The 63972-nt window shown below is 43.6% G+C and overlaps 2 protein-coding genes and 4 pseudogenes across 2 annotated transcripts; 5 read left to right on the top strand and 1 right to left on the bottom strand.

Annotated features, from left to right (window-relative positions):
• Positions 1–6707: 6707 nt before the first annotated feature.
• On the top strand, positions 6708–10251 carry LOC148593984 (interferon-induced protein with tetratricopeptide repeats 5 pseudogene; annotated as a pseudogene).
• An 804-nt stretch (positions 10252–11055) lies between these two features.
• Positions 11056–20172, top strand: LOC104579297 (interferon-induced protein with tetratricopeptide repeats 5 pseudogene; annotated as a pseudogene).
• An 817-nt stretch (positions 20173–20989) lies between these two features.
• Positions 20990–30404, top strand: LOC104574749 (interferon-induced protein with tetratricopeptide repeats 5-like). Its single transcript, XM_088528836.1, has 3 exons — positions 20990–21086; positions 26292–26484; positions 28937–30404. The coding sequence occupies exons 1-3, from the start codon at positions 20990–20992 to the stop codon at positions 30402–30404; spliced, it is 1758 nt and encodes a 585-aa protein (XP_088384962.1).
• An 818-nt stretch (positions 30405–31222) lies between these two features.
• On the top strand, positions 31223–40343 carry LOC148593983 (interferon-induced protein with tetratricopeptide repeats 5 pseudogene; annotated as a pseudogene).
• Positions 40344–49169: 8826 nt separating this feature from the next.
• Positions 49170–50571, top strand: LOC148593982 (interferon-induced protein with tetratricopeptide repeats 5 pseudogene; annotated as a pseudogene).
• Positions 50572–55276: 4705 nt separating this feature from the next.
• SLC16A12 (solute carrier family 16 member 12) lies at positions 55277–63359 on the bottom strand. Its single transcript, XM_010222047.2, has 6 exons — positions 63125–63359; positions 61164–61267; positions 60915–61058; positions 57984–58575; positions 57361–57620; positions 55277–55546 (listed from the first exon to the last, which is right to left on the bottom strand). The coding sequence occupies exons 1-6, from the start codon at positions 63325–63327 to the stop codon at positions 55284–55286; spliced, it is 1566 nt and encodes a 521-aa protein (XP_010220349.2). The 5' UTR covers positions 63328–63359; the 3' UTR covers positions 55277–55283.
• Positions 63360–63972: the final 613 nt, after the last annotated feature.

The following is a 63972-nucleotide window of genomic DNA, read 5'->3' as shown; positions in this document are numbered from 1 at the left end:
TGCACACAAGAGGCGTTCGGTTACGCGCGGGCGTGCGGCCCCAGCGCCGCTGCCAGCGCGGGTTTCAACAAGCCTGTTTATCTCCTCGCTCTGATGCAACCACTTGGCAGGGGCTGCCTGTCAGCTCCCCGGCAAGGGCACCTGCGGTCACAGGGCACGGGACTGCCAGAAACCTGGGCTGAAGCCAGGCCTGAAGTGCACTACAAGCAGCCGTACTGCTAGGCCCGCAGCAGCATCCTCAGGATAATACAGGGACCTGAAATAAAATGCACAGAGGTAGGGCAGGATGCATCAAAGAAGAACAGAAACAGTCCCGAATATTCAGGGACATTAAGATTTTCACTGAAAATCTTAGTGCTTTCTGGGAACCACAGCCATAAGAGCTCTCGGTTTTCTCAAGTATGAGAACGCTGGCACTGCCTCCTGGCATGGAGCAGAGGCAGTGGGAAGCAGAAAACTGGGAATGATGACGTGGGTGGATTGCAGTGCCTGGAAGCAACTGAAAAACACAAAACTGAAAAATACAAACTCCCAGCTTTGTACAGGTGGTACCAAGACTGTGTCACACAGGTTCCCCGCAGCCCAGCGCCGCGGTCCTTGCTGTGAGAGCCACCCGCCGTGCCTGGCACGAAGGGCACAGATGGGCAATTGTGCGCGAGCGGGAGAAGCAAATCCCAACCTAGCTGCCCATGTCTCACACGCAGAGCCTCAGATTTGAGAGTAACCCTTCCGCAAGCTGGTGTGAGAAATGGAAAATTTCAGCAAACAGCTAAACAACACTCATTTTCCCTAGATTGGCTATCCGCGGTAGCACTTTGGGATATAGGCTGTAACGTTACTCCCCTTTCTGCATCTCTCATGCAGCAGTAAGACAGTCTCAGTGTGCCCTGCTCTGCCCCTTCCTTTACACGCTGCGTTTCCCGTGCAGGAACCTTAGAGTGCTGAGACACACGGAGGGGGCTGCCATGTGCTCTCCCTTGGGTGCCAGAATAGAGGAGAGCAAGAGAGGAGGAATCTTGAGGGTTGTTCCAAGTTTATCAGCAAACACACTTTCTAAATAATGATTGTAAAATACTTTAAATTATCCTGCATCATTCTACCGGTCTTGCAACTCCTTTTCCAGGCCCAGAGGTTTTCAAACTGCTCTTGGCCTAGTTGCCACGGGGTCTTCCTTAAGGACCCTGAACTTGTGCTGCAGCAGAGGAGCAATTATTTAGGAATTACTTAGAATGCACTAATGTGTGGCAGAGACGCTAAATATCAGCATCGGTTACTCAGAGAGTGATGCTTCGGCATTTTGCTTAACAGCCTGGCAGTGTCCCAGAGAAAGAGCTGGGCCTGTTGATCCTGGTGCCTACACAAATTCTTTCTCTGTTAATGATATTCTGCTTGGCTGAAATTCTCCTGCATTTTTTTCCCCAGCTCAAACTGTTTTGCATTGGTGATTAGTGTGCTTTATTACGCATTCCCTTTAGGACACCGCGTACCTTCCATTGCCCCACGTGTGAAGGGAAGCCAGAGCTCTCGCGCTGCAGCAGACACTGCTGACACTGCAGTCACCTTCGGCTACGCGGACAGCACTACCTGCCCAGCAGTGCAGAACCTGCCCCTGCTCAGCTCCAGCTGAGCACTTTGCAGGAAACTGAACTTCAGGTAATGAGGCTAAAGGCTGGAGAGAGCTCTGTGAGCTGCAGTACCGGTACGGACGGCAGAGCAGATAACAGCCAAAGGATTTAAGTGCATGGAAATTATCTCCCATGCACGTGGTGCTATCCTCTCCCCACCATGGAGGGTATTTCACTAGATTGCTACACTATTACCATTAAGGGCACTCTACTACCATTAAGAGCACTCTTTAGCTTTGCCAGTGGAAGCCTGGGCCTTTGGAGATAGTTTCATGCAGTGAGCTATACGTCTAATTCCATCATCCCCATGGAAGTAGTTCCTGTGATTTTCCTGCTTCAAAGAAATTCTTAGGATGCAGTTTACAGGGTAAACTGTCAGATGAAAAGCACTACAAGAAGTGCAAAGATAAAATACCTGGCATATAGAAAAAGAATATTATAAAACAATCCTAATATAGATTCTCAAGGGCACTTTTAATAAATTTACAAACTTTTCTATTATCTGTTTCAATCACAAAGATGTTAAAGCCACAGATGAACGGCCTTTGGGGAAGTATGTTAAAAAAAAAAAGAGCTATCCAATGCACTTCAATATTACAGTAGCCACTTGTTCTGACACATAGGAGGTAGTTTGCGTGCTTAATAAAAGTGAAGATGTGATATTCCTAGATCCTGTTTCTTAGGTTTATATTTTATTTAGAAGAAGCTGAATAGCAAAAGTACTGTGCACTGTTTCACTTAAATTTTCTGTAAAATTAATTACAGGGACTCTTCCCTATAGAGAAAAACCCAAATTAAAAAATGCCACTACTGCTTCTGTCAAACATAATAGTTATATGCTAAACTAGGCTAATGGTAACCAGCATAAAATGGGGTATTTAAAGTGATTCTGTCATTTACTAGAGCATAGTTCATCTACATAATTTTAACAATTTAAACTACATTTCTGACAATTATTTGGCTGAGCTAATGATCCTGGGGGAGATTCTTTGCTGGCAGGTATCCATTTCAGCTCAAAGGAAGAGTACAGATTTAAATTTTATCTCTAAAATGCGTAAATATTTTTGAAGCCATTCATGTTCTTGTGCGTGCTCTAAACACTCAAATTAAGCTTTTGTGTTAAATATGCTGCCGTTGTTGTGTTTTTCTAGCCTTTTTCTGCTCGTGTGTTTCCAAGAAGCTCTTGCATTGGCTGCCTTGAAGAAGAGCCCTTACAGGTACCAGCCACCCCAGCTGCAGCTTTTCCTGAAATCAAAGCAGCAAGATTATAGAAATGTCTCTGATTCATTCCTGTGTTTTGTCAAGCATGTTACAAAGACAGCTACTAGTGAAAGACCTTGCATTTATTCTTCTCTAATCTTCACTTGCTCTATTTGAAGGACTTTCCCGCACTTGTTTTATTCAGTGATGATTTTTGCCTAGCTGAAACAAACAGATGCAACTAAATTTACCAAAATATGGATGCCAGCACAAATCTTTGTTTTCTAGATGGAAAATCCCTGCATTCTCCTACTTGTATACACATGCACTGGAGAGTGTCACATATTCTCATCCTGTTTGAAACAGACTTTCAGTCACAGCATGAATGTAGTAACTATGAGGTATGCAAGAACAGTGGGGAGGAACATGCTTTCCTCACTAGAAGACAACAGACCAACCCATAAATCAATCCTCCAATTCCTTAGTTATCAAACTGCAGCTTCTATACAGCCCTCCTCTTTCTTGCCAAGACAAGGTGTGTGAACACAGCACAGACCAGATGCTGAGCAAGCAAGTAATGCAAGGAAAACAGCCAGGGCAGAAACAAGAAACAGTAACATCCTTAGCAGCAGCACAATAAATTGCTAACATCTACAGTTAATGTCAGCCTTGCATAATCCTTTAAATACCTTTTTCCATAGCTACCTGCAGTACAGATTTCTCATAAAACACATGGATCTGCATAGATCTCCTAACCTTTTTGCCAGAGTACCTCGCTGCCTCATCTTACTGCACATCAAATACCCGCCTGACTGCTGAAGGGTTGCATGGTGTCATGGCGTACAGCCAACAGCCGTGCTCACGTTGACCTGGAGCTCCCAGACCTCACCTCCAATAAAGAAAACATTCACCTAAACACAAGACAGCCCATACCTGAGCTGGGATCCATAAGATCCTTACTAGGTTGTTACCCGTACACAGACATGCCTGACTTTTTATTTCTCTAAGTTTTGCTAGACTGCCCTCGTCATGATAATGTTGAGCCTGTGTTTCACTTGGTTTCTTTATCCAGACGGGATCCTGCCAGAGCCTTTCTCCTGTCCCCATCTCCCGAGGACTTGACCCAGAACATACCCAACAGATTGGTCATATGAATTCTTTAAAATACATGATGGCATCTATCATTTTCTTACAGACAAGGCAGTAATGATGGTTGCTCCTTTTTGCATAATAGCCTAATGGTTGGAGTGCTCATAAAGGAACCAGCTCTCATACGCAAGATAGACATTTTTTTTCCTCAAAGAAAAAGGAATGAACTCTTCCGTATTTATTTGGGGAAGAAAGGGTAAGGCATGGCTTTCAGGCTGTGCAAACCAGGCAGGAGGTGACTCCCTGCAGCTCTGAGTGAGACATTCAAGACCAAGAGGACAGACCTTAGTCTGTGCTTCCCAGGTGGTGAGAGCTTGCAGCAGCTCCCAGAAGCTGTGCTGATATTAGCTCCCTGCTCAGTGACTTCTGGTTGTTAACAATTTATCTCACAGCAACAGCATGCTTGCTCTTAGCAAATGGCAGATTTAGTAGATATTAAAGATAAGGGTTTTTTTTTTTTACATCTATATACATATATACATTTTACATCTATATACATATAACACCACTGACACATGGACCAAGTTTACCAGAAATACTCTCAAAATTTAACATGAATGCTTCAGAAAGGGAAAAAAGTTTCCCGAATTATCAAGGAGATTATAGAATTACCGATTAGATTACAGTCTTCCCTTCCAACCAAGGGTCAATGCTTCTTTTATCTGTGTTCCTTCAGCTTCATCGCAGTCTTATTCACACCTTTCCAAACTCAGATAACCCTCAGGGCTCAGGGTCTTGCCCCGCTTCCCTGCTGCAAGCCAAAGGGATCGCGACCGCTACTCGATGCAGAAAGACCTCTCTCCAGCATCACTTCACCTGCACTGTTCATGGGCTGCCACTGCTGTGGGAAGGAATCGCCCTGTTCCTCCAGCCATCCTGAAGCTATTCCTAGTACTAGAGGGAAAGGAAAAGAATGTTTATTAAGATGCAAGATTAGTAAAGCTTCCTTCACTTAGAGACAGCTATTCAGAAACAAAGCAAGAAAAAAACTCTCTAAATCGTGTGTGTACTTTAAATTAGCACCTTAATTTGTTTTAATTCCTATTTTCCCTATGCAAATAAAAAGCTATCATATTACCATCACAGCAGCTATACGTAATCCAGTATTTACGTAAAACCTGCATCCAGGATAGAGTGTCAACAAAGAGGAAAACCTTTCTTTCCCCAAAGATTCATTTATCTCCTGGGATTCCACTCAGATTAAAACTCTTCCCTGTAGGAGAAATACCCTGTAGGGCTTATGAAAGAGATTGCTTTGTAAAAAGGCCACTTATTGCCCTTGTTTAGCTACACACAATCTCATGCTCATTACAGCCTGCTAGATGGGGCCATCTTCTGGTCAAACCACGAAGATGAATCCAGTTTAATCCTGGCGTACATTAAGAGCCGCATCTCCAGCAGGTCGAGGGAGGTGATCCTGCCCCTCTACTCACCCCAGTGAGGCCACATCTGCAGTATTGTGTCCAGTTCTGGGCTCCACAGTACAAGAGGGATGTGGAGCTGCTGGAGAGAGTCCAGCGCAGGGCCACAAGGATGATCAGGGGCCTGGAACATCTGCCCTATGAGGAGAGGCTGAGGGAGCTGGGCCTGTTCAGCCTGGAGAAGAGAAGGCTGAGAGGGGATCTGATCAGTGTCTATAAGTACCTCAAGGGAGGCAGTGAGGAGGATGGTGCTGGCCTCTTTTCACTGGTGGCCACCGACAGAACCAGAGGAAACAGCTGGAAACTGAAGCATCAAAAGTTCCACAGGAACTTAAGGAAAAAATTCTTACCAGTGAGGGTGACAGAGCACTGGAACAGGCTGCCCAGAGAGGTTGTGGAGTCTCCTTCTCTGGAGATCTTCAAAACCCGCTTGGACGCAGTCCTGTGCCACGTGCTCTAGGTGACCCTGCGTGTGCAGGGGGGTTGGACTAGATGATCTCTAGAGGTCCCTTCCAGCCTTAACGATTCATTGATTCTAAATGAAGAACTGAACTCTACTTTGAATATATGCTTTCTATACTCTGTTGAGGGTGGGAATAGGGACTTTATGAAATGGATAATTTTTTTACAAATTAAAACCTGAAGTCATTACAAGTACAATTTGGAACTCACAGAGTACACATGGCTTAGAAACAGCAATGAATGTGATTATTTGTCTCTTTACAGAGATTAACCATGGTGGTGGCAGTAGCAGCAGTTCTGAGGCAACAGTAAGAAAATCAGCAGCAGAGGTGACCCCATTTCCCAGAGCATACAGCAGTTGCTAAGATGCTTTTACACCTTTCTCCTCCTTCATTAGCCTGCAGCTCCAGGTTACACTCAGACTCCTTCCTCCACCCTTCTGTACAAAGACACTGTGTATATATTGCTGTCTCTTATACCAGTTGTCATTGGTTTACCTTTATTGCTACAGCCACTGCTGAAGACAGTCACTTTTACAATGCTTGGAGCAACTCACTCCCACAGGCATTAGTTATTTCCAGGTAGACTACCAACCTGCCTGTATAACATGTCTGTTCACACATCTTCCCAGAGTTGTGCCCCCAGATTACAGAGCAGTCCTGCATAGACTTCAGTGTGTCTTCTGCTTTGCTTTTTTCTTCCTTGTTTTCTCGAAGGGATGAAGACAACAGATGCGAGGATTCTGGTTTTGATCCTAAAGTCTACCCAAGAGAAAAATCCTACTGCCTGGACACAACTATTCAGAAATAGTCTCACCTCTTTTGGAAATGTATTCTCTAGCGTGGTCCCTATGACCATCAAATCCTTCTCCTCAAGGGTTCGCATTCGGGACAGTTTGAGCAAAACCGTGTAAGTACTTGTGCCTGTAGCAAAGGCAAGGGCTGTCCAGAGGGTGGGCAGGACTGAAAATATGACTGATTTTCACTTGGGAATGATTCTCCACGCTTGAAAGCATGGACTAGCCATTTAAAATGAGCAGGCCTAGATCTTCAAAGGGACCCAGGCTCCCGATTTCTGGTGAAAATGGTACCAGCTTAAGGACAACTGAAATGATCTTCTTATAAATACTAAAGTGAAAGGGATCGAGCACCTGAGGATCTAGACAGTAGGAATCTCAATTCTTTTTATCCTAAAAGCAGTATTGAGTGACACAATACCTTCAAACTAAGAGCTTAAACTGTAGAAGGAGGAGAGGAAAAAAAAAAAAAAAAGGAAGAAATCAGCAGCAGAGCTGAGCCCATTTCCCAGAGCATACAGTAGTTTCTATTCATTAGTCTGAAACACTTTCCTCCTCACAGAGGGCTCTGGATATTAAGCAAGGCAGATATCCTGAGCCAGAAGCCGATGTATTTGGCATAACGTCAAGATGAAAAAACAAACAAACAAGCAGCCCACCACGCAGCAGCGAGTCCCCAGTTTCTGTTTCCCGGCTCCGGCGCAGGCAGAGCCCGGCCCCGTTTCACTTTCCGTTTCCCCTCGCCGCCCGCAGATCACATGAGCCCGGAGCGCATTAAAAGGCGGCGGCGGCGGCGGGCGCGCGCGGGGCGCGATGGCAGCGCAGCGCGGCGGGGGCGCGCGGCAGCCGCGGGAAGCGCTGAGGTGAGTGAGCGGCCGCGGCTCGGCCGGGCCCTGGCAGCGGGAACGGGCAGCGAGCGGGGGCTGGCGGGGCCGGACACTGCGGGGGGAAACGCGGGAGAGTCACCGGGAGCAGCCAGATAGGACGAGGCTGCAGCCGAGTGCTCTAATGCTACTGACAGGCTCCGTTTTGGAAACGGAACTGAGAGAAAAAGCAACGGCAAATGCAAAATCCGATATTTTAGTATAAGAATTGTATGGGATTTAACACACATGCCAAGCTACTCCTGGAATATTTTGCTGAACGCAGCTCTAATTCAGTGGCATTCCCTTGTAGCCAGGGGCTCTAACTGGAGCAGGACAGCAATGACAGCAGGAAGCTAAAGCTGTATATAAAGCTGTATTTATTTCCTTCTATAAGAGGGGCAAGAGCTTCCAAGACATTCTATAGCTTGTGTCCATAGACAAGATAGTATGGAAACACATGCAGCTCCTAAATATGGATGTCACTGGTGCAGGACATGACTGCTTTAAAATCCAAGGCACACAAGAGACACCTCCGAATAAAAAACAAGAAGTTTTAAGCATGTGAAGCTGCTTTAATGTGCCATGATTCTAGGGCAGCTCTGTTTTGGCCTGCATTGCCCACAGAGGTGCTTAAAATATACAAAGTCTATTTAATCAAGAGCAGTAGGTGAGGAAACACAAAAATAAGCAGTGGAAATAAACATATTAGTGAAAAGCCATTACTGAAAGTAATGATATTCACAGATAGAAGTTATGGGAAACAAATATCAATTCATCAATATCATCAGCACATAAAAGTGGTGCTAGGCAACAAACAAGCATTTACAAATTCAGGATATTCAAAATACAATTTAGAATACTGAAGTTTTAAAAATAGACAGAAATACAGGAAAGGCATTAAAACACTTCCTCCAATTTTGAGCAGAAGCTTTTATTTGATTACTGCTTCTGGGTAGGCTTCAGAGCATATTTTAAGGGTAGAAATATATTCCTGGGACCCCAGCACGTACTAGTGTTGCAGCAGAGACTGACCCTCTTTCGTCACATGCAGGAACATTTGCTGTGTAAGAGATGACCTCAGTCACATTTGCAAGAATTACTGGAAGAACTAATCCCCTCATAAGAATGATGGATTCCCCCAACTTTGGCTTATTGATGTATTGTTATCTAATGGTATCAACCCTCATATTGCTTGACAGCTCCATGTTTCTGCTTTTAAATCATGCCTGATTTGTTTTTAAAGCAGATATAAGAATATAAGTTCTTCTGTGATTTCTCTTCTAGCATCATTTCCAAGAATGACTTAAAATGCAGCCTGGAGCAACTACAATGCCATTTTACATGGAATTTGGTGAAGGAAGATGCGGATCTGGAATCCCTAGAGGACAAAACGGGCCATCAGATTGAATTTCTCACGCAATCCCTGATCGCAAGCTACAATATGCTGTCATATGTGTGTCACCTAAAGCACTTGAATGAGGACGCCCTGCAAAATCTCCAAAAAGCAGAAAAAGAAGTTAAAATAAAGCATCCAGATGACATCGAGAGGAGAAGTCTTGTTACGTGGGGGAACTATGCCTGGATTTATTACTACATGAACAAATATGAAGAAGTTCAAACCTATTTAAGGAAAGTGGAAGACACCTGCAAAAAGCTTTCAAGCACGGCTCGCTTTCAAGTACAGCTTCCAGAGATCTATTCCGAGAAAGGCTGGGCATTACTAAAGTTTGGGAGGGGATACTATAGCAGAGCAAAGGAGAGTTTTCAAAAAGCCCTGGAGACAGAACCCGACGATCCCGAATTTAACGTGGGCTATGCAATAGCAGTGCATCGTTGGGAAAATGTTGGTGAGGGAAGCAGTAACAGCGAAAGCTCAGCCCTGCCGGCCTTGAGGCGCGCGGTGGAACTGAGTCCAGATGATACTTCTGTTGTGGCATTACTTGCATTAAAGCTCCAGGATTTAAATCTAGCTGAGGAGGGGGAGAGATACATTAAAGAAGCAATGGATAAAACCCCCGATTTTCCTTATTTTCTGCGATATGCTGCTAAATTTTATAGAAGGGAATATCAAGTGGATAAGGCACTGGAGCTGTTGAGAAAAGCCCTAGGAGTAACTCCAACATGCAGCTTTTTGCATCACCAGATGGGAGTCTGCTATAGAGCAAAACTGATTGAACTGAAAAAGAGAAAATATGCCCCCAGAAAGCAAATGGAAGAACTCATTCAACTTGGCATTTTTCATTTTAAAAAGGCGGTCGAGTATAGGTCAACATCTTTTGCTGCCTACAGTGACCTAGCAGGTATGTATGCAGAAGGAAAACAGTACTACCAAGCAGAAGCCACATTTCAGAAGGTGTTTCAAATGACAAATTTATACCCACTAGACACACAGTACCTCTACTACACTTATGGAATGTATCAGCGTTTTCAAAGGAAATCAGAATCTGAAGCTATTAAATATTTCAAAGAAGGGCTGAAAATTGCGCGGGATTCCACGATAGGAGCTAAGTGCAAAACTGCTCTGCAGAAATTGTTGAAACAGAGAATTCAGAAAGGCTTAGGAGACGCGGCAGCTTTTAGCACCCTCGGGCTCATTCATGAGCTAAATCATGAGGAAGAGCAGGCAACGGAGTGCTACAAGAAAGCCCTGGAGCTGGATCCTGAAAATGAAGAATACCTGCGTGCATTACAGAAGCTGCAAATTTCCATCTGAATCCAAAACCTCCAGGAATTCTCTCCCGCAACACAAGTTTCAAACTCTCAGATTTTTTTTTTTTTTTTGGGGGGGGTTCTTTGAAGTTGTAACCAGAGGAAAGACAGGGCAGCATCAGCTTCTGGTGGAAAACAGAGAAATTGAAAGTGTCACCTTGTCACTTACCAAATAAGGCAATGAATGGTTGCTAGCATTCAAGAGCTTTGAAATCTCTTCAATACTAACATTTCTATAAAGCTTGTGTTTGAGCTGCGATCTCAAAGAAACAGAACTTTTAAGTTAGAAATGGTATATTCTACTGAAAACAACTGAATGATAATACTATAACACCTGATCTATCTGCATGAAAGGCTTGGTGATACTAGCATGTACTGGGTGTTCTTGATGCTCTTCCAAATAACATTTAAAAAGGAATTGTTATTGATATTTTGAAATAGCTTGTGTTGAAGATGTGTTTTGTTTACTATATCATATGCTGTTCAATGCTAGTTGGGCTAGTTCACAGCAAAGCTTTTAAAATGTGTATTATTGCTGCGAATTATTAAAGATCATGACCTAACTCGACTGTTGCTTTTGCTATCTATCTCTCTGTGAGCTAATCCTCATGTTAGTAGATAAAAGAAATAGAAAGAGCCATTTGAAGAGGTGGTAACAGGGATAAAGTGCTGGCAGGCTGAATCAGATCTGTCCAGTTGAGCCAAACCCACGCTCTTGGGAAGCACTACAGCAAACATGCAGGGAGGAGGGGAGATGCGGGAGAGGGGGCTCTCGGGGTCCATTAGTTGCCAAGGTCAGAAAACAAACCCTAGGCTTTTGTTGCACCATGGGCGGGATGCGAGTGTGGCTGGAGCTACGACAAGCCCTGCTGGAAGGGAACATGGAATACAAGGTGGATGTGGGAAAGGGGGTGGCCAAACAGAGTAAACAGAGAACGGGGGAATGAAGTGAACAGAGTATGTGGTTCTGAGAAGAACACACTTATCTGCACAGCACCAGCTAACTCCAACTTGTTTTACAGCTGCTTCTGTTTCAGCACTACTCTGCCTTGGTACCTGAGGTAATAATGCTCATGCAAAATTCATGCTGCACTTGCAAAACGTTTCCGAGCCCCTGCTGAGAGTGTGGAACAAAACAAGTTGGTGCCAGAGCCCAGGAACCCAGCTAACGGGCACGCGATGTGCACACAAACTTCCCTCCCCAGGGTGGTGCTGCTGCATTGCCTGCCGTGGTCAGCCAGGAAAAAGGCTGGGCCTGAGCCTTTGGTAGCAGAGTAAAATAAACATTTCATTTCAACGTGGACACTGAAAACGAGACAACATAGAGCACAAATCCCACTGCCATATCCACAGAGAGGTTGAATATATCATTCACATTAAACGGGAACACCTCAATAGAGTCTAAGCTTATTTGTGAGCCAAAACACAAAATTAAAACACAGCAGGGCTGTCCAAAGACTTAGAGATATATCCGCTTAAAAAAAAAAAAAAAAAAAAAAAAAAAAAAAAAAAAAGGTTGAATTCTGCATTCAGCGAGAGCGCGTTGCCCCCGCGCTGGCCGGGCTGCAGCGCCCGGGGCTGCCGGGAACGCGCAGCCTCCTCCCGGCTCCCGGGATATTCCCCGCTCGCCTGCCCGCCGCTGCCCAGCACCGCCTGCCCCACGCCGGCACGGCCGCGCCGAGAGCGGCTTCCGTGGGGTTGCGGCATCGCTCTCTCCAGGCCAACAGCTCGTGCTGAACTGGCTCTTTAAAACAAGAATTCCTTGGAAGGGGGAACTGTAAGGGAAACGCACGAATGGAAACGCCTACAAAAGCGCATTCAGATAAAAATGTATCTGAAAACACAAATAATTTCTTATAAAGTATTATTTCATAGTGTCTGTATTATTGTCCCAAAATTCTTTCAGACTATGTAACTCTGGCATGAAGAACTGATGACGTATCATGAAGTTGAAGAAAAGTTATTACATTTTTGTTAACAGCAGTGACTTAACAACTTACTGAAATACTAAGTCTTTATAGACCAAACTACTCCCTATTTCTTCAAAGGGAACTTCACATTTGGATCTAAAAATGACCTTTTCATCACCACTAATTAATACAACTGCCTTTCATGTTTTTCATGTGCCTATTGTTCCTACCTCATGACAGAATATTTAATGAGAATTCATTTTCTGTTTCTAAAATGCATGTGTCTTGCAACCAAACTTAAGGCTCCTTGACACATTTTCTTTTCTGGCACAAGACTAACAATCAGATTACATCCCAGGATCACACTAACAAAATTGAATCAACAACAACTGAAGTTGCCTTTAGGTTTTCTTAGGATACAAAAGTCTCACCTGTCCCGACTCAGGCTAATGGTCCTTCCTCATGGGCACAGACCAAGAAAGACTGAACTGCTCCTGCTCCCTCAAATAAATGGTTGCATAAACCTGGAAGAATGACTGCAGATCATTTTAGCCACAAAAACAGTCACAAACCTAAGGAAAAGCATAGCTCAGACACAAGTCAAACATGCAACAGTAACATGGTATAATTTGAGTTTCTTTGGGGGGGGTGGGTGGAGGGTATTTTATGGCAAATACTCATTAGGAAATAGGTTGGTGGAAAGATGACAGGCAGAGTTCAGTCTGGTTGATGACAGCTTTTACAGACGCTTTGGCATGCAGCTGTTTTAACCTACAGCTTTTAAAAACAGCTCTTTCAGGCTACATTAACCAGTTCTATTTACAGTCAGAATCTTGCCTGAAAATAAATGATATTAGCCATATTCCAAATTCAGATTAGAATATCTCTAGTGTTTGGCTTTGAATATTAATTCATATTCAAGATAAGATATTTCTGGGGCAAATACTTTCTGTTTTTCACCTGTGTGTCCACATCCAACTTGGAAGCCTGCTCATCTTTAACACGACCGATTTTAAAGCACATAAAGAAATGGAAGTGCTGAAAGCTGCACTTCTGAAAAACACACAGACCACATGAAAATAAGCTAAAGCCATTGCCAGAGCCACGTGGACGGTGGATCCGCTCTGCCCGCCACTCAAGACACTGCAGCCCAGCAGAGGAAGCCCTTGGTCAAGGCTGCTTCTCCCAAAGGGCCCTCCAGCACAGACCACTCTGGCTGCAGCTTAGCAGACCAGCAAGGAGAAAAGGGCACATCTGGAAAACAAACGTTGGCTATGGAAGTACTTGGGATGCCCTAGATCTCTGGCCCTGTGGCATCTGATGGAAATGCCACCCATCCCCGGTTGCTCCATCCTGATGCCCCAGAGTCAAAGTAGTGCCATGTCACCAGCTTTGAGCAGGCTTTGAACTTCCCTCCCTGTCTGTTCTGTAAATCACGTCCCGTGCTCTGAGCAGATTTCCCGGCTGTGGTTGCCATAAACGCTTTGAACTTGACAACTGAGGACAAACAATATTCATGTTATATTTGAAATATGCAAGAAAAATGGAACTATTTAACACGTGCACCACTTACATATGTATGAAAAATGCATCAAGCCTTTATGGCTGGGCTCTTTTTACTTATGATCTTAATTAACTTCAGTCTTCACAGTCTATGTTGCTTTCCCTTCTGAGGCACCGGACAAATAGGACGTGCGAATAGGACATCATTAGCAAACGTTGAAGACTCTGTAGACGATTATTAAACTAGTGGCTGAGCACTGATGAAAACTGTTTGGACTCTGATCAATTTACTAATGAACAGAATACAGCTTTAAAAGTATCAAAACACAGAAACAATTCACATTTCAGAAGGTGAAGGTCCCCAAGCTCTTCCTTTTGGAAATGCAGAAGCATCCCATTATTTAACAAGTCATCACATCCACAATTTATCCCATGAGGTACATTTACCCAATAGTATTTACAAAGCAACCAGCTGTAGCATTTTGCTAGCACAAGTAGCAGGACATTATCAGCAAATCACAGCTGCTGTTTTGTGGCCACCCACAGCAAATGACCTGATCCACTCTTCAGCTGATACAAATGATAACTGACACCAACAGCAGACAGAGCTCCTGGATCCAAGGAAAGGAGACAGAAAGGAGGCATTGCAATATACTGAAACAACCTGTCTGCCGGCAACCTTCCTGTGATCCTCTTTCCTATCTAAAATAAATAAACAATTAAAGAAATAAAATCAACCTTCCAAATGGGGAAAACACAGGACATTTTACATCTATATACATATAACACCACTGACACGTGGACCAAGTTTACCAGAAATACTCTCAAAATTTAACATGAATGCTTCAGAAAGGGAAAACAGTTTCCCGAATTATCAAGGAGATTATAGAATTACCGATTAGATTACAGTCTTCCCTTCCAACCAAGGGTCAATGCTTCTTTTATCTGTGTTCCTTCAGCTTCATCGCAGTCTTATTCACACCTTTCCAAACTCAGATAACCCTCAGGGCTCAGGGTCTTGCCCCGCTTCCCTGCTGCAAGCCAAAGGGATCGCGACCGCTACTCGATGCAGAAAGACCTCTCTCCAGCATCACTTCACCTGCACTGTTCATGGGCTGCCACTGCTGTGGGAAGGAATCGCCCTGTTCCTCCAGCCATCCTGAAGCTATTCCTAGTACTAGAGGGAAAGGAAAAGAATGTTTATTAAGATGCAAGATTAGTAAAGCTTCCTTCACTTAGAGACAGCTATTCAGAAACAAAGCAAGAAAAAAACGCTCTAAATCGTGTGTGTACTTTAAATTAGCACCTTAATTTGTTTTAATTCCTATTTTCCCTATGCAAATAAAAAGTCATCATATTACCATCACACCAGCTATACGTAATCCAGTATTTACGTAAAACCTGCATCCAGGATAGAGTGTCAACAAAAAGGAAAACCTTTCTTTCCCCAAAGATTCATTTATCTCCTGGGATTCCACTCAGATTAAAACTCTTCCCTGTAGGAGAAATACCCTGTAGGGCTTATGAAAGAGATTGCTTTGTAAAAAGGCCACTTATTGCCCTTGTTTAGCTACACACAATCTCATGCTCATTACAGCCTGCTAGATGGGGCCATCTTCTGGTCAAACCACGAAGATGAATCCAGTTTAATCCTGGCGTACATTAAGAGCCGCATCTCCAGCAGGTCGAGGGAGGTGATCCTGCCCCTCTACTCACCCCAGTGAGGCCACATCTGCAGTATTGTGTCCAGTTCTGGGCTCCACAGTACAAGAGGGATGTGGAGCTGCTGGAGAGAGTCCAGCGCAGGGCCACAAGGATGATCAGGGGCCTGGAACATCTGCCCTGTGAGGAGAGGCTGAGGGAGCTGGGCCTGTTCAGCCTGGAGAAGAGAAGGCTGAGAGGGGATCTGATCAGTGTCTATAAGTACCTCAAGGGAGGCAGTGAGGAGGATGGTGCTGGCCTCTTTTCACTGGTGGCCACCGACAGAACCAGAGGAAACAGCTGGAAACTGAAGCATCAAAAGTTCCACAGGAACTTAAGGAAAAAATTCTTACCAGTGAGGGTGACAGAGCACTGGAACAGGCTGCCCAGAGAGGTTGTGGAGTCTCCTTCTCTGGAGATCTTCAAAACCCGCTTGGACGCAGTCCTGTGCCACGTGCTCTAGGTGACCCTGCGTGTGCAGGGGGGTTGGACTAGATGATCTCTAGAGGTCCCTTCCAGCCTTAACGATTCATTGATTCTAAATGAAGAACTGAACTCTACTTTGAATATATGCTTTCTATACTCTGTTGAGGGTGGGAATAGGGACTTTATGAAATGGATAATTTTTTTACAAATTAAAACCTGAAGTCATTACAAGTACAATTTGGAACTCACAGAGTACACATGGCTTAGAAACAGCAATGAATGTGATTATTTGTCTCTTTACAGAGATTAACCATGGTGGTGGCAGTAGCAGCAGTTCTGAGGCAACAGTAAGAAAATCAGCAGCAGAGGTGACCCCATTTCCCAGAGCATACAGCAGTTGCTAAGATGCTTGTACACCTTTCTCCTCCTTCATTAGCCTGCAGCTCCAGGTTACACTCAGACTCCTTCCTCCACCCTTCTGTACAAAGACACTGTGTATATATTGCTGTCTCTTATACCAGTTGTCATTGGTTTACCTTTATTGCTACAGCCACTGCTGAAGACAGTCACTTTTACAATGCTTGGAGCAACTCACTCCCACAGGCATTAGTTATTTCCAGGTAGACTACCAACCTGCCTGTATAACATGTCTGTTCACACATCTCCCCAGAGTTGTGCCCCCAGATTACAGAGCAGTCCTGCAGAGACTTCAGTGTGTCTTCTGCTTTGCTTTTTTCTTCCTTGTTTTCTCGAAGGGATGAAGACAACAGATGCGAGGATTCTGGTTTTGATCCTAAAGTCTACCCAAGAGAAAAATCCTACTGCCTGGACACAACTATTCAGAAGTAGTCTCACCTCTTTTGGAAATGTATTCTCTAGCGTGGTCCCTATGACCATCAAATCCTTCTCCTCAAGGGTTCGCATTTGGGACAGTTTGAGCAGAACCGTGTAAGTACTTGTGCCTGTAGCAAAGGCAAGGGCTGTCCAGAGGGTGGGCAGGACTGAAAATATGACTGATTTTCACTTGGGAATGATTCTCCACCCTTGAAAGCATGGACTAGCCATTTAAAATGAGCAGGCCTAGATCTTCAAAGGGACCCAGGCTCCTGATTTCTGGTGAAAATGGTACCAGCTTAAGGACAACTGAAATGATTTTCTTACAAATACTAAAGTGAAAGGGATCGAGCACCTGAGGATCTAGACAGTAGGAATCTCAATTCTTTTTATCCTAAAAGCAGTATTGAGTGACACAATACCTTCAAACCAAGAGCTTAAACTGTAGAAGGAGGAGAGGAAAAAAAAAAAAAAAAGGAAGAAATCAGCAGCAGAGGTGAGCCCATTTCCCAGAGCATACAGTAGTTTCTATTCATTAGTCTGAAACACTTTCCTCCTCACAGAGGGCTCTGGATATTAAGCAAGGCAGATATCCTGAGCCAGAAGCCGATGTATTTGGCATAACGTCAAGATGAAAAAACAAACAAACAAGCAGCCCACCACGCAGCAGAGTCCCCAGTTTCTGTTTCCCGGCTCCGGCGCAGGCAGAGCCCGGCCCAGTTTCACTTTCCGTTTCCCCTCGCCGCCCGCAGATCACATGAGCCCGGAGCGCATTAAAAGGCGGCGGCGGCGGCGGGCGCGCGCGGGGCGCGATGGCAGCGCAGCGCGGCGGGGGCGCGCGGCAGCCGCGGGAAGCGCTGAGGTGAGTGAGCGGCCGCGGCTCGGCCGGGCCCTGGCAGCGGGAACGGGCAGCGAGCGGGGGCTGGCGGGGCCGGACACTGCGGGGGGAAACGCGGGAGAGTCACCGGGAGCAGCCAGATAGGACGAGGCTGCAGCCGAGTGCTCTAATGCTACTGACAGGCTCCGTTTTGGAAACGGAACTGAGAGAAAAAGCAACGGCAAATGCAAAATCCGATATTTTAGTATAAGAATTGTATGGGATTTAACACACATGCCAAGCTACTCCTGGAATATTTTGCTGAACGCAGCTCTAATTCAGTGGCATTCCCTTGTAGCCAGGGGCTCTAACTGGAGCAGGACAGCAATGACAGCAGGAAGCTAAAGCTGTATATAAAGCTGTATTTATTTCCTTCTATAAGAGGGGCAAGAGCTTCCAAGACATTCTATAGCTTGTGTCCATAGACAAGGTAGTATGGAAACACATGCAGCTCCTAAATATGGATGTCACTGGTGCAGGACATGACTGCTTTAAAATCCAAGGCACACAAGAGACACCTCCGAATAAAAAACAAGAAGGTTTAAGCATGTGAAGCTGCTTTAATGTGCCATGATTCTAGGGCAGCTCTGTTTTGGCCTGCATTGCCCACAGAGGTGCTTAAAATATACAAAGTCTATTTAATCAAGAGCAGTAGGTGAGGAAAAACTAAAGTAGTAGAAACATATTAGTGAAAAGCCATTACTGAAAGTAATGATATTCACAGATAGAAGTTATGGGAAACAAATATCAATTCATCAATATCATCAGCACATAAAAGTGGTGCTAGGCAACAAACAAGCATTTACAAATTCAGGATATTCAAAATACAATTTAGAATACTGAAGTTTTAAAAATAGACAGAAATACAGGAAAGGCATTAAAACACTTCCTCCAATTTTGAGCAGAAGCTTTTATTTGATTACTGCTTCTGGGTAGGCTTCAGAGCATATTTTAAGGGTAGAAATATATTCCTGGGACCCCAGCATGTACTAGTGTTGCAGCAGAGACTGACCCTCTTTCGTCACATGCAGGAACATTTGCTGTGTAAGAGATGACCTCAGTCACATTTGCAAGAATTACTGGAAGAACTAATCCCCTCATAAGAATGATGGATTCCCCCAACTTTGGCTTATTGATGTATTGTTATCTAATGGTATCAACCCTGATATTGCTTGACAGCTCCATGTTTCTGCTTTTAAATCATGCCTGATTTGTTTTTAAAGCAGATATAAGAATATAAGTTCTTCTGTGATTTCTCTTCTAGCATCATTTCCAAGAATGACTTAAAATGCAGCCTGGAGCAACTACAATGCCATTTTACATGGAATTTGGTGAAGGAAGATGCGGATCTGGAATCCCTAGAGGACAAAACGGGCCATCAGATTGAATTTCTCACGCAATCCCTGATCGCAAGCTACAATATGCTGTCATATGTGTGTCACCTAAAGCACTTGAATGAGGACGCCCTGCAAAATCTCCAAAAAGCAGAAAAAGAAATTAAAATAAAGCATCCAGATGATATCGAGAGGAGAAGTCTTGTTACGTGGGGGAACTATGCCTGGATTTATTACTACATGAACAAATATGAAGAAGTTCAAACCTATTTAAGGAAAGTGGAAGACACCTGCAAAAAGCTTTCAAGCACAGCTCGCTTTCAAGTACAGCTTCCAGAGATCTATTCCGAGAAAGGCTGGGCATTACTAAAGTTTGGGAGGGGATACTATAGCAGAGCAAAGGAGAGTTTTCAAAAAGCCCTGGAGACAGAACCCGACGATCCCGAATTTAACGTGGGCTATGCAATAGCAGTGCATCGTTGGGAAAATGTTGGTGAGGGAAGCAGTAACAGCGAAAGCTCAGCCCTGCCGGCCTTGAGGCGCGCGGTGGAACTGAGTCCAGATGATACTTCTGTTGTGGCATTACTTGCATTAAAGCTCCAGGATTTAAATCTAGCTGAGGAGGGGGAGAGATACATTAAAGAAGCAATGGATAAAACCCCCGATTTTCCTTATTTTCTGCGATATGCTGCTATATTTTATAGAAAGAAAAGTGAAGTGGACAAGGCACTGGAGCTGTTGGAAAAAGCCCTAGGAGTAACTCCAACATGCAGCTTTTTGCATCACCAGATGGGAGTCTGCTATAGAGCAAAACTGATTGAACTGAAAAAGAAAAAATATGCCCCCAGAGAGCAAATGGAAGAACTCATTCGACTTGGCATTTTTCATTTTAAAAAGGCGGTCGAGTATAGGTCAACATCTTTTGCTGCCTACAGTGACCTAGCGCGTATGTATGCAGAAGGAAAACAGTACTACCAAGCAGAAGCCACATTTCAGAAGGTGTTTCAAATGACAAATTTATACCCACTAGACACACAGTACCTCTACTACACTTATGGAATGTATCAGCGTTTTCAAAGGAAATCAGAATCTGAAGCTATTAAATATTTCAAAGAAGGGCTGAAAATTGAGCAGGATTCCACGACAGGAGCTAAGTGCAAAACTGCTCTGCAGAAATTGTTGGAACAGAGAATTCAGAAAGGCTTAGGAGACGCGGCAGCTTTTAGCACCCTCGGGCTCATTCATGAACTAAATCATGAGGAAGAGCAGGCAACAGAGTGCTACAAGAAAGCCCTGGAGCTGGATCCTGAAAATGAAGAATACCTGCGTGCATTACAGAAGCTGCAAATTTCCATCTGAATCATAAACCTCCAGGAATTCTCTCCCGCAACACAAGTTTCAAACTCTCAGATTTTTTTTTTTTTTTGGGTTCATTGAAGTTGTAACCAGAGGAAAGACAGGGCAGCATCAGCTTCTGGTGGAAAACAGAGAAATTGAAAGTGTCACCTTGTCACTTACCAAATAAGGCAATGAATGGTTGCTAGCATTCAAGAGCTTTGAAATCTCTTCAATACTAACATTTCTATAAAGCTTGTGTTTGAGCTGCGATCTCAAAGAAACAGAACTTTTAAGTTAGAAATGGTATATTCTACTGAAAAGAACTGAATGATAATACTATAACACCTGATCTATCTGCATGAAAGGCTTGGTGATACTAGCATGTACTGGGTGTTCTTGATGCTCTTCCAAATAACATTTAAAAAGGAATTGTTATTGATATTTTGAAATAGCTTGTGTTGAAGATGTGTTTTGTTTACTATATCATATGCTGTTCAATGCTAGTTGGGCTAGTTCACAGCAAAGCTTTTAAAATGTGTATTATTGCTGCGAATTATTAAAGATCATGACCTAACTCGACTGTTGCTTTTGGTATCTATCTCTCTGTGAGCTAATCCTCATGTTAGTAGATAAAAGAAATAGAAAGAGCCATTTGAAGAGGTGGTAACAGGGATAAAGTGCTGGCAGGCTGAATCAGATCTGTCCAGTTGAGCCAAACCCACGCTCTTGGGAAGCACTACAGCAAACATGCAGGGAGGAGGGGAGATGCGGGAGAGGGGGCTCTCGGGGTCCATTAGTTGCCAAGGTCAGAAAACAAACCCTAGGCTTTTGTTGCACCATGGGCGGGATGCGAGTGTGGCTGGAGCTACGACAAGCCCTGCTGGAAGGGAACATGGAATACAAGGTGGATGTGGGAAAGGGGGTGACCAAACAGAGTAAACAGAGTACAGGGAAATGAAGTGAACAGAGTATGTGGTTCTGAGAAGAACACACTTATCTGCACAGCACCAGCTAACTCCAACTTGTTTTACAGCTGCTTCTGTTTCAGCACTACTCTGCCTTGGTACCTGAGGTAATAATGCTCATGCAAAATTCATGCTGCACTTGCAAAACGTTTCCGAGCCCCTGCTGAGAGTGTGGAACAAAACAAGTTGGTGCCAGAGCCCAGGAACCCAGCTAACGGGCACGCGATGTGCACACAAACTTCCCTCCCCAGGGTGGTGCTGCTGCATTGCCTGCCGTGGTCAGCCAGGAAAAAGGCTGGGCCTGAGCCTTTGGTAGCAGAGTAAAATAAACATTTCATTTCAACGTGGACACTGAAAACGAGACAACATAGAGCACAAATCCCACTGCCATATCCACAGAGAGGTTGAATATATCATTCACATTAAACGGGAACACCTCAATAGAGTCTAAGCTTATTTGTGAGCCAAAACACAAAATTAAAACACAGCAGGGCTGTCCAAAGACTTAGAGATATATCCGCTTATAAAAAAAAAAAAAAAAAAAAAAAAAAAAAGGTTGAATTCTGCATTCAGCGAGAGCGCGTTGTCCCCGCGCTGGCCGGGCTGCAGCGCCCGGGGCTGCCGGGATCGCGCAGCCTCCTCCCGGCTCCCGGGATATTCCCCGCTCGCCTGCCCGCCGCTGCCCAGCACCGCCTGCCCCACGCCGGCACGGCCGCGCCGAGAGCGGCTTCCGTGGGGTTGCGGCATCGCTCTCTCCAGGCCAACAGCTCGTGCTGAACTAGCTCTTTAAAACAAGAATTCCTTGGAAGGGGGAACTGTAAGGGAAACGCACGAATGGAAACGCCTACAAAAGCGCATTCAGATAAAAATATATCTGAAAACACAAATAATTTCTTATAAAGTATTATTTCATAGGGTATAAGTGTCTGTATTTTTGTCCCAAAATTCTTTCAGACTATGTAACTCTGGCATGAAGAACTGATGACGTATCATGAAGTTGAAGAAAAGTTATTACATTTTTGTTAACAGCAGTGACTTAACAACTTACTGAAATACTAAGTCTTTGTAGACCAAACTACTCCCTATTTCTTCAAAGGAATCTTCACATTTGGATCTAAAAATGACCTTTTCATCACCACTAATTAATACAACTGCCTTTCATGTTTTTCATGTGCCTATTGTTCCTACCTCATGACAGAATATTTAATGAGAATTCATTTTCTGTTTCTAAAATGCATGTGTCTTGCAACCAAACTTAAGGCTCCTTGACACATTTTCTTTTCTGGCACAAGACTAACAATCAGATTACATCCCAGGATCACACTAACAAAATTGAATCAACAACAACTGAAGTTGCCTTTGGGTTTTCTTAGGATACAAAAGTCTCACCTGTCCCAACTCAGGCTAATGGTCCTTCCTCATGGGCACAGACCAAGAAAGATCAAACCTTCCCTCTGCTCCTGCTCCCTCAAATAGATGGCTGCATAAACCTGGAAGAATGACTGCAGATCATTTTAGCCCTCAAAACAGTCACAAACCTAAGGAAAAGCATAGCTCAGACACAAGTCAAACATGCAACAGTAACATGGTATAATTTGGGTTTCTTTGGGGGGGGTTAGTATTTTATGGCAAATACTCATTAGGAAATAGGTTGGTGGAAAGATGACAGGCAGAGTTCAGTCTGGTTGATGACAGCTTTTACAGACGCTTTGGCATGCAGCTGTTTTAACCTACAGCTTTTAAAAACAGCTCTTTCAGGCTACATTAACCAGTTCTGTTATATTTACAGTCAGAATCTTGCCTGAAAATAAATGATATTAGCCATATTCCAAATTCAGATTAGAATATCTCTAGTGTTTGGCTTTGAATATTAATTCATATTCAAGATAAGATATTTCTGGGGCAAATACTTTCTGTTTTTCACCTGTGTGTCCACATCCAACTTGGAAGCCTGCTCATCTTTAACACGACCGATTTTAAAGCACATAAAGAAATGGAAGTGCTGAAAGCTGCACTTCTGAAAAACACACAGACCACATGAAAATAAGCTAAAGCCATTGCCAGAGCCACGTGGACGGTGGATCCGCTCTGCCCGCCACTCAAGACACTGCAGCCCAGCAGAGGAAGCCCTTGGTCAAGGCTGCTTCTCCCAAAGGGCCCTCCAGCACAGACCACTCTGGCTGCAGCTTAGCAGACCAGCAAGGAGAAAAGGGCACATCTGGAAAACAAACGTTGGCTATGGAAGTACTTGGGATGCCCTAGATCTCTGGCCCTGTGGCATCTGATGGAAATGCCACCCATCCCCAGTTGCTCCATCCTGATGCCCCAGAGTCAAAGTAGTGCCATGTCACCAGCTTTGAGCAGGCTTTGAACTTCCCTCCCTGTCTGTTCTGTAAATCACGTCCCGTGCTCTGAGCAGATTTCCCGGCTGTGGTTGCCATAAACGCTTTGAACTTGACAACTGAGGACAAACAATATTCATGTTATATTTGAAATATGCAAGAAAAATGGAACTATTTAACACGTGCACCACTTACATATGTATGAAAAATGCATCAAGCCTTTATGGCTGGGCTCTTTTTACTTATGATCTTAATTACCTTCAGTCTTCACAGTCTATGTTGCTTTCCCTTCTGAGGCACCGGACAAATAGGACGTGCGAATAGGACATCATTAGCAAACGTTGAAGACTCTGTAGACGATTATTAAACTAGTGGCTGAGCACTGATGAAAACTGTTTGGACTCTGATCAATTTACTAATGAACAGAATACAGCTTTAAAAGTATCAAAACACAGAAACAATTCACATTTCAGAAGGTGAAGGTCCCCAAGCTCTTCCTTTTGGAAATGCAGAAGCATCCCATTATTTAACAAGTCATCACATCCACAATTTATCCCATGAGGTACATTTACCCAATAGTATTTACAAAGCAACCAGCTGTAGCATTTTGCTAGCACAAGTAGCAGGACATTATCAGCAAATCACAGCTGCTGTTTTGTGGCCACCCACAGCAAATGACCTGATCCACTCTTCAGCTGATACAAATGATAACTGACACCAACAGCAGACAGAGCTCCTGGATCCAAGGAAAGGAGACAGAAAGGAGGCATTGCAATATACTGAAACAACCTGTCTGCCGGCAACCTTCCTGTGATCCTCTTTCCTATCTAAAATAAATAAACAATTAAAGAAATAAAATCAACCTTCCAAATGGGGAAAACACAGGACATTTTACATCTATATACATATAACACCACTGACACGTGGACCAAGTTTACCAGAAATACTCTCAAAATTTAACATGAATGCTTCAGAAAGGGAAAACAGTTTCCCGAATTATCAAGGAGATTATAGAATTACCAATTCGATTACAGTCTTCCCTTCCAACCAAGGGTCAATGCTTCTTTTATCTGTGTTCCTTCAGCTTCATCGCAGTCTTATTCACACCTTTCCAAACTCAGATAACCCTCAGGGCTCAGGGTCTTGCCCCGCTTCCCTGCTGCAAGCCAAAGGGATCGCGACCGCTACTCGATGCAGAAAGACCTCTCTCCAGCATCACTTCACCTGCACTGTTCATGGGCTGCCACTGCTGTGGGAAGGAATCGCCCTGTTCCTCCAGCCATCCTGAAGCTATTCCTAGTACTAGAGGGAAAGGAAAAGAATGTTTATTAAGATGCAAGATTAGTAAAGCTTCCTTCACTTAGAGACAGCTATTCAGAAACAAAGCAAGAAAAAAACTCTCTAAATCGTGTGTGTACTTTAAATTAGCACCTTAATTTGTTTTAATTCCTATTTTCCCTATGCAAATAAAAAGCTATCATATTACCATCACAGCAGCTATACATAATCCAGTATTTACGTAAAACCTGCATCCAGGATAGAGTGTCAACAAAAAGGAAAACCTTTCCCCAAAGATTCATTTATCTCCTGGGATTCCATTCAGATCAAAACTCTCCCCTGTAGGAGAAATACCCTGTAGTGCTTATGAAAGAGATTGCTTTGTAAAAAGGCCACTTATTGCCCTTGTTTAGCTACACACAATCTCATGCTCATTACAGCCTGCTAGATGGGGCCATCTTCTGGTCAAACCATGAGGATGAATTCAGTTTATCAACAAATCAAGAACTGAACTCTACTTCGAATAAAACTTTTTTATGCGCTGTTGAAAAGTCCATATTGTCACCCTCAAAGTGGGTAATTTTTTTTTCAAATTAAAACCTAAAATCATTACAAGTACAATTTGGAACTCGCAGAGTACAGAGTACACATGGCTTAGAAACAGCAATGAATGTGATTTTTTGTCTCTTTACAATGATTAAACATGGTGGCAGCAGCAGCAACAGTTCCAAGGCAACAGTGAGGTTGGCAATAAAACACTTTTTGGCTTGCTGGGACATAAGAACAACCTTGTGTATCCTCTGCTAAAACATACTCACAAAACGGAGGAACCTGACATTGTCATGTACCAAGGACAACAAAAAGTCTCGTATGACACCCTTGTATGCATTTTTGAGCTTATTATCGCAAAATATTCCTCCAGTTACACAGGAGCATTAGAAAGTCTATTAAAAACACTTGTTATCAATCATCACATTTGTTTGCAGACCTCGCATTTTAAAATGGAATGGAGCTACTTACATTACCCTTCCGCTGCACCTCCGGGTCCTAAGTCAGCAGTTTTGGGCTGCTGGGGAGACCAACACTCAGTTTTCTGCTTCCAAAGCCCTTCCTTCAGAGGCACGTGATGCTGATGTTGCTGGTTTCTTCTTCCCCCCACAGCTTCCCGTCGCTCTACTTGGGGTCATTTCTATGTGTTTGCTAAGATGCTTTTACACCTTTCTCCTTCTTCATTAGCCTGCAGCTCCAGGTTACACTCAGACTCCTTCCTCCACCCTTCTGTACAAAGACACTGTGTATATATTGCTGTCTCTTATACCAGTTGTCATTGGTTTATCTTTATTGCTACAGCCACTGCTGAAGACAGTCACTTTTACAATGCTTGGAGCAACTCACTCCCACAGGCATTAGTTATTTCCAGGTAGACTACCAACCTGCCTGTATAACATGTCTGTTCACACATCTTCCCAGAGTTGTGCCCCCAGATTACAGAGCAGTCCTGCATAGACTTCAGTGTGTCTTCTGCTTTGCTTTTTTCTTCCTTGTTTTCTCAAAGGGATGAAGACAACAGATGCGAGGATTCTGGTTTTGATCCTAAAGTCTATCCAAGAGAAAAATCCTACTGCCTGGACAAAACTATTCAGAATTAGTCTCACCTCTTTTGGAAATGTATTCTCTAGCTTGGTCCCTATGACCATCAAATCCTTCTCCTCAAGGGTTCGCATTCGGGACAGTTTGAGCAGAACCGTGTAAGTACTTGTGCCTGTAGCAAAGGCAACGGCTGTCCAGAGGGTGGGCAGGACTGAAAATATGACTGATTTTCACTTGGCAATGATTCTCCACCCTTGAAAGCATGGACTAGCCATTTAAAATGAGCAGGCCTAGATCTTCAAAGGGACCCAGGCTCCTGATTTCTGGTGAAAATGGTACCAGCTTAAGGACAACTGAAATGATTTTCTTACAAATACTAAAGTGAAAGGGATTGAGGACCTGAGGATCTAGACAGTAGGAATCTCAATTCTTTTTTCTACTCCTAAAAGCAGTATTGAGTGACACAATACCTTCAAACCAAGAGCTTAAATTGTAGAAGGAGCAGGAAAAAAAAATAAATAAAAGTAAAGAAATCAGCAGCAGAGCTGAGCCCATTTCCCAGAGCATACAGTAGTTTCTATTCATTAGTCTGAAACACTTTCCTCCTCACAGAGGGCTCTGGATATTAAGCAAGGCAGATATCCTGAGCCAGAAGCCGATGTATTTGGCATAACGTCAAGATGAAAAAACAAACAAACAAGCAGCCCACCACGCAGCAGAGTCCCCAGTTTCTGTTTCCCGGCTCCGGCGCAGGCAGAGCCCGGCCCCGTTTCACTTTCCGTTTCCCCTCGCCGCCCGCAGATCACATGAGCCCGGAGCGCATTAAAAGGCGGCGGCGGCGGCGGGCGCGCGCGGGGCGCGATGGCAGCGCAGCGCGGCGGGGGCGCGCGGCAGCCGCGGGAAGCGCTGAGGTGAGTGAGCGGCCGCGGCTCGGCCGGGCCCTGGCAGCGGGAACGGGCAGCGAGCGGGGGCTGGCGGGGCCGGACACTGCGGGGGGAAACGCGGGAGAGTCACCGGGAGCAGCCAGATAGGACGAGGCTGCAGCCGAGTGCTCTAATGCTACTGACAGGCTCCGTTTTGGAAACGGAACTGAGAGAAATTCCGGCATGCAGTTTGTGGATGAAGTAATGCAGGTGGTCCATGGAGAACTGCTGGGTGGGTGATAGGCATTGCTGGGATTTGCGAGAATTCCTTCCCTTATTTCTAGTAAGAAAGAAGATAATGCAGGTAATGGATAGCAGCTCATAGCATGAGAAAAGGGATAACATTTTCTGAAGACTGTCACACAGACTCAGATTCAGCAAAGCCGAGGTGTTTATGACAATTCTGAAAATATTAGCACCTAGAAATTGCATATGAAACTAAGCTAAGTTGTATTTCATCACACATCCTTTCTTTTGTGAATTATGCATGAGTGTTAATTTGCCATGAAAGTCTTTTCATTATTCTCCACTGTTGTTCTCACCCATCACTTTCTATGGCTCTCAGGCAAAGCAACAAAAAGCAAAAAGAATTGCAAAAATCAGATATTTAATTTTAGTAAAAGGATTGTATGGGGCTTTATAGGTGCTTAAGCTACTGCTCTAATATTTTGCTGAACTGGGACACAATAGCTCCAATGCAGTGGCATTCCCTTATAGTCAGAGGCTCTAACTGGAGCAGGACAGCAATGACAGCAGGAAGCTAACTCTACTTCCCTTTCATTCTGCTAGAAATGTAATTTCTCCACATACAGTTTTCTAATTAAGCATTGTTGCTAATACCAATCTAAAGCATCAGTTTGAGATTGCTTTTATAAAAGCAGATATTGCTTAAAATATTTTTGAAATATATATATATTTTAATTATGCTCCTCCTTGATTTGCCACCTCCCCATTTTCTGGTCTTTCTAATGTATTCTCTCTGCTGAAGCCTAAGTTTTCTTTCAGATTTTCCCTTACATGATTTTGCAGCACACATTTATTCTACAGGCTTTTAGATCCTCTTGGTTCTACAAAAGAGAAAGGAGAAAAATCATAACAAACAAGGATTTAATTTCAAAATGCTTTTTATAAAGCTGTATATATTTCCTTGTATGAGGGGGTCAAGGGACTCCAAGACATTTTATAGCTTGTATCCATATACAAGACTGTATAGACTAACACATACAATTCCTAATTAAGGATGTCACTGGTGCAGGACATGACTGCTTTAAAATCCAAGGCACACAAGAAACACCTCTGAATAAAAAACAAGAAGGTAGAAGCATGCAAAGTTGCTTTAGTGTGCCATGATTCTAGGGCAGCTCTTTTGGCCTCCAGTACCCACACAGGTGCTTAAAATATAAAAAGTGTATTTAAGAGCAGTAGGTGAGGAAACACAAAAATAAGCAGTGGAAATAAACATATTAGTGAAAAGCCATTACTGAAAGTAATGATATTCACAGATAGAAGCTATGGGAAACAAGTAGCAATTCATCAATATCATCAGAACATAAAAGTGGTGCTATGCAACAAACAAGCGTTTATGGCTTATTGATGTATTGTTATCTAATGCTATCAACCCTGATATTGCTTGACAGCTCCATGTTTCTGCTTTTAAATCATGCCTGATTTTTTGTTTTTAAAGCAGATATAAGAATATAAGTTCTTCTGTGATTTCTTTTCCTAGCATCATTTCCAAGAATGACTTAAAATGCAGCCTGGAGCAACTACAATGCCATTTTACATGGAATTTGGTGAAGGAAGATGTGGATCTGGAATCCCTAGAGGACAAAACGGGCCATCAGATTGAATTTCTCACGCAATCCCTGATCGCAAGCTACAATATGCTGTCATATGTGTGTCACCTAAAGCACTTGAATGAGGACGCCCTGCAAAATCTCCAAAAAGCAGAAGAAGAAATTAAAATAAAGCATCCAGATGATATCGAGAGGAGAAGTCTTGTTACGTGGGGGAACTATGCCTGGATTTATTACTACATGAACAAATATGAAGAAGTTCAAACCTATTTAAGGAAAGTGGAAGACACCTGCAAAAAGCTTTCAAGCACAGCTCGCTTTCAAGTACAGCTTCCAGAGATCTATTCCGAGAAAGGCTGGGCATTACTAAAGTTTGGGAGGGGATACTATAGCAGAGCAAAGGAGAGTTTTCAAAAAGCCCTGGAGACAGAACCCGACGATCCCGAATTTAACGTGGGCTATGCAATAGCAGTGCATCGTTGGGAAAATGCTGTTGAGGGAAGCAGTAACAGCGAAAGCTCAGCCCTGCCGGCCTTGAGGCGCGCGGTGGAACTGAGTCCAGATGATACTTCTGTTGTGGCATTACTTGCATTAAAGCTCCAGGATTTAAATCTAGCTGAGGAGGGGGAGAGATACATTAAAGAAGCAATGGATAAAACCCCCGATTTTCCTTATTTTCTGCGATATGCTGCTAAATTTTATAGAAGGAAAAATCAAGTGGATAAGGCACTGGAGCTGTTGAGAAAAGCCCTAGGAGTAACTCCAACATGCAGCTTTTTGCATCACCAGATGGGAGTCTGCTATAGAGCCAAACTGTTTGAACTGAAAAAGAGAAAATATGCCCCCAGAGAGCAAATGGAAGAACTCATTCGACTTGGCATTTTTCATTTTAAAAGAGTGATCGAGTACAAGTCAACGTGTTTTGCTGCCTACAGTGACCTAGCAGGTATGTATGCAGAAGGAAAACAGTACTACCAAGCAGAAGCCACATTTCAGAAGGTGTTTCAAATGACAAATTTACATCCTCTAGACACACAGCAACTCTACTACACTTACGGAATGTATAAGCATTTTCATATGAAATCAGAATCTGAAGCTATTAAATATTTCACAGAAGGGCTGAAAATTGAGCAGGATTCCACGACAGGAGCTAAGTGCAAAACTGCTCTGCAGAAATTGTTGAAACAGAGAATTCAGAAAGGCTTAGGAGACGCGGCAGCTTTTAGCACCCTCGGGCTCATTCATGAGCTAAATCATGAGGAAGAGCAGGCAACAGAGTGCTACAAGAAAGCCCTGGAGCTGGATCCTGAAAATGAAGAATACCTGTGTGCATTACAGAAGCTGCAAATTTCCATCTGAATCATAAACCTCCAGGAATTCTCTCCCGCAACACAAGTTTCAAACTCTCAGATTTTTTTTTTGGGGGGGGGTTCTTTGAAGTTGTAACCAGAGGAAAGACAGGGCAGCATCAGCTTCTGGTGGAAAACAGAGAAATTGAAAGTGTCACCTTGTCACTTACCAAATAAGGCAATGAATGGTTGCTAGCATTCAAGAGCTTTGAAATCTCTTCAATACTAACATTTCTATAAAGCTTGTGTTTGAGCTGTGATCTCAAAGAAACAGAACTTTTAAGTTAGAAATGGTATATTCTACTGAAAAGAACTGAATGATAATACTATAACACCTGATCTATCTGCATGAAAGGCTTGGTGATACTAGCATGTACTGGGTGTTCTTGATGCTCTTCCAAATAACATTTAAAAAGGAATTGTTATTGATATTTTGAAATAGCTTGTGTTGAAGATGTGTTTTGTTTACTATATCATATGCTGTTCAATGCTAGTTGGGCTAGTTCACAGCAAAGCTTTTAAAATGTGTATTATTGCTGCGAATTATTAAAGATCATGACCTAACTCGACTGTTGCTTTTGCTATCTATCTCTCTGTGAGCTAATCCTCATGTTAGTAGATAAAAGAAATAGAAAGAGCCATTTGAAGAGGTGGTAACAGGGATAAAGTGCTGGCAGGCTGAATCAGATCTGTCCAGTTGAGCCAAACCCACGCTCTTGGGAAGCACTACAGCAAACATGCAGGGAGGAGGGGAGATGCGGGAGAGGGGGCTCTCGGGGTCCATTAGTTGCCAAGGTCAGAAAACAAACCCTAGGCTTTTGTTGCACCATGGGCGGGATGCGAGTGTGGCTGGAGCTACGACAAGCCCTGCTGGAAGGGAACATGGAATACAAGGTGGATGTGGGAAAGGGGGTGGCCAAACAGAGTAAACAGAGAACGGGGGAATGAAGTGAACAGAGTATGTGGTTCTGAGAAGAACACACTTATCTGCACAGCACCAGCTAACTCCAACTTGTTTTACAGCTGCTTCTGTTTCAGCACTACTCTGCCTTGGTACCTGAGGTAATAATGCTCATGCAAAATTCATGCTGCACTTGCAAAACGTTTCCGAGCCCCTGCTGAGAGTGTGGAACAAAACAAGTTGGTGCCAGAGCCCAGGAACCCAGCTAACGGGCACGCGATGTGCACACAAACTTCCCTCCCCAGGGTGGTGCTGCTGCATTGCCTGCCGTGGTCAGCCAGGAAAAAGGCTGGGCCTGAGCCTTTGGTAGCAGAGTAAAATAAACATTTCATTTCAACGTGGACACTGAAAACGAGACAACATAGAGCACAAATCCCACTGCCATATCCACAGAGAGGTTGAATATATCATTCACATTAAACGGGAACACCTCAATAGAGTCTAAGCTTATTTGTGAGCCAAAACACAAAATTAAAACACAGCAGGGCTGTCCAAAGACTTAGAGATATATCCGCTTAAAAAAAAAAAAAAAAAAAAAAAAAAAAAAAAAAAAGGTTGAATTCTGCATTCAGCGAGAGCGCGTTGCCCCCGCGCTGGCCGGGCTGCAGCGCCCGGGGCTGCCGGGAACGCGCAGCCTCCTCCCGGCTCCCGGGATATTCCCCGCTCGCCTGCCCGCCGCTGCCCAGCACCGCCTGCCCCACGCCGGCACGGCCGCGCCGAGAGCGGCTTCCGTGGGGTTGCGGCATCGCTCTCTCCAGGCCAACAGCTCGTGCTGAACTGGCTCTTTAAAACAAGAATTCCTTGGAAGGGGGAACTGTAAGGGAAACGCACGAATGGAAACGCCTACAAAAGCGCATTCAGATAAAAATGTATCTGAAAACACAAATAATTTCTTATAAAGTATTATTTCATAGTGTCTGTATTATTGTCCCAAAATTCTTTCAGACTATGTAACTCTGGCATGAAGAACTGATGACGTATCATGAAGTTGAAGAAAAGTTATTACATTTTTGTTAACAGCAGTGACTTAACAACTTACTGAAATACTAAGTCTTTATAGACCAAACTACTCCCTATTTCTTCAAAGGGAACTTCACATTTGGATCTAAAAATGACCTTTTCATCACCACTAATTAATACAACTGCCTTTCATGTTTTTCATGTGCCTATTGTTCCTACCTCATGACAGAATATTTAATGAGAATTCATTTTCTGTTTCTAAAATGCATGTGTCTTGCAACCAAACTTAAGGCTCCTTGACACATTTTCTTTTCTGGCACAAGACTAACAATCAGATTACATCCCAGGATCACACTAACAAAATTGAATCAACAACAACTGAAGTTGCCTTTAGGTTTTCTTAGGATACAAAAGTCTCACCTGTCCCAACTCAGGCTAATGGTCCTTCCTCATGGGCACAGACCAAGAAAGACTGAACCTTCTCTCTGCTCCTGTTCCCTCAAATAAATGGTTGCATAAACCTGGAAGAATGACTGCAGATCATTTTAGCCACAAAAGCAGTCACAAACCTAAGGAAAAGCATAGCTCAGACACAAGTCAAACATGCAACAGTAACATGGTATAATTTGAGTTTCTTTTGGGGGGGGTGGGTGGAGGGTATTTTATGGCAAATACTCATTAGGAAATAGGTTGGTGGAAAGATGACAGGCAGAGTTCAGTCTGGTTGATGACAGCTTTTACAGACTCTTTGGCATGCAGCTGTTTTAACCTACAGCTTTTAAAAACAGCTCTTTCAGGCTACATTAACCAGTTCTATTTACAGTCAGAATCTTGCCTGAAAATAAATGATATTAGCCATATTCCAAATTCAGATTAGAATATCTCTAGTGTTTGGCTTTGAATATTAATTCATATTCAAGATAAGATATTTCTGGGGCAAATACTTTCTGTTTTTCACCTGTGTGTCCACATCCAACTTGGAAGCCTGCTCATCTTTAACACGACCGATTTTAAAGCACATAAAGAAATGGAAGTGCTGAAAGCTGCACTTCTGAAAAACACACAGACCACATGAAAATAAGCTAAAGCCATTGCCAGAGCCACGTGGACGGTGGATCCGCTCTGCCCGCCACTCAAGACACTGCAGCCCAGCAGAGGAAGCCCTTGGTCAAGGCTGCTTCTCCCAAAGGGCCCTCCAGCACAGACCACTCTGGCTGCAGCTTAGCAGACCAGCAAGGAGAAAAGGGCACATCTGGAAAACAAACGTTGGCTATGGAAGTACTTGGGATGCCCTAGATCTCTGGCCCTGTGGCATCTGATGGAAATGCCACCCATCCCCGGTTGCTCCATCCTGATGCCCCAGAGTCAAAGTAGTGCCATGTCACCAGCTTTGAGCAGGCTTTGAACTTCCCTCCCTGTCTGTTCTGTAAATCACGTCCCGTGCTCTGAGCAGATTTCCCGGCTGTGGTTGCCATAAACGCTTTGAACTTGACAACTGAGGACAAACAATATTCATGTTATATTTGAAATATGCAAGAAAAATGGAACTATTTAACACGTGCACCACTTACATATGTATGAAAAATGCATCAAGCCTTTATGGCTGGGCTCTTTTTACTTATGATCTTAATTAACTTCAGTCTTCACAGTCTATGTTGCTTTCCCTTCTGAGGCACCGGACAAATAGGACGTGCGAATAGGACATCATTAGCAAACGTTGAAGACTCTGTAGACGATTATTAAACTAGTGGCTGAGCACTGATGAAAACTGTTTGGACTCTGATCAATTTACTAATGAACAGAATACAGCTTTAAAAGTATCAAAACACAGAAACAATTCACATTTCAGAAGGTGAAGGTCCCCAAGCTCTTCCTTTTGGAAATGCAGAAGCATCCCATTATTTAACAAGTCATCACATCCACAATTTATCCCATGAGGTACATTTACCCAATAGTATTTACAAAGCAACCAGCTGTAGCATTTTGCTAGCACAAGTAGCAGGACATTATCAGCAAATCACAGCTGCTGTTTTGTGGCCACCCACAGCAAATGACCTGATCCACTCTTCAGCTGATACAAATGATAACTGACACCAACAGCAGACAGAGCTCCTGGATCCAAGGAAAGGAGACAGAAAGGAGGCATTGCAATATACTGAAACAACCTGTCTGCCGGCAACCTTCCTGTGATCCTCTTTCCTATCTAAAATAAATAAACAATTAAAGAAATAAAATCAACCTTCCAAATGGGGAAAACACAGGACATTTTACATCTATATACATATAACACCACTGACATGTGGACCAAGTTTACCAGAAATACTCTCAAAATTTAACATGAATGCTTCAGAAAGGGAAAAAAGTTTCCCGAATTATCAAGGAGATTATAGAATTACCGATTAGATTACAGTCTTCCCTTCCAACCAAGGGTCAATGCTTCTTTTATCTGTGTTCCTTCAGCTTCATCGCAGTCTTATTCACACCTTTCCAAACTCAGGTAACCCTCAGGGCTCAGGGTCTTGCCCCGCTTCCCTGCTGCAAGCCAAAGGGATCGCGACCGCTACTCGATGCAGAAAGACCTCTCTCCAGCATCACTTCACCTGCACTGTTCATGGGCTTCCACTGCTGTGGGAAGGAACCGCCCTGTTCCTCCAGCCATCCTGAAGCTATTTCTAGTACTAAGGGAAAGGAAAAGAATGTTTATTAAGATGCAAGATTAGTAAAGCTTCCTTCACTTAGAGACAGCTATTCAGAAACAAAGCAAGAAAAAAACGCTCTAAATCGTGTGTGTACTTTAAATTAGCACCTTAATTTGTTTTAATTCCTATTTTCCCTATGCAAATAAAAAGTCATCATATTACCATCACAGCAGCTATACATAATCCAGTATTTACGTATCCTGCATCCAGGATAGAGTGTCAACAAAAAGGAAAACCTTTCTTTCCCCAAAGATTCATTTATCTCCTGGGATTCCACTCAGATTAAAACTCTTCCCTGTAGGAGAAATACCCTGTAGTGCTTATGAAAGAGATTACTTTGTAAAAAGGCCAGTTACTCCCCTTGTTTAGCTACACACAATCTCATGCTCATTACAGCCTGCTAGATGGGGCCATCTTCTGGTCAAACCACGAAGATGAATCCAGTTTAATCCTGGCGTACATTAAGAGCCGCATCTCCAGCAGGTCGAGGGAGGTGATCCTGCCCCTCTACTCACCCCAGTGAGGCCACATCTGCAGTATTGTGTCCAGTTCTGGGCTCCACAGTACAAGAGGGATGTGGAGCTGCTGGAGAGAGTCCAGCGCAGGGCCACAAGGATGATCAGGGGCCTGGAACATCTGCCCTGTGAGGAGAGGCTGAGGGAGCTGGGCCTGTTCAGCCTGGAGAAGAGAAGGCTGAGAGGGGATCTGAGCAGTGTCTAGAAGTACCTCAAGGGAGGCAGTGAGGAGGATGGTGCTGGCCTCTTTTCACTGGTGGCCACCGACAGAACCAGAGGAAACAGCTGGAAACTGAAGCATCAAAAGTTCCACAGGAACTTAAGGAAAAATTTCTTACCAGTGAGGGTGACAGAGCACTGGAACAGGCTGCCCAGAGAGGTTGTGGAGTCTCCTTCTCTGGAGACCTTCAAAACCTGCTTGGATGCAGTCCTGTGCCACGTGCTCTAGGTGACCCTGCGTGTGCAGGGGGTTGGACTAGATGATCTCTAGAGGTCCCTTCCAGCCTTAACGATTCATTGATTCTAAATGAAGAACTGAACTCTACTTTGAATATATGCTTTCTATACTCTGTTGAGGGTGGGAAGAGGGACTTTATGAAATGGATAATTTTTTTACAAATTAAAACCTGAAGTCATTACAAGTACAATTTGGAACTCACAGAGTACACATGGCTTAGAAACAGCAATGAATGTGATTATTTGTCTCTTTACAGAGATTAACCATGGTGGTGGCAGTAGCAGCAGTTCTGAGGCAACAGTAAGAAAATCAGCAGCAGAGGTGACCCCATTTCCCAGAGCATACAGCAGTTGCTAAGATGCTTTTACACCTTTCTCCTCCTTCATTAGCCTGCAGCTCCAGGTTACACTCAGACTCCTTCCTCCACCCTTCTGTACAAAGACACTGTGTATATATTGCTGTCTCTTATACCAGTTGTCATTGGTTTACCTTTATTGCTACAGCCACTGCTGAAGACAGTCACTTTTACAATGCTTGGAGCAACTCACTCCCACAGGCATTAGTTATTTCCAGGTAGACTACCAACCTGCCTGTATAACATGTCTGTTCACACATCTCCCCAGAGTTGTGCCCCCAGATTACAGAGCAGTCCTGCAGAGACTTCAGTGTGTCTTCTGCTTTGCTTTTTTCTTCCTTGTTTTCTCGAAGGGATGAAGACAACAGATGCGAGGATTCTGGTTTTGATCCTAAAGTCTATCCAAGAGAAAAATCCTACTGCCTGGACACAACTATTCAGAAGTAGTCTCACCTCTTTTGGAAATGTATTCTCTAGCGTGGTCCCTATGACCATCAAATCCTTCTCCTCAAGGGTTCGCATTCGGGACAGTTTGAGCAGAACCGTGTAAGTACTTGTGCCTGTAGCAAAGGCAAGGGCTGTCCAGAGGGTGGGCAGGACTGAAAATATGACTGATTTTCACTTGGGAATGATTCTCCACCCTTGAAAGCATGGACTAGCCATTTAAAATGAGCAGGCCTAGATCTTCAAAGGGACCCAGGCTCCCGATTTCTGGTGAAAATGGTACCAGCTTAAGGACAACTGAAATGATTTTCTTACAAATACTAAAGTGAAAGGGATCGAGCACCTGAGGATCTAGACAGTAGGAATCTCAATTCTTTTTATCCTAAAAGCAGTATTGAGTGACACAATACCTTCAAACCAAGAGCTTAAACTGTAGAAGGAGGAGAGGAAAAAAAAAAAAAAAAGGAAGAAATCAGCAGCAGAGCTGAGCCCATTTCCCAGAGCATACAGTAGTTTCTATTCATTAGTCTGAAACACTTTCCTCCTCACAGAGGGCTCTGGATATTAAGCAAGGCAGATATCCTGAGCCAGAAGCCGATGTATTTGGCATAACGTCAAGATGAAAAAACAAACAAACAAGCAGCCCACCACGCAGCAGAGTCCCCAGTTTCTGTTTCCCGGCTCCGGCGCAGGCAGAGCCCGGCCCCGTTTCACTTTCCGTTTCCCCTCGCCGCCCGCAGATCACATGAGCCCGGAGCGCATTAAAAGGCGGCGGCGGCGGCGGGCGCGCGCGGGGCGCGATGGCAGCGCAGCGCGGCGGGGGCGCGCGGCAGCCGCGGGAAGCGCTGAGGTGAGTGAGCGGCCGCGGCTCGGCCGGGCCCTGGCAGCGGGAACGGGCAGCGAGCGGGGGCTGGCGGGGCCGGACACTGCGGGGGGAAACGCGGGAGAGTCACCGGGAGCAGCCAGATAGGACGAGGCTGCAGCCGAGTGCTCTAATGCTACTGACAGGCTCCGTTTTGGAAACGGAACTGAGAGAAAAAGCAACGGCAAATGCAAAATCCGATATTTTAGTATAAGAATTGTATGGGATTTAACACACATGCCAAGCTACTCCTGGAATATTTTGCTGAACGCAGTTCTAATTCAGTGGCATTCCCTTGTAGTCAGGGGCTCTAACTGGAGCAGGACAGCAATGACAGCAGGAAGCTAAAGCTGCATATAAAGCTGTATTTATTTCCTTCTATAAGAGGGGCAAGAGCTTCCAAGACATTCTATAGCTTGTGTCCATAGACAAGGTAGTATGGAAACACATGCAGCTCCTAAATATGGATGTCACTGGTGCAGGACATGACTGCTTTAAAATCCAAGGCACACAAGAGACACCTCCGAATAAAAAACAAGAAGGTTTAAGCATGTGAAGCTGCTTTAATGTGCCATGATTCTAGGGCAGCTCTGTTTTGGCCTGCATTGCCCACAGAGGTGCTTAAAATATACAAAGTCTATTTAATCAAGAGCAGTAGGTGAGGAAAAACTAAAGTAGTAGAAACATATTAGTGAAAAGCCATTACTGAAAGTAATGATATTCACAGATAGAAGTTATGGGAAACAAATATCAATTCATCAATATCATCAGCACATAAAAGTGGTGCTAGGCAACAAACAAGCATTTACAAATTCAGGATATTCAAAATACAATTTAGAATACTGAAGTTTTAAAAATAGACAGAAATACAGGAAAGGCATTAAAACACTTCCTCCAATTTTGAGCAGAAGCTTTTATTTGATTACTGCTTCTGGGTAGGCTTCAGAGCATATTTTAAGGGTAGAAATATATTCCTGGGACCCCAGCACGTACTAGTGTTGCAGCAGAGACTGACCCTCTTTCGTCACATGCAGGAACATTTGCTGTGTAAGAGATGACCTCAGTCACATTTGCAAGAATTACTGGAAGAACTAATCCCCTCATAAGAATGATGGATTCCCCCAACTTTGGCTTATTGATGTATTGTTATCTAATGGTATCAACCCTCATATTGCTTGACAGCTCCATGTTTCTGCTTTTAAATCATGCCTGATTTGTTTTTAAAGCAGATATAAGAATATAAGTTCTTCTGTGATTTCTCTTCTAGCATCATTTCCAAGAATGACTTAAAATGCAGCCTGGAGCAACTACAATGCCATTTTACATGGAATTTGGTGAAGGAAGATGCGGATCTGGAATCCCTAGAGGACAAAACGGGCCATCAGATTGAATTTCTCACGCAATCCCTGATCGCAAGCTACAATATGCTGTCATATGTGTGTCACCTAAAGCACTTGAATGAGGACGCCCTGCAAAATCTCCAAAAAGCAGAAAAAGAAATTAAAATAAAGCATCCAGATGATATCGAGAGGAGAAGTCTTGTTACATGGGGGAACTATGCCTGGATTTATTACTACATGAACAAATATGAAGAAGTTCAAACCTATTTAAGGAAAGTGGAAGACACCTGCAAAAAGCTTTCAAGCACAGCTCGCTTTCAAGTACAGCTTCCAGAGATCTATTCCGAGAAAGGCTGGGCATTACTAAAGTTTGGGAGGGGATACTATAGCAGAGCAAAGGAGAGTTTTCAAAAAGCCCTGGAGACAGAACCCGACGATCCCGAATTTAACGTGGGCTATGCAATAGCAGTGCATCGTTGGGAAAATGCTGTTGAGGGAAGCAGTAACAGCGAAAGCTCAGCCCTGCCGGCCTTGAGGCGCGCGGTGGAACTGAGTCCAGATGATACTTCTGTTGTGGCATTACTTGCATTAAAGCTCCAGGATTTAAATCTAGCTGAGGAGGGGGAGAGATACATTAAAGAAGCAATGGATAAAACCCCCGATTTTCCTTATTTTCTGCGATATGCTGCTATATTTTATAGAAAGAAAAGTGAAGTGGACAAGGCACTGGAGCTGTTGGAAAAAGCCCTAGGAGTAACTCCAACATGCAGCTTTTTGCATCACCAGATGGGAGTCTGCTATAGAGCAAAACTGATTGAACTGAAAAAGAAAAAATATGCCCCCAGAGAGCAAATGGAAGAACTCATTCGACTTGGCATTTTTCATTTTAAAAAGGCGGTCGAGTATAGGTCAACATCTTTTGCTGCCTACAGTGACCTAGCGCGTATGTATGCAGAAGGAAAACAGTACTACCAAGCAGAAGCCACATTTCAGAAGGTGTTTCAAATGACAAATTTATACCCACTAGACACACAGTACCTCTACTACACTTATGGAATGTATCAGCGTTTTCAAAGGAAATCAGAATCTGAAGCTATTAAATATTTCAAAGAAGGGCTGAAAATTGAGCAGGATTCCACGACAGGAGCTAAGTGCAAAACTGCTCTGCAGAAATTGTTGGAACAGAGAATTCAGAAAGGCTTAGGAGACGCGGCAGCTTTTAGCACCCTCGGGCTCATTCATGAACTAAATCATGAGGAAGAGCAGGCAACAGAGTGCTACAAGAAAGCCCTGGAGCTGGATCCTGAAAATGAAGAATACCTGCGTGCATTACAGAAGCTGCAAATTTCCATCTGAATCATAAACCTCCAGGAATTCTCTCCCGCAACACAAGTTTCAAACTCTCAGATTTTTTTTTTTTTGGGTTCATTGAAGTTGTAACCAGAGGAAAGACAGGGCAGCATCAGCTTCTGGTGGAAAACAGAGAAATTGAAAGTGTCACCTTGTCACTTACCAAATAAGGCAATGAATGGTTGCTAGCATTCAAGAGCTTTGAAATCTCTTCAATACTAACATTTCTATAAAGCTTGTGTTTGAGCTGCGATCTCAAAGAAACAGAACTTTTAAGTTAGAAATGGTATATTCTACTGAAAAGAACTGAATGATAATACTATAACACCTGATCTATCTGCATGAAAGGCTTGGTGATACTAGCATGTACTGGGTGTTCTTGATGCTCTTCCAAATAACATTTAAAAAGGAATTGTTATTGATATTTTGAAATAGCTTGTGTTGAAGATGTGTTTTGTTTACTATATCATATGCTGTTCAATGCTAGTTGGGCTAGTTCACAGCAAAGCTTTTAAAATGTGTATTATTGCTGCGAATTATTAAAGATCATGACCTAACTCGACTGTTGCTTTTGCTATCTATCTCTCTGTGAGCTAATCCTCATGTTAGTAGATAAAAGAAATAGAAAGAGCCATTTGAAGAGGTGGTAACAGGGATAAAGTGCTGGCAGGCTGAATCAGATCTGTCCAGTTGAGCCAAACCCACGCTCTTGGGAAGCACTACAGCAAACATGCAGGGAGGAGGGGAGATGCGGGAGAGGGGGCTCTCGGGGTCCATTAGTTGCCAAGGTCAGAAAACAAACCCTAGGCTTTTGTTGCACCATGGGCGGGATGCGAGTGTGGCTGGAGCTACGACAAGCCCTGCTGGAAGGGAACATGGAATACAAGGTGGATGTGGGAAAGGGGGTGACCAAACAGAGTAAACAGAGTACAGGGAAATGAAGTGAACAGAGTATGTGGTTCTGAGAAGAACACACTTATCTGCACAGCACCAGCTAACTCCAACTTGTTTTACAGCTGCTTCTGTTTCAGCACTACTCTGCCTTGGTACCTGAGGTAATAATGCTCATGCAAAATTCATGCTGCACTTGCAAAACGTTTCCGAGCCCCTGCTGAGAGTGTGGAACAAAACAAGTTGGTGCCAGAGCCCAGGAACCCAGCTAACGGGCACGCGATGTGCACACAAACTTCCCTCCCCAGGGTGGTGCTGCTGCATTGCCTGCCGTGGTCAGCCAGGAAAAAGGCTGGGCCTGAGCCTTTGGTAGCAGAGTAAAATAAACATTTCATTTCAACGTGGACACTGAAAACGAGACAACATAGAGCACAAATCCCACTGCCATATCCACAGAGAGGTTGAATATATCATTCACATTAAACGGGAACACCTCAATAGAGTCTAAGCTTATTTGTGAGCCAAAACACAAAATTAAAACACAGCAGGGCTGTCCAAAGACTTAGAGATATATCCGCTTATAAAAAAAAAAAAAAAAAAAAAAAAAAAAAGGTTGAATTCTGCATTCAGCGAGAGCGCGTTGTCCCCGCGCTGGCCGGGCTGCAGCGCCCGGGGCTGCCGGGAACGCGCAGCCTCCTCCCGGCTCCCGGGATATTCCCCGCTCGCCTGCCCGCCGCTGCCCAGCACCGCCTGCCCCACGCCGGCACGGCCGCGCCGAGAGCGGCTTCCGTGGGGTTGCGGCATCGCTCTCTCCAGGCCAACAGCTCGTGCTGAACTAGCTCTTTAAAACAAGAATTCCTTGGAAGGGGGAACTGTAAGGGAAACGCACGAATGGAAACGCCTACAAAAGCGCATTCAGATAAAAATGTATCTGAAAACACAAATAATTTCTTATAAAGTATTATTTCATAGGGTATAAGTGTCTGTATTTTTGTCCCAAAATTCTTTCAGACTATGTAACTCTGGCATGAAGAACTGATGACGTATCATGAAGTTGAAGAAAAGTTATTACATTTTTGTTAACAGCAGTGACTTAACAACTTACTGAAATACTAAGTCTTTATAGACCAAACTACTCCCTATTTCTTCAAAGGAAACTTCACATTTGGATCTAAAAATGACCTTTTCATCACCACTAATTAATACAACTGCCTTTCATGTTTTTCATGTGCCTATTGTTCCTACCTCATGACAGAATATTTAATGAGAATTCATTTTCTGTTTCTAAAATGCATGTGTCTTGCAACCAAACTTAAGGCTCCTTGACACATTTTCTTTTCTGGCACAAGACTAACAATCAGATTACATCCCAGGATCACACTAACAAAATTGAATCAACAACAACTGAAGTTGCCTTTGGGTTTTCTTAGGATACAAAAGTCTCACCTGTCCCAACTCAGGCTAATGGTCCTTCCTCATGGGCACAGACCAAGAAAGACTGAACCTTCCCTCTGCTCCTGCTCCCTCAAATAGATGGCTGCATAAACCTGGAAGAATGACTGCAGATCATTTTAGCCCTCAAAACAGTCACAAACCTAAGGAAAAGCATAGCTCAGACACAAGTCAAACATGCAACAGTAACATGGTATAATTTGGGTTTCTTTGGGGGGGGTTAGTATTTTATGGCAAATACTCATTAGGAAATAGGTTGGTGGAAAGATGACAGGCAGAGTTCAGTCTGGTTGATGACAGCTTTTACAGACGCTTTGGCATGCAGCTGTTTTAACCTACAGCTTTTAAAAACAGCTCTTTCAGGCTACATTAACCAGTTCTGTTATATTTACAGTCAGAATCTTGCCTGAAAATAAATGATATTAGCCATATTCCAAATTCAGATTAGAATATCTCTAGTGTTTGGCTTTGAATATTAATTCATATTCAAGATAAGATATTTCTGGGGCAAATACTTTCTGTTTTTCACCTGTGTGTCCACATCCAACTTGGAAGCCTGCTCATCTTTAACACGACCGATTTTAAAGCACATAAAGAAATGGAAGTGCTGAAAGCTGCACTTCTGAAAAACACACAGACCACATGAAAATAAGCTAAAGCCATTGCCAGAGCCACGTGGACGGTGGATCCGCTCTGCCCGCCACTCAAGACACTGCAGCCCAGCAGAGGAAGCCCTTGGTCAAGGCTGCTTCTCCCAAAGGGCCCTCCAGCACAGACCACTCTGGCTGCAGCTTAGCAGACCAGCAAGGAGAAAAGGGCACATCTGGAAAACAAACGTTGGCTATGGAAGTACTTGGGATGCCCTAGATCTCTGGCCCTGTGGCATCTGATGGAAATGCCACCCATCCCCGGTTGCTCCATCCTGATGCCCCAGAGTCAAAGTAGTGCCATGTCACCAGCTTTGAGCAGGCTTTGAACTTCCCTCCCTGTCTGTTCTGTAAATCACGTCCCGTGCTCTGAGCAGATTTCCCGGCTGTGGTTGCCATAAACGCTTTGAACTTGACAACTGAGGACAAACAATATTCATGTTATATTTGAAATATGCAAGAAAAATGGAACTATTTAACACGTGCACCACTTACATATGTATGAAAAATGCATCAAGCCTTTATGGCTGGGCTCTTTTTACTTATGATCTTAATTAACTTCAGTCTTCACAGTCTATGTTGCTTTCCCTTCTGAGGCACCGGACAAATAGGACGTGCGAATAGGACATCATTAGCAAACGTTGAAGACTCTGTAGACGATTATTAAACTAGTGGCTGAGCACTGATGAAAACTGTTTGGACTCTGATCAATTTACTAATGAACAGAATACAGCTTTAAAAGTATCAAAACACAGAAACAATTCACATTTCAGAAGGTGAAGGTCCCCAAGCTCTTCCTTTTGGAAATGCAGAAGCATCCCATTATTTAACAAGTCATCACATCCACAATTTATCCCATGAGGTACATTTACCCAATAGTATTTACAAAGCAACCAGCTGTAGCATTTTGCTAGCACAAGTAGCAGGACATTATCAGCAAATCACAGCTGCTGTTTTGTGGCCACCCACAGCAAATGACCTGATCCACTCTTCAGCTGATACAAATGATAACTGACACCAACAGCAGACAGAGCTCCTGGATCCAAGGAAAGGAGACAGAAAGGAGGCATTGCAATATACTGAAACAACCTGTCTGCCGGCAACCTTCCTGTGATCCTCTTTCCTATCTAAAATAAATAAACAATTAAAGAAATAAAATCAACCTTCCAAATGGGGAAAACACAGGACATTTTACATCTATATACATATAACACCACTGACATGTGGACCAAGTTTACCAGAAATACTCTCAAAATTTAACATGAATGCTTCAGAAAGGGAAAACAGTTTCCCGAATTATCAAGGAGATTATAGAATTACCGATTAGATTACAGTCTTCCCTTCCAACCAAGGGTCAATGCTTCTTTTATCTGTGTTCCTTCAGCTTCATCGCAGTCTTATTCACACCTTTCCAAACTCAGGTAACCCTCAGGGCTCAGGGTCTTGCCCCGCTTCCCTGCTGCAAGCCAAAGGGATCGCGACCGCTACTCGATGCAGAAAGACCTCTCTCCAGCATCACTTCACCTGCACTGTTCATGGGCTTCCACTGCTGTGGGAAGGAACCGCCCTGTTCCTCCAGCCATCCTGAAGCTATTTCTAGTACTAAGGGAAAGGAAAAGAATGTTTATTAAGATGCAAGATTAGTAAAGCTTCCTTCACTTAGAGACAGCTATTCAGAAACAAAGCAAGAAAAAAACGCTCTAAATCGTGTGTGTACTTTAAATTAGCACCTTAATTTGTTTTAATTCCTATTTTCCCTATGCAAATAAAAAGCTATCATATTACCATCACAGCAGCTATACATAATCCAGTATTTACGTAAAACCTGCATCCAGGATAGAGTGTCAACAAAAAGGAAAACCTTTCCCCAAAGATTCATTTATCTCCTGGGATTCCATTCAGATCAAAACTCTCCCCTGTAGGAGAAATACCCTGTAGTGCTTATGAAAGAGATTGCTTTGTAAAAAGGCCACTTATTGCCCTTGTTTAGCTACACACAATCTCATGCTCATTACAGCCTGCTAGATGGGGCCATCTTCTGGTCAAACCATGAGGATGAATTCAGTTTATCAACAAATCAAGAACTGAACTCTACTTCGAATAAAACTTTTTTATGCGCTGTTGAAAAGTCCATATTGTCACCCTCAAAGTGGGTAATTTTTTTTTCAAATTAAAACCTAAAATCATTACAAGTACAATTTGGAACTCGCAGAGTACAGAGTACACATGGCTTAGAAACAGCAATGAATGTGATTTTTTGTCTCTTTACAATGATTAAACATGGTGGCAGCAGCAGCAACAGTTCCAAGGCAACAGTGAGGTTGGCAATAAAACACTTTTTGGCTTGCTGGGACATAAGAACAACCTTGTGTATCCTCTGCTAAAACATACTCACAAAACGGAGGAACCTGACATTGTCATTACCAAGGACAACAAAAAGTCTCGTATGACACCCTTGTATGCATTTTTGAGCTTATTATCGCAAAATATTCCTCCAGTTACACAGGAGCATTAGAAAGTCTATTAAAAACACTTGTTATCAATCATCACATTTGTTTGCAGACCTCGCATTTTAAAATGGAATGGAGCTACTTACATTACCCTTCCGCTGCACCTCCGGGTCCTAAGTCAGCAGTTTTGGGCTGCTGGGGAGACCAACACTCAGTTTTCTGCTTCCAAAGCCCTTCCTTCAGAGGCACGTGATGCTGATGTTGCTGGTTTCTTCTTCCCCCCACAGCTTCCCGTCGCTCTACTTGGGGTCATTTCTATGTGTTTGCTAAGATGCTTTTACACCTTTCTCCTTCTTCATTAGCCTGCAGCTCCAGGTTACACTCAGACTCCTTCCTCCACCCTTCTGTACAAAGACACTGTGTATATATTGCTGTCTCTTATACCAGTTGTCATTGGTTTATCTTTATTGCTACAGCCACTGCTGAAGACAGTCACTTTTACAATGCTTGGAGCAACTCACTCCCACAGGCATTAGTTATTTCCAGGTAGACTACCAACCTGCCTGTATAACATGTCTGTTCACACATCTCCCCAGAGTTGTGCCCCCAGATTACAGAGCAGTCCTGCAGAGACTTCAGTGTGTCTTCTGCTTTGCTTTTTTCTTCCTTGTTTTCTCAAAGGGATGAAGACAACAGATGCGAGGATTCTGGTTTTGATCCTAAAGTCTATCCAAGAGAAAAATCCTACTGCCTGGACACAACTATTCAGAATTAGTCTCACCTCTTTTGGAAATGTATTCTCTAGCTTGGTCCCTATGACCATCAAATCCTTCTCCTCAAGGGTTCGCATTCGGGACAGTTTGAGCAGAACCGTGTAAGTACTTGTGCCTGTAGCAAAGGCAACGGCTGTCCAGAGGGTGGGCAGGACTGAAAATATGACTGATTTTCACTTGGGAATGATTCTCCACCCTTGAAAGCATGGACTAGCCATTTAAAATGAGCAGGCCTAGATCTTCAAAGGGACCCAGGCTCCTGATTTCTGGTGAAAATGGTACCAGCTTAAGGACAACTGAAATGATTTTCTTACAAATACTAAAGTGAAAGGGATTGAGGACCTGAGGATCTAGACAGTAGGAATCTCAATTCTTTTTTCTACTCCTAAAAGCAGTATTGAGTGACACAATACCTTCAAACCAAGAGCTTAAATTGTAGAAGGAGCAGGAAAAAAAAATAAATAAAAGTAAAGAAATCAGCAGCAGAGCTGAGCCCATTTCCCAGAGCATACAGTAGTTTCTATTCATTAGTCTGAAACACTTTCCTCCTCACAGAGGGCTCTGGATATTAAGCAAGGCAGATATCCTGAGCCAGAAGCCGATGTATTTGGCATAACGTCAAGATGAAAAAACAAACAAACAAGCAGCCCACCACGCAGCAGAGTCCCCAGTTTCTGTTTCCCGGCTCCGGCGCAGGCAGAGCCCGGCCCCGTTTCACTTTCCGTTTCCCCTCGCCGCCCGCAGATCACATGAGCCCGGAGCGCATTAAAAGGCGGCGGCGGCGGCGGGCGCGCGCGGGGCGCGATGGCAGCGCAGCGCGGCGGGGGCGCGCGGCAGCCGCGGGAAGCGCTGAGGTGAGTGAGCGGCCGCGGCTCGGCCGGGCCCTGGCAGCGGGAACGGGCAGCGAGCGGGGGCTGGCGGGGCCGGACACTGCGGGGGGAAACGCGGGAGAGTCACCGGGAGGAGCCAGATAGGACGAGGCTGCAGCCGAGTGCTCTAATGCTACTGACAGGCTCCGTTTTGGAAACGGAACTGAGAGAAATTCCAGCATGCAGTTTGTGGATGAAGTAATGCAGGTGGTCCATGGAGAACTGCTGGGTGGGTGATAGGCATTGCTGGGATTTGCGAGAATTCCTTCCCTTATTTCCAGTAAGAAAGAAGATAATGCAGGTAATGGATAGCAGCTCATAGCATGAGAAAAGGGATAACATTTTCTGAAGACTGTCACACAGACTCAGATTCAGCAAAGCCGAGGTGTTTATGACAATTCTGAAAATATTAGCACCTAGAAATTGCATATGAAACTAAGCTAAGTTGTATTTCATCACACATCCTTTCTTTTGTGAATTATGCATGAGTGTTAATTTGCCATGAAAGTCTTTTCATTATTCTCCACTGTTGTTCTCACCCATCACTTTCTATGGCTCTCAGGCAAAGCAACAAAAAGCAAAAAGAATTGCAAAAATCAGATATTTAATTTTAGTAAAAGGATTGTATGGGGCTTTATAGGTGCTTAAGCTACTGCTCTAATATTTTGCTGAACTGGGACACAATAGCTCCAATGCAGTGGCATTCCCTTATAGTCAGAGGCTCTAACTGGAGCAGGACAGCAATGACAGCAGGAAGCTAACTCTACTTCCCTTTCATTCTGCTAGAAATGTAATTTCTCCACATACAGTTTTCTAATTAAGCATTGTTGCTAATACCAATCTAAAGCATCAGTTTGAGATTGCTTTTATAAAAGCAGATATTGCTTAAAATATTTTTGAAATATATATATATTTTAATTATGCTCCTCCTTGATTTGCCACCTCCCCATTTTCTGGTCTTTCTAATGTATTCTCTCTGCTGAAGCCTAAGTTTTCTTTCAGATTTTCCCTTACATGATTTTGCAGCACACATTTATTCTACAGGCTTTTAGATCCTCTTGGTTCTACAAAAGAGAAAGGAGAAAAATCATAACAAACAAGGATTTAATTTCAAAATGCTTTTTATAAAGCTGTATATATTTCCTTGTATGAGGGGGTCAAGGGACTCCAAGACATTTTATAGCTTGTATCCATATACAAGACTGTATAGACTAACACATACAATTCCTAATTAAGGATGTCACTGGTGCAGGACATGACTGCTTTAAAATCCAAGGCACACAAGAAACACCTCCGAATAAAAAACAAGAAGGTGGAAGCATGCAAAGTTGCTTTAGTGTGCCATGATTCTAGGGCAGCTCTTTTGGCCTCCAGTACCCACACAGGTGCTTAAAATATAAAAAGTGTATTTAAGAGCAGTAGGTGAGGAAACACAAAAATAAGCAGTGGAAATAAACATATTAGTGAAAAGCCATTACTGAAAGTAATGATATTCACAGATAGAAGCTATGGGAAACAAGTAGCAATTCATCAATATCATCAGAACATAAAAGTGGTGCTATGCAACAAACAAGCGTTTATGGCTTATTGATGTATTGTTATCTAATGGTATCAACCCTGATATTGCTTGACAGCTCCATGTTTCTGCTTTTAAATCATGCCTGATTTTTTGTTTTTAAAGCAGATATAAGAATATAAGTTCTTCTGTGATTTCTTTTCCTAGCATCATTTCCAAGAATGACTTACAATGCAGCCTGGAGCAACTACAATGCCATTTTACATGGAATTTGGTGAAGGAAGATGTGGATCTGGAATCCCTAGAGGACAAAACGGGCCATCAGATTGAATTTCTCACGCAATCCCTGATCGCAAGCTACAATATGCTGTCATATGTGTGTCACCTAAAGCACTTGAATGAGGACGCCCTGCAAAATCTCCAAAAAGCAGAAGAAGAAATTAAAATAAAGCATCCAGATGATATCGAGAGGAGAAGTCTTGTTACGTGGGGGAACTATGCCTGGATTTATTACTACATGAACAAATATGAAGAAGTTCAAACCTATTTAAGGAAAGTGGAAGACACCTGCAAAAAGCTTTCAAGCACAGCTCGCTTTCAAGTACAGCTTCCAGAGATCTATTCCGAGAAAGGCTGGGCATTACTAAAGTTTGGGAGGGGATACTATAGCAGAGCAAAGGAGAGTTTTCAAAAAGCCCTGGAGACAGAACCCGACGATCCCGAATTTAACGTGGGCTATGCAATAGCAGTGCATCGTTGGGAAAATGCTGTTGAGGGAAGCAGTAACAGCGAAAGCTCAGCCCTGCCGGCCTTGAGGCGCGCGGTGGAACTGAGTCCAGATGATACTTCTGTTGTGGCATTACTTGCATTAAAGCTCCAGGATTTAAATCTAGCTGAGGAGGGGGAGAGATACATTAAAGAAGCAATGGATAAAACCCCCGATTTTCCTTATTTTCTGCGATATGCTGCTAAATTTTATAGAAGGAAAAATCAAGTGGATAAGGCACTGGAGCTGTTGAGAAAAGCCCTAGGAGTAACTCCAACATGCAGCTTTTTGCATCACCAGATGGGAGTCTGCTATAGAGCCAAACTGTTTGAACTGAAAAAGAGAAAATATGCCCCCAGAGAGCAAATGGAAGAACTCATTCGACTTGGCATTTTTCATTTTAAAAGAGTGATCGAGTACAAGTCAACGTGTTTTGCTGCCTACAGTGACCTAGCAGGTATGTATGCAGAAGGAAAACAGTACTACCAAGCAGAAGCCACATTTCAGAAGGTGTTTCAAATGACAAATTTACATCCTCTAGACACACAGCAACTCTACTACACTTACGGAATGTATAAGCATTTTCATATGAAATCAGAATCTGAAGCTATTAAATATTTCACAGAAGGGCTGAAAATTGAGCAGGATTCCACGACAGGAGCTAAGTGCAAAACTGCTCTGCAGAAATTGTTGAAACAGAGAATTCAGAAAGGCTTAGGAGACGCGGCAGCTTTTAGCACCCTCGGGCTCATTCATGAGCTAAATCATGAGGAAGAGCAGGCAACAGAGTGCTACAAGAAAGCCCTGGAGCTGGATCCTGAAAATGAAGAATACCTGCGTGCATTACAGAAGCTGCAAATTTCCATCTGAATCATAAACCTCCAGGAATTCTCTCCCGCAACACAAGTTTCAAACTCTCAGATTTTTTTTTTTTTTGGGTTCTTTGAAGTTGTAACCAGAGGAAAGACAGGGCAGCATCAGCTTCTGGTGGAAAACAGAGAAATTGAAAGTGTCACCTTGTCACTTACCAAATAAGGCAATGAATGGTTGCTAGCATTCAAGAGCTTTGAAATCTCTTCAATACTAACATTTCTATAAAGCTTGTGTTTGAGCTGTGATCTCAAAGAAACAGAACTTTTAAGTTAGAAATGGTATATTCTACTGAAAAGAACTGAATGATAATACTATAACACCTGATCTATCTGCATGAAAGGCTTGGTGATACTAGCATGTACTGGGTGTTCTTGATGCTCTTCCAAATAACATTTAAAAAGGAATTGTTATTGATATTTTGAAATAGCTTGTGTTGAAGATGTGTTTTGTTTACTATATCATATGCTGTTCAATGCTAGTTGGGCTAGTTCTCAGCAAAGCTTTTAAAATGTGTATTATTGCTGCGAATTATTAAAGATCATGACCTAACTCGACTGTTGCTTTTGGTATCTATCTCTCTGTGAGCTAATCCTCATGTTAGTAGATAAAAGAAATAGAAAGAGCCATTTGAAGAGGTGGTAACAGGGATAAAGTGCTGGCAGGCTGAATCAGATCTGTCCAGTTGAGCCAAACCCACGCTCTTGGGAAGCACTACAGCAAACATGCAGGGAGGAGGGGAGATGCGGGAGAGGGGGCTCTCGGGGTCCATTAGTTGCCAAGGTCAGAAAACAAACCCTAGGCTTTTGTTGCACCATGGGCGGGATGCGAGTGTGGCTGGAGCTACGACAAGCCCTGCTGGAAGGGAACATGGAATACAAGGTGGATGTGGGAAAGGGGGTGGCCAAACAGAGTAAACAGAGTACAGGGAAATGAAGTGAACAGAGTATGTGGTTCTGAGAAGAACACACTTATCTGCACAGCACCAGCTAACTCCAACTTGTTTTACAGCTGCTTCTGTTTCAGCACTACTCTGCCTTGGTACCTGAGGTAATAATGCTCATGCAAAATTCATGCTGCACTTGCAAAACATTTCCGAGCCCCTGCTGAGAGTGTGGAACAAAACAAGTTGGTGCCAGAGCCCAGGAACCCAGCTAACGGGCACGCGATGTGCACACAAACTTCCCTCCCCAGGGTGGTGCTGCTGCATTGCCTGCCGTGGTCAGCCAGGAAAAAGGCTGGGCCTGAGCCTTTGGTAGCAGAGTAAAATAAACATTTCATTTCAACGTGGACACTGAAAACGAGACAACATAGAGCACAAATCCCACTGCCATATCCACAGAGAGGTTGAATATATCATTCACATTAAACGGGAACACCTCAATAGAGTCTAACCTTATTTGTGAGCCAAAACACAAAATTAAAACACAGCAGGGCTGTCCAAAGACTTAGAGATATATCCGCTTATAAAAAAAAAAAAAAAAAAAGGTTGAATTCTGCATTCAGCGAGAGCGCGTTGTCCCCGCGCTGGCCGGGCTGCAGCGCCCGGGGCTGCCGGGAACGCGCAGCCTCCTCCCGGCTCCCGGGATATTCCCCGCTCGCCTGCCCGCCGCTGCCCAGCACCGCCTGCCCCACGCCGGCACGGCCGCGCCGAGAGCGGCTTCCGTGGGGTTGCGGCATCGCTCTCTCCAGGCCAACAGCTCGTGCTGAACTGGCTCTTTAAAACAAGAATTCCTTGGAAGGGGGAACTGTAAGGGAAACGCACGAATGGAAACGCCTACAAAAGCGCATTCAGATAAAAATGTATCTGAAAACACAAATAATTTCTTATAAAGTATTATTTCATAGGGTATAAGTGTCTGTATTATTGTCCCAAAATTCTTTCAGACTATGTAACTCTGGCATGAAGAACTGATGACGTATCATGAAGTTGAAGAAAAGTTATTACATTTTTGTTAACAGCAGTGACTTAACAACTTACTGAAATACTAAGTCTTTATAGACCAAACTACTCCCTATTTCTTCAAAGGAATCTTCACATTTGGATCTAAAAATGACCTTTTCATCACCACTAATTAATACAACTGCCTTTCATGTTTTTCATGTGCCTATTGTTCCTACCTCATGACAGAATATTTAATGAGAATTCATTTTCTGTTTCTAAAATGCATGTGTCTTGCAACCAAACTTAAGGCTCCTTGACACATTTTCTTTTCTGGCACAAGACTAACAATCAGATTACATCCCAGGATCACACTAACAAAATTGAATTAACAACAACTGAAGTTGCCTTTGGGTTTTCTTAGGATACAAAAGTCTCACCTGTCCCGACTCAGGCTAATGGTCCTTCCTCATGGGCACAGACCAAGAAAGACTGAACCTTCTCTCTGCTCCTGTTCCCTCAAATAGATGGCTGCATAAACCTGGAAGAATGACTGCAGATCATTTTAGCCACAAAAACAGTCACAAACCTAAGGAAAAGCATAGCTCAGACACAAGTCAAACATGCAACAGTAACATGGTATAATTTGGGTTTCTTTTGGGGGGGTGGGTGGAGGGTATTTTATGGCAAATACTCATTAGGAAATAGGTTGGTGGAAAGATGACAGGCAGAGTTCAGTCTGGTTGATGACAGCTTTTACAGACTCTTTGGCATGCAGGTGTTTTAACCTACAGCTTTTAAACACTTTGACAACTGAGGACAAACAGTATCCATGTTATATTTGAAATATGCAAGAAAAATGGACTACTTAACACATGCACCATTTACATATATTTGAAAAATACCTTTATGGTTGGGCTCTTTTTACTTAGGATCTAAATTAACTTCAGTCTTCACAGTCTATGTTGCTTTCCTTTCTGAGGCACCGGACAAATAGGACGTGCGAATAGGACATCATTAGCAAACGTTGAAGACTCTGTAGACTGTCGGGGATTGCGGCTGGTCTGCCGGCGGGCTCGGGGCTGGCGCCCCCGGAGGCGGCCATGACCTCTGCGGGGCGGAGCGCATGCCCGGAGCCCTGCGCAGACCGCCCCCTCTCTCGGGCGGGTACATAAGATGGCGGCAGGCAGCCGGCGGTGGCGGCCCGCCTGGATGGCCGCGGCGGAACAGCCTGCAGCACCGGCCGGGCCTACCCCCACGGCAGCCCGGCGGTACCAGCGGCAGAGGCAGGGGCTGGCCAGGGCAGCAACCGTTTACTGCATGGCCGAGGCAGAGCTGGTGGACGTGGCACTGGGGGTTCTGGCCGAGGTCAGAAGCTGCAGCGCGAGGAAGCGCAGGAGAAGACCTGCAGCACGGCCAGCATGGAGGAGCGCAGCAACTGCGACAGTAGACGATTATCAAACTGCTGCCTGAGCACTGATGAAAACTGTTTGGACTCTGATCAATTTACTAATGAACAGAATAAAGCTTTAAAAGTATCAAAACACAGAAACAATTCACATTTCAGAAGGTGAAGGTTCCCAAGCTCTTCCTTTTGGAAATGCAGAAGCATCCCATTATTTAACAAGTCATCACATCCACAATTTATCCCATGAGGTACATTTACCCAATAGTATTTACAAAGCAACCAGCTGTAGCATTTTGCTAGCACAAGTAGCAGGACATTATCAGCAAATCACAGCTGCTGTCTTGTGGCCACCCACAGCAAATGACCTGATCCACTCTTCAGCTGATACAAATGATAACTGACACCAACAGCAGACAGAGCTCCTGGATCCAAGGAAAGGAGACAGAAAGGAAGCATTGCAATATACTGAAACAACCTGTCTGCCGGCAACCATCCTGAGATCCTAACCACCTAGGAGCAGTTTCCCCACTAGCTGTTTGCGCTGCCTGCTTCAACAGCTGCTCATTTCATAGCAGGCCCTTTGCCCTGGCACCTTCGCCCCTTCGCCAACTGATGCAGCCCGAGCTCTGTGCGTCGCTCGGCGCATGCTCCGCGCCAGCAGCTCTGCCCCTCTGCCACCTTCTGTCAGGAGGACGACGTTGGCCATGGCGATGCTCAGAAATTCAGGTTTCCGGCATCTCCAGGAAAAAAAGTAATAACTGCTCTAAAATTTTGGTCGAGCAGAAATCTGTAAAAGCACATCTAAACTTGTTTCAAATCAAGTTGCAACTTGCATACAGAACTTAGGCTCACCGTAACAAAAATAAAGCTGCCTCAGAGACGCTTTCAAGACAAACTACATCCTCCTGCCAAATTTTCTAAAAACAACTTTGGCATGGGAAAGGGTTATTCATGGAGAGCTTTGTGCAGATAGTTAAGTGTGAAGAGATTTGATGGGTTCTTTGATTAGTCCACTGTAATAAGGGATCAGGTCACCAAAAAGGTTATTTCACTGTCACAGTTCAAAATATAATTTAAAAATAATTTCAACTTCAATTTTGTTCTTCATTTTGTTCACTTAAAGCATCATAATTTATGTTTGATTATAGCCAATTATCCTCCTCTATATTACTTGTAGAGTTAAGATACTGCATTAGGAACAAATTTGGAAACACTCGTATCTATAAGCTCTTTACTTTTAAACTAGCTCTGTCCTATAATTGTATTAACTTTGTATTACTGTTGCTGTATGTTGATTTCAGCCTACTAAAGGATGTCAGAGAAATGTAACTGGGAGATTCCTTGTTTCACAGAAGTCAAGTCTTCAGCAGCATAACACCAGGCAGCCACCTCTGGCTGCACTGTGCTCAGTGATGGCACTTGTCATCTGTTGCTGTAGCTGTTTGCATCGACAGCCAAAAATTCAACATCCTTTTGGTCTAATTCTCCTGTGACAGAATAAGCTATCGCTCCATTTGTCCCGATGTGCTGTTTGGTGTTGGCATCATTGGTAAGTGACTGCAAACATGTTTTTTTGATTTTCTTTGCTACCCTTGCAAAGCACAATAATGTTGAACTAAATATCATAGAAAATCCACACAGGAGGAATGATGCAGTATAGCTGCCAGTTGTATCCACAAGCCAACCTGCAGGGAGGGAAGAAAAATAAATTGACTTTTAAGGTTTCCAGCTTTCTGATAATTTACAAATTCTGTGATCAGCAGCACTGCTGCAGTTTTAGCACATATCACTACAATTAAGCTATACAGATATACATGTCTGTCACTGTTCTTTGGAAGGCAGGTAAGGGAGAAGGAATTTAATATTAGCAGGTAGATAAAAGCTTTTACGGGCTTCTTTTCAGAGGTCAAACCAATGAGAAAAAGCATAGCAGTCATCGCTATAGTACTAAGTAAGTATCTTACATATGTCTTGAGACATGCTTAGGGAACCCTAGGTTTAAATATTGTGTTTGTGAGATCTTCGTATGGAAACATCAAATGAGTAATGCCCTAGGCTCATGCATCATTTAAAAATATTTCATTTTTCACTGTTTTTGCAATTAAAGGCATCAGAAGCAGGGATTAATTGGAAACTGATGTGAAGAGCAAATAAAATATGACACACACACACATATATATATATATATACACACACACACACCCTTTTCTAAAAGATTCCTTCCACAATGCTCAAAATTGCATCAAGATCTTTTTACTCATCATTAATTACTTAGAATGACACTGTCAGGAAACATGATGTTTAGTTATTACAGTGATGAGGGCTGCATAAAAGCAAACAGTAATAAAGTAGATTAACCCACCTGTTCAAAGCCCTTGGGAATGGAGAAGGGGAGTCCTCTGGACTAAAGAACTTAGAGAGAAACTCCCTTTAGTTTCATCTTCAAAATGAAGTAATTTCACAAGGAATATTTTGTTTTCACCACCCATGCCACTTCTGCCCTTCAGAGGCCCATGCCACAGCCACTCTTCAAATTTCAGATAGCTCCATGTGTAGAAATCACCCAACAAGACAGTACTTAGCTGGGACCTGCAGTCTCCCAGAAGGTCTGGGTGTGCAATTTCTCTGTTCAGGGGCTACCTTTCCAGGCAGGCTGCATTTGCCTGCTATATCACACCAAAGCCCACCTGCAATTCCTTATGGGAGACTGAAGGGAGAAATGACAAGGCACTCAGTCTCCAGATTCTAGTAAGCCTACCATAGGAAGATTATTCTTACCACTTCAAAGGAAAAATATCGGAACTGTAACTAATTTGTCTAAAATTTTGCAAAAATACTTATCTCAATATTCAGCATTTCAATAGCTTGAAAAAAAAAATCAAGCCACAATACAGTACTTACTCTTAGCCACCAATCTCTATCTCAGTGTCAATGCAGACAGGGGGGGATATATACATACATACACACACCTTTTTTTTTTTTTTTTTAAAAAAAAAAAAGGGAGGCAAATGCCCTTTTCTTGCAGATTTTTGCTAGTCCTACTGGGATGGGGCAAAGAAGCACATAAGAGCATGTAGTGCTACCTTTATACAATACCCTCCTTTCACTAAGGAGAGATTACTTAACTAGATGAAGTGGTTGGTGCCACTCCTGATGGCTCTGTCCTCCCCTCCTCTGGGGACACAGAAGTAAGGAGAACAGTGCTCTGAGGAGATCATGTGGGGAAGCCCTGACTCCAGCGGGTACAAATCTGGGCTTAGTCTGCCCTGCGCTTTCACTAGACATTCTTCCACAGCAAGAGGATGCTCCATCAGAAGGTAAATGAGAGACACTTGGTTTCCATGACTTTCATTTTCCCAAATGCTATAATCAAAACATAAACCAGTCATCTGATAGCCTTTTTTGACCAGTTCTTGACTAAATGCTGGACATCTCTGCTTTGAATCCAGGTAAATCTAGAATAGCAATGAGATTATAGGAAAGTCACTTGTGAACTGACCTGCAACAGGTGGGCTCACTAGGTATGGAATGGCATGCAGAAAATACACGACACCCAAAGCTGATGATAAGGAAGAAGTTCCCACTACATCTGCTGTCACAACAGGGATCAGTGTTACGTAGGCTCCATCAAAGTAGCCAAAGGTAAATGAAAAAGGCACAAGCAAAGAGAAGTTTTGGAGAACTGGCAGGAAAAGACAACAGAGGCCATCCATTCCCACGGCAAAGAGGTAGCAGAAGTGACGGTACTTCTTCAGACACCTGCAGATTTCAAAACAGGAATGAATAAAAATATAATTGGAGGCAGTATCTCAGTTTCTATGTCCTGACATGTAGCAGTTCAGCCTCTCTCTTTTACATTGACCTTTAGAATTAAGATACTCCTTAGCTCAGCCAGCCTTTTCAGACGTTACAGCTACTGAGCTCGGCAATGGTTGGAATGAGCTGGCTCAATATATGAGTCCTCATATATTGAAAAAAATGTATAACTGCTTTAGGCCAGTCCTTCCGAGCAGTTGTGAGACAACAGTGGGCCAGGCCCTTGTTCCTTTTGTATGTTAACTTCTTACTGGTATCCAGCCTCCCACTGGTTAAAGCTTACATTTATTTAGCCATAAGCCATACCTTCTGTCTGTTAGCCATCCAAAGGTGATATTACCAACAATATCAATGACACCAAGTATGGACATGAGGAAGGCAGCCTGGTGATGACTCACTCCAACAGTCAAAGCATAAGGCACTAAGTAGACAAAAAGAGGGCTACAGCCATAGGCCATAAATAAAACTGACACTGCCAGCACCATGAAGCCTGGCATCAGTAAAAAGTCATATTCTTTCCATGAGCAGTAGCATAAACTTTCGCGGGACCATGCTTTGATTAAAGATGAACAATTGGACATTTGCTTTAAGTCTTGTTTCTGTGCATCAGGGACATAATCCTGTTCGAGAAACTCAGGAGCAGTTTTACTGTCCTCTTTGAGAGCAATAGGCCGCATCAAGGCACCACAGACGCAGAGGTTTAGAACCAAACCTCCCAGGATGAGTAGTGCTCCACGCCAGGAAAAGTGCTCAATTAAAAGCTGGACCACTGGGGCCAAGATGAAGGTTCCAATTCCACTTCCTGACATGGCTATTCCATAAGCCAGCGCTTTTCTTCGGTTGAAATATTTGCCCACCATGGCAATGGCTGGAGAATAACAGAGTGCAAACCCAAGTCCTAGAAAAGAAAGTATAATGCAGATGGCTTAACACTGAGCATGATGCATGGAACACATTAAATTCAACAAACACCTGCTTTCATTAGCACAGCTGAATTGCCCAGTCAGAGTATGAACAGAAACCAGGATGACTCCTTTCTTCCACTGTCAGTGTTACTGACTTGACAAACCTAACAGACCATCATTAACCTATAGCAACAAGACTCAGTAAGGAGTGACAGGGCTCGTTGATAATAGGCACAAGGGCTATCAAAAATATTAGTAAAACTATCTGCCAGCCTGTACTGTACGAGGTCTTAAATGCAGGGCCTGTGCAGCAAAGGTGCTGGGCACACTGGCCTGGTGAGGCACCACTTTGTGTTCAGCCTGTTGCAACCGTGTTCACTGAATTTATGTCTCTGAAACACAGTCTTAGAAATCTGTCTCTATTACCTTATGTCCTACAACAAACCTTTTTGAGTCAGCTAAACGAACTCCACACAGCAGCTGGCTGACATTTGTAAATCCTGCGTACAAGTAAAAGGAGAGGGAAGCCTCGGAAGACAAAACCACACCCAATCTAGTAAATAAATAAGATCCATCTCATAAGCTAGGGAAAAAAGGCATGGCTTCTTCTGAAGAAACCAGAGTACAGAGTTAATCTTCAAATGCTCGCTCTAACACTGACACACATATTCCCCAATCAAACACAGAAACAACTTCCTGACTGGGATTTTGGGGCATGTCCTGCATTCATGTTAAAACTGCCCCCTTTACTAGCAGGGGACATGACCACCTGGAGCTGTGAGCTTGACCACCTGGAGCATGACCACCTGGAGCATGACCACCTGGAGCTTTGCGGTGTTACCCTGCATGGCTTGATGTGTTCAGCAGGCACTCAGCTCCTAGGACAGGCTAAGGGGATTTCACTGACCCAGTGCAATGGTCCCCTGCTCAGGCACTCATCGGAATGCAAGAAGAGGGACAGGGTCTTGGGCTGGACTCGTCGCAGCAGCAAAGCCTGAGGAGCAGCTCTGTGCTGCACATCAGCATGTGAGAGTTGTGAAAGCTGCACTCGATTTGGGCTATGCACCATTTTACCCTCCACAAGCAAAAGCCTCCCCAAAATCTAATATGTCTTGTGAAAAATAAACAGGAAAACTGGAACTGAAAATGTGTTGATACTTCTCAGAGGGAACTCTGCTATTTATTTCCAGTGCCCCAGCTCCCTCCTGCTTCACTCTTCACAGTTTAAGCCTCACTGCTTTTACAAATCTAGACCTTAGTGAGTTATGCTGCCACCTCCAATCTAAGCTGGTTTCAGGATGGCTCTTAGTGCGTCAGCACCAAATGTTATGATTTTTTTTTTCTGCATTAATGAGTCATTAGAGACTAAATTTTCACTGCTTGTAGAATAGGCTCTTTACTACTCCATGTAGCAAGTTCAACTGCTTTCCCACCCCAATAATCATAGTGGTTCTCATAAAGGAAGCCTCAGCGGCATTTGAACGGTATGTGAAATGGTGCTTTGGGTTACAAGGAGCCTTTTTATTTGATACAAACACATTTGTCAAAGATTAACATTGTAATGCAGGAGCGACCTGCACCACAATAAGGACTTTTTTTTTTTCTTAACAAATAAGCTGTTAGCAGCATGTGAACAGCAGTAATTCCACCAACTTGTTACTAAACAGCAGGGCACCAAGTACAAGGGTTTATATCACCGTGGCTACCAGGTCAATATTAATGAGTAAAGAATGTCAGTGTAACCACCAGCCCTTCTCAAGTTCCTCTGTGTACAGCCAACGGAAAGACTGCACAGAGCAAAAGTATTTAGCATCATACCTGAATGCAAAGGGATCTTCAGCTACAGCAACGTAACCAGGAATGTGATACAGATAAATGCAAGGTGTGCAACTGAGGTGCTAGGTATTCCCCCAGTCATCCTCTGTCTGTTTACTCATTTGTTGTTAACATTTTCTAACAGGTAAATATTTGAGGGCACTCAAACTCCTACCACAGCAAACCTCTTGCAAATCACAGGCAAAGTCTTTTTGTGCAGCAGTAGTCCCTCCTGCCATCTCAGCGTTTCAGAACTTGTCCACAGTACTCTCTCAACAGGTATTAAAGAACTGCTCTTGCAGCATGCAGATGTTAGGTTTTATCGGACTCAAGTCATGAAGGACAGCCAAAAGCTCTGCTTTAAAAGGAACCAGACATTTCTGATTCTCTACAGACCAGTGTTTTGACATTGTGAAACAGCAGGGGAGATTACCCCTCTTTTAATGGGAGGAACATCATTTTTAACAATCCCGCATTTACTTTCCTGACTAGAACAAAACACATGAATGCCTCCTACCTGTAAGGGCTCCTAACGATAAGTAGAGATGTTCCAGACTGGTGGCAAATGAACTCAAAATTAGTCCCGTAGATGCAAGCAGCCCTCCTAACATGATACCAACTTGGCAGGACACATGATTACTGATCAGACTCCCGAGTGGGGCTTCCAAATAAAATAAAATAGAAAAGAATAAAAGGTGTTAGTGAACTAGAGGTCCCATGGAACTGAAGAACAAGCAGATATAAAGGACTTGAGAGCAATACACACCACAGAGCATTGTGGCACAGTCTGCAATGGAATGGATCCAAGCCGTTCTGGCATAATCCTGACCAAAGTATGTCTGGAACTCCACAAAAAAAATGGAGATGCACCTAGGAAAGAAAACATGAACACCAATCTGTTAAACACGGGGCAATTGCCCAGCAGAAAACATGTGTCACTAATCAGGGAAAACAACTGGATCACAGAACAACACCCAAGTAATATCCCAACAGTAGGATTAGACAGATTAGACTGGTTTAGAGCCCATTTCAGACAGATCAGGCTAATACAGAGAGATTATTAACATTAACAGCAAGACTGTCAGTATGGCATTTGATGCCAGATTTTCACAACTGCTTTTTTTTTTCTTTGAATTGAAATAAAATGGAAATGTGCACTTATCACCAGCAATTTGTATCCTATATTAGGATATTGCTTCCCTGATACCCAAAGCTCTAGTGCCTGTTCTTGACCCACCAGGCTGCCATGGAGTGGTGGCATTCACAGCTGTGAAAGCCAGAGCAACAGGGCCACCATAGCACCTATAGAACCAATACCACCTGTAGCCATGTGTAAATGAGAGCACAAGTGCAAAACCACAAGAACTGAAATGCAAAATCTCATGGATAAAGATATAAAATATGGCAGGAGCCCACGGACCTTCGAAAAGTTTTATTAAAATGTTTCCAGGACAAGTTAGTTTGCTTTCCTAACATGATTACTGTTCCACCCATCTCTGCAGGAGAGTGGATTAAAAGGCTGCAGAGTTTCTCTCTAGGTTCTGAATAAGCAGAAGAGGCCCCTGTTCCACTCTCTCCCCACTCCTGCAAATCAAGGGTCACTTCAGCTCTACCCTTGCATGCATGTACCCTGGAGGTGCACCAAGCGTTAGATGTTTCCATGGATGCAAAGTGTTTCACATATGAAAAAGGAAAGAAATCCACTAAGGAATTTCTGTTATTATTATGGGGTTGGTACATTCCACACAGAATCACAGAACAGTTGAGGTTGGAAGGAATCTCTAGAGATCATCCAGTCCAACCATCTTACTCAAGCTTGGGCACTGAGAGCATGTGGCAAAGGTCCCCATTTATACTGTTTATTCCAAGATCTTAGACTTTAGATTACTAAATCTGGCAGACTTTTTTTTTTTTTTTAAATATGTATTTTAAGTAGGAAAACAAGATATTATCTCTGTCCCCTACACTTACCTGGATGCCCGTGTCTCTGTTTAATATAGCTTAAATGTCCATGTTCATACAGACCATCCTCCTTGGTGTCTGACTGACAAATAAAATCACTCAACATCAGCTGTAGAAGCCATACTGCCCCCAACATATATATTGCACTTATACAGGACAGAAGACTATTTCTGTTCCTTCTATTTCTGAGAAATACAGGAAATATTTCCTGCATATTTAGGATACCAGAAGTAAACAGAGAGGGGCCTCTCTAGGTCACTGACCCTCTCGGGCTGGTTAGTACCTGAAATAGTTGTAGTAAGAGGGAAGATTATTTACACATTTCCGAGACAGACTTGGAAGGCCAGCAAATCCTCTGGAACTGGCAACAATGACCATCACTGTCAGGTTCCAGAGACACAGTGGACATGAAGAGACCCTAAACGATTCCTCCCTCTCCTACCAAACCACTACAGTCTTAAGTAACACTGTCTGCTTGAGACTTTCATTCTGAAAAAAGTGATATATATAATATATATCTCAATGAGGGCATGTTGAGATACTACAGCTGTCAGACCAGGCACAAATAAAATCAGAGGGATCTTTGCCTTTAAAAACACAGCAAAATAGAGGTTACGTGTCCAGACAGAATCAACCCCATCAGCTGTGGGCCACTACAAGAGTTCTCAAATCTATTCCTTTCCTGGGCAGGGAAGGAGGGGGAAGAAAACAAACAAATAAAAAAAACAAAAAACAAGAAATAATAAAAAAAGCCAAAGATGTTACCTTGTCACAGCCCTGGTGCAGATGGTGACAAGGAAGCAACCGGCCACAATCATCCATCCCCAGCCGCCGTCGGGAGGGGACCCGCGCGGCGCCCTCCGGGGCGATGCCATGGGGCTGGGGCCAGTCCTCCCTCCGCCGCCGCTCACGGGAAGGGGCAGGTGGCAGCCGGCATGCTGAGCACGCGCGGGGATCACCTGGCGCATGGGTCACTTGCCATCTGAGGAGAGAACGAGAGAAAAAAGGCAAAAGGGGAAAGATGAGAATGCAAAATCGCACTGTTGAGCTAGAAAATGCCATTTTGCTCATATCGCATAGAAGAGATTTTTTTCTTTGAACACAGTTCATCAAAAGTCCTTAGAAGCAAGACTGTGTCATCAAAACCTGGCCCAGTATCTGGCATCAGTTAGTGCAGAGTAATTTCCCTAGCAGTTTCACTCTAGCACATTAGCCCCACAAATGTGACAGAGCAAACACTGAAGACGCATACTTTGCTGGTGCCAATCACTGCAGCTCCTTTAGCACCTAACTTGAATGCAATTTGGCTTGAAATTTATCTTGATTTTGCGAAGAATCTTCCTCAGAAATATCTATACTCTCTTGTACACAGTGTCTCATCAACATCTTTCTGACAAATTCACTTGAACAAGCAGAGCAAGGAAGTGCTGTGCATGATGTGGCTACCATGCTTTGGACAAATGCTGCATGGCCCTAGGCCGTTCAGATACAGTTCTATCGTATTTGTGTAGCACCCTGGCAGGGCAAGACTTCTCATTCTAGATCTGAGCTATACAATCTGAGCACTGCCCACCCTGAGAGAACAAAAGTTTTAATTGATAATGAGAATCTGA

This window comes from Tinamus guttatus, unplaced genomic scaffold (assembly GCF_059628265.1).
Source record: "Tinamus guttatus ecotype Peru unplaced genomic scaffold, ASM5962826v1 Tinamus_guttatus_pri_ptg000314l, whole genome shotgun sequence".
NCBI lineage: Eukaryota > Metazoa > Chordata > Aves > Tinamiformes > Tinamidae > Tinamus > Tinamus guttatus.
This window is presented reverse-complemented; position numbering and strand designations above follow the sequence as displayed.

Bases quoted from the DNA above. Each gene is read 5' to 3' on its own strand.
- SLC16A12 (XM_010222047.2), bottom strand. From the start codon at position 63,327: ATGCGCCAGGTGATCCCCGCGCGTGCTCAGCATGCCGGCTGCCACCTG. The intron at 61,268-63,124 runs GTAACATCTTTG...TTTCTTTCCTAG, and splicing joins TGCACCAGGGCTGTGACAAG to GTGCATCTCCATTTTTTTTG. The intron at 61,059-61,163 runs GTGTGTATTGCT...TTTATTTGGAAG, and splicing joins CTGTGCCACAATGCTCTGTG to CCCCACTCGGGAGTCTGATC.
- LOC104574749 (XM_088528836.1), top strand. From the start codon at position 20,990: ATGGGCGGGATGCGAGTGTGGCTGGAGCTACGACAAGCCCTGCTGGAA. The intron at 21,087-26,291 runs GTAAACAGAGTA...GTTTTCTCAAAG, and splicing joins AAAGGGGGTGACCAAACAGA to GGATGAAGACAACAGATGCG. The intron at 26,485-28,936 runs GTAAGTACTTGT...TTTTTAAAGCAG, and splicing joins GACAGTTTGAGCAGAACCGT to ATATAAGAATATAAGTTCTT.